At 42.9% G+C, this 72,089-nt stretch overlaps 1 protein-coding gene across 1 annotated transcript; it reads right to left on the bottom strand.

Moving 5' to 3' along the window:
* Window positions 1–28,656: 28,656 nt before the first annotated feature.
* Window positions 28,657–69,356, bottom strand: LOC147905948 (chloroplastic import inner membrane translocase subunit TIM22-2-like). Its single transcript, XM_087382392.1, has 5 exons — window positions 69,078–69,356; window positions 31,096–31,160; window positions 30,891–30,963; window positions 29,580–29,633; window positions 28,657–29,459 (listed from the first exon to the last, which is right to left on the bottom strand). Exons 1-5 carry the CDS (start codon window positions 69,232–69,234, stop codon window positions 29,209–29,211), a joined length of 600 nt encoding a protein of 199 aa, XP_087238518.1. The 5' UTR covers window positions 69,235–69,356; the 3' UTR covers window positions 28,657–29,208.
* Window positions 69,357–72,089: the final 2,733 nt, after the last annotated feature.

Genomic DNA, 72,089 nt, shown 5'->3' with positions numbered 1-72,089 from the left:
CACCTTCTTTCAAAAATGTAACCGTAATAAAATCGGCGGTATACCTTTTACATAGATTATCTTAACTTGTGCACATCGATGCCTAGCACACTGTGCCATGGCCTGGCTTCCAACAATAATAATGAGTGTAGTCTCAGTTCTTACTGAAAAAAATTTCATGTATAATTGATGCCCATGAACCTAGGCCTCGACTTTGGAGTGAACTTGATTGGAACTAGTCCTATCCAACAATGGAGGGGGGCTAATTTTAAGGCACCCAATTATACCATTGGTTTTGACGAGGATATCTGTACATGGAGAGGCGAGCCTCTGTCGGCGATATCAAAATGTTCGGTGAAATCTCAAACATCACTATAGGTCTATTTTAAAAATAGATGCTTGTCACATAGCTGTAATAGACTGGAAGGCATGATTTGCGACAGGGGGCCCACTCGATATCAAGGTAGAGACACAATCTCCATATAGTGATAGGGATGCTATTTTTTTTAAAAATGTGCGTAAGTAAAAATTGGGGTGGGTATGTGAAGGGCAAAGAAGGGAAGGAAGGCTGGGGTGGAATTATGTAATTTGTGAAGCCAATTTTTTCTGTTTGATTTTGTAAAAGGGACCAGGGTTTAGTTGGTGCCACAGAGGCTGGGAAAGGGGATGACGTGGATGGGTGTCCAATCGTACAGTGGCGCCAATAACGGGGGCCGTTAAAAAGAAAGAGACCCGGCAGCAAAGTGCCTGCGGCGCGACGTGACCGGGGACCCGGCGCCCGAGCGGGGCCGTCCAAATTAACGGCAACGGTTAAGCCCTTCACGGCGAGCCCCGCCCCATCAGCCTGGCCCACGCTTGCCCACATTCCAGCATGGCCGCTTCCGATTCGCCACCACAGACAACCCCACGTGGGCAGTTCGCTATTTGACGCATAGCCGACAGAAAAATGCAAGACAGGCAAGGGCCAATGAGTATTCGACACGCGTACTGCCGCCATCCCACGCGCGCTGCGTCCAGGGAGGACTGCCATCCTGTGACCAGGCACCTACTGCAGGCCTAGATCCTAGGTCGTAGAGCCAGAAGGGCCCTACACTCGTGGCTTCTAGCCTGGCGCTGTTTTTTGGTTTTTCCCCTTCATTTTTTTTAGCCCCCCCCTTTTTTTATTTGCTCCCCTTTGGTAACCTTTCACCCTCTCCTTTTTTGTCCCATCATCTCCTACGCATTTCCTTTTTGCTTTAGCTCCTCTCTCTGTCTCTCTCAAACGTTGTAAGGGAATGTATTCAACATAACGCCATCGTATGAGCCATGCTTCAACACTTTAGAAACTCTGAAAAACCAGAAACACAAACAAACAAACAAAGAAGACAAAACTCAGACTCAAGGGTGTTCAAATAATTCTTTCATTGCGTTATGGAAATTGGGTGTGCTTATGCATAACATGACTCTCTCTCTCTCTCTCTCTCTCTCTCTCTCTCTCTCTCTCTTCCCCCTTTATAAGGACAAAAGTTTTGTCTTCTCCCTCTATAAAGCAATGGGGTAATCAATATCCCAATCAATGATACATTCAATAACATTTTGTGTGTGTTTGTCTCAATTGAAGGGGAATAGGATTTTTTTATTTTAAAATTTGCTAATAACCTTGGCATCAAGTATAACCAAAAGAGGGATCCAAAAGTCCATCCATATAGAGTGAAAAATGGAAGAAAGGTTGCTCAGTCTATTCAGTGGGATCAAAAAGTAGCATATCAAGTACGAAATTAGACCCCTAAAACTTTCTTTAGATAATAAAAATAAAAAGGGAAAAGTACCTACATCAAAATGAGAGAATACTCTCTGAAAATATATGCCATTTTCATTCCCAAAAATCCACTTAAGGGGGGGAAGATAAGGTGTCAACAACTAGTAGAAATTGTCTTTTGAAAACCACTATAAATGAATGTGTGTGTGTGCACGCGTGGATGCGCGCACGCCTATGTGTGTGTGTCCTCATCTCATGCTCTCTCATTGGTACCTCTATGGTGTAACATTAAAAGCTCTCTCTCTCTCTCTCTCTCTCTCTCCCTCTCATATGACTTTCCATGGCAAGGCAATTGAGATAGTCAGAACATTCAAATACCTCGAGGAACAGATTCCTTCCAATCACAAATGACTGGAGAGACTTGAAATTGAGCTATTATGCCTTTGAGAATACATGTTTAATAACCAAAACTTTAATGTTGGTATTTGAAGGAAGACCTATTTGATCGACTAGGACTCTAAGCATTGTATATAATGCAAAGGTATGGGGAGGTACTCTCTTGTCTTCCACCAAGAAGGAAGTACAAAAGATGAAACGTTTCGTCACCATCTTCCTTCAAGACAAGAACACCACACCTTATTGTTGCGGGGTCACTACTTGAAAACCCTATACATGACTTGCATTCAAGGGGTAATTATTTAAACCCCTTATATCTAGATTTTAAAAGCCTTTAGAACGATCCATTTCCTATGAATTTTTGCCAGTGCCCTAATTTTAAAACCCTTCTATAAGTATATTTCTATTAAAAAATGCTTTTGCACATTTTTGCTATGTAAAAACCCCTTGTGTTGAACTCGCATGCTATATTTACATATCATGAGTCAGCCCCTCGAGATGCTACTCCATCGACCCATAGTAAATGACTATCTAGGTACCACTGTCTCTGTGCCCGATATCTCAAGTGAGCTTCTACCCATCTCCAATAGTCCTCTCTCTTTATTTCTCCCACAATCTCAAAGCCATTCAACATGCTCAAAACAACATCTCACCCTAGTTATTATGATATACTATTGTGTACTCCCATCATCCCTATTCCACATCTATGGTTATCATCATCATCTCTCTCATGGTATTTGTCATGCAATCTCTCATAAGTAGTCACAAAGCGATTTCTCTCACACAAATAGTCACAAAGCTATCCAACACACTCAAACTTCAAAACTCTCTCTCTCTCTCTCTTTGACACTCAACACACTCATGGAATGAGAATGAGAGGACAATTCCACCACATTATGGCTTGATACCGGTGGATGGTATTTGGGAAAGTTTGTAGGACCAAAGATGAGCCCAAAGTGGCTTTGTACTCTCGATGAGATGGACAATTCTACGCTCACAAAGAAAGGAGGCTCTTGCATGTCACAAAGGAGCTTTTAGCTACCAAACCCAAAAGCCCCTTTTTGGCATACCCTAGTCACCCAAAATTATCTGCAAGACTTAAAAAAGCCCCTACTTTTCTACAATTTCACGCGTGTGCAAAGGCACATGCATGCATGCAAACATGTATGCATAGGCACAGGCACACACACACACATGTGTGCGCAAGTGCATCCATGCACATGCATGCATGGATACTCAAAAAGAAGACATCAAAATATAAAACACCAATGGTAACATTAGTAGTGGCACATCCCATGCCATGCTAGAGTTTGGGGAATACACATCCATGTATGCAGGTATGCATGCATGCACACACATAGCACACGCACATACCCACAGGCATAGGCAGGCACAAATGCACGTATGCATATATGCAAAGGCACACACATGCAATGAGCATGCATGCAAACATGTGTGCACATGCACATACACATGCACACACGCATGTGCGTTTATGCACTGCATGGATAAATATATACGTATCCATGCATACAACATACATAAGTGCACGTGCATGAAAGTGATCAAAAGGTCCACACATGCACACTTGTGTTTTACACATGGGTATTCAAGCACACATAGACACTCATGCAGTAGTGTGTGTGCCAAAAAAATGGGAATAGCAAGATTGGACTAAGGTAGGGCAATAGCGTCATCTTGTAAATTTGGTGAGTTAGATGAGAGCACGTTGGAAAAGTGAATGGTTTACATTTGAATTTCCTTTTTTGAAACCATTTCTCGGTGTTCTCTATTGCAAGTGCAATAGGAATCCTTATTGCAAGTGTATAGGTAGTATCTCAAGTTTAAACAATTAGCGCAAAAGGAATCCTTATAGGAAGTATCTATATGTAGCCTCTCAATTCCAAGCAATTACTACAACTATGATGACAAATCATATATTTAAATTAATGGACACATTTTAAAATCCTTTGATTCCAAAGATGCAATTTTCTCAAGAAAGGGACACTTGCATATTGTTGAACTGCTTTGGCCATGGCCATACCAATTATCCAACCAATATAGTAGCCCCATATGAAATGTAGACTCAAGTAATTTCATTGCTCTTTTTATGTCATAATTAATATGATTGGAAAAGTTTTCATACCTCTCCTGTATTAGTCCAAATTAGATTTTGGTGAAAACATTTTTCCATCCTTTTGTTGTCTTATTTCCTACTTTGCACCTTTACATGCTTTTCTAAACTTCTGCCAATTCTTTTTCTACTAGCATGTGGAACTTGCATTACAAGTTTTAAATTCTTTTCTAATTTAGCTTCGTACGCACCCACTGTTTTTGTTGCTCCTTCCCTCTCTATTTTATTGTTGCTTCATTTTCTTGTTACTTTGAAGGTAAGCATACCCTTCCCTTTCCCTTGTAATCCCTAGCAATTTATCCACATAGCCCTCTCTTACGTGAACCCAATTTAAGCAATAGCTTTGTCTAATCTATTATATCATGTTTTCTAGATTGCATCTAAAATGGTGTAAAGAAACATTAAGCATCATATATGGCCCTTCGCTAAAGTTGTCACAAACATATTGAGTCATTTTCTAGGTTTTTGTGTAATGCTTTAGGTATTAGAGCAATTTTTCTAGAATGATAGTTTAAGACACAGTCAATGTTGACACATTTTATGACTGTCAGCCTTTAACATTTTCAGGTTTGGCATTCTTGCATTGAGAGATGACGACCTAGTTTATAAGCATCCACTTACCACACAATTAGTTGAACAGAATCCTGCTAGATATGCCTTGATCAATTAGGATTGTCTTATCTTTTGCATATCAGATGCACTTGATCTAGTCTATTTGGATAAGCTCGCACAAGCCACGATCATAGGTGGGCTTCTTTGTGGAGTTTGATGATATGTTCAAAGTGAGATAAGGGATCAATACAACAAATTATGTCAACCACATATAATTGAATATGCATGCATATCTTCCATGTACATCCATAGATAATTTAATATGCCTCCATACCTTCCATGTACATCTTTCAAGAAATTTGGATACAACTAGTGGCCATGTTTCCCTCTTATTTGAAGTTCTCATCGTCGTGTGATTTAGCCAATCACTTGTATGGTAACCTTGAATGGCATTGACAAGCTAGGTGGATAGAGTCTTTGTTGAAATGCCTCTAGCCTCTTCCATGTACATCCATAGATAATTTAATATGTCTTTGTACCTACCATGTACATCCTTCAATATACAACTAGTGGTCACGTTTCCCTCTTATTTAAAGTTCTCATCATCATGTGATTTAGCCTTGAATCACTTGTATGGTAACCTTGAATGGCATTAAGAAGCTAGGTGGATAGAGTCTTTGTTGAAATGCCTCTCTAGTACTATGTTTTAGAAATTATTTTCTTCAGTATCCCTATGCTTATCTTAAATAAGATACTATACAACATGACATTGTTCACCTTCTTTCTCAATGTAGTTCCTTACTACCTAATTATCTCCCACCCTTCCTACAACATCTTCATCCTCCTTTGTATTTTAAATTCTAGGTATATTCAATGGATGTTTTCAAGCAGAATAATCAATGAGAATGAAAGGATGAAGGGAAAACTTAAGGAACCCACCAAACTTTCTATATCTTGTTACTATAAGCCCTAAATAAAACTTGATTGGCTAATCTCAAAATGTTTCTCAAACCATAAATATGCTAACCAATTGTCTAGTGTATACGGTTGCATTGCGACAAGGTAACATCATTATATATTTAAGGTTTCAATTTAATAAGATGAAATCATGTACAACGTGATAAAATGTTTTAATATATAGTTCATCACTTTCCTATTTAGTTTTATATGTTATATGGCTCCATTTGGATTTACCCATCGAATTTATGGATGAAAAAGTGTGGAAGTTATGGGAGACACATACCATTCACAACTCCAAAAATATCACCTTTTTTAAATCTTCATTATATGGGTATAGAACATTGGATTACCAACCTTTAAAGGGAACATCTACCACCAAATGACTCAATAAGATTAGCTATATAAAGCCCATAAGAATGGTGGAAACTTGAAAGGCTAATCTTGTCCCTTTGTACGTTGTGATACTTTAAGTCGATCAATTTGGTGCTAAGCCTATGGTAGGAAGATATATAGTCAATTGACCTTGGTTGCCTACAAGATATGTAGTGTATGAATTATTAATTCTTTTAGCATTGAAGTGATTGTTTTGAGACCAACCGATGAAATGAAATGATGTAGACACATTACTGGATAACGTTGTTGTTTAAGGTGGTGCAAACCACTAAGATCTTGATTAGGATTTATTTTAAACTTTAGCTCTCATACATATTAGTTTTAAAAAGCAACAACTTGCATATTTTGAGTAGTTGGCATCAATTAGTACTCTTAATATTTGGGTTTGAGAGAGAGAGAGAGAGAGAGAGAGAGAGAGAGAGAGAGAGAGAGAGAGAGCGCTAGCCACTAGATGACCATTCTAGTTGACTGCACGAGGTACATTTCTTATAATGGATGAGAGGAGGGCCGCTAGGGATTGGAAATTTTGGGCATGAAAATGCTATTCCTATAGCTTTGCTATCATTGCCCTATTGGCATATGCTAGGATACACTAAGGAAAGCTTATCAATATAGCCTATCCACTGGAAAATGGCCCTTCTAGGGGATAGGCGTATTTTGACTGATCCCATGTATGCATTTTGGCAGTTGGTTAGAGGTCACGTGACACTACATATTTGGAAACATACCCCATTTTGGGAGGTTGGTGAGACTGAGGCTATTATAGATGACATAAAAAGAGTTGTACAGTTTTTTGGGAAAAAAGAATAAGAGCTTTAGAGTGCTAGGAAAGATTTGGAACTAAGGGTTCATGCCTCTTGTTCTTGAGGTTGTCTTATCTTCTTGTATATTTTTCCTTTACCTTAATATAATTTTGCTTTTCTACCACAAAAATAAAAAGATTAGTGAGGCTCCACCGAGGCACATTATAACAATAGCCCTTGCTCCTTTCTAGTGGAGCTTGCTCAACTCTCCTAGCAGAACAGAGCATAGCTACCATAGTTTGTAGAGCCATGCCCCTTGTGTGTGTAAGACCTTATCTAGAACCATGCTTGTGATTTGCCTCATCCACAATAGGACCCCCTAGCATGAAAATTTGATTAATTAGTTTGGGGGGAGAGGGGGGGGTAGGAGCGAATCAACCTATGCAAATTAGATCGATCAGTGGCTTCTTCAATAAGCCATCGCCCTGCGCCATCGAGAAGGTTCTACAGCAACTTTAAAAGGAAGAGGGGGGTAGAATGCAGGCAGCGAAGGGGGCTGTCAAATCCTCCCAAACAAGCAGGAACAGGAAGGGAGTGGAGTGGGAGAAGTAAAAGAGGAGGGAGGGAGGGAGAAGGGGGCAAGAGGGGCTGAAGGGCTGAGGGAGGAGGTAGAGAGGGAGAGGAAACCAGAGGAGGCACTAGAGGAGGAAGGAGGAGCGGAGGAGGGAAGGACGTAGAGCAGGAAAGGGAAGCAAGCGGAGTAGGGAAGGGATTTGATTAATACTTTAAGATTATGTTAATTGGCGAATGTGGGGGAAGGGTGATTAATTAATAGGTTTTAGTGGTAGGAGTGACTATATAGTGGCCATGATAATATTAAACTCCCATTCTAGTTTGGGAGTTGGTCTTAGATAGTGCCCATGTTGGGCTCTATAAAGCTCAAGTCTTTACAATGTGATAGGCTATAGGTAGCTACCTATTGGAAACATAGCAAGTGGTGAACTCCGAAAGTGCAACTTGTATAAGTTTGGACTAGAGTCTAGACCTACAAAACGCTCCACCAAGAGTGGTAAGTTGCGAGAAACCTAGAATTCAACACGAGCTTTAGGCAAAAGGTTGAACTCGGTAAGAACCCATGTAATCAGGATTCAAGGACGTTGTGTGGTTGAGGGCAGATTCGAGAGGTGATTGGTGGTTCCATCATCTGGCAGTTCCCTCAACTTTGCTTTTTGGATAAAATGTCGTCAACAGGCAGCGGTTTTTATTGGCTCTGAAGGGCAACCAGTGATACAGAAACAAGTGCTCAAGGCCTCATTTAAGGAGACGCTCTTAAATGGCCGCCATTCAAAGCATCCTTTCTTCTCTTTCTCACGCTGCGCCATTTAAAGGAGAGCTTCATTGAATTTGGTCTCTTTACACAAGTCTGCAGATTATACGAGTCTCAGACGGATGAACTGATCCACAGCGACAGCATCTGGATTCTTGCAATGTGAAATTTGAATGAGATGCATGGATTGTCGTCCTGCTGTTTTCCGTCCACGTGGAGCTCACCAAACTGGCTCATGCACGTGGCAGGATTCTCGTTTCGGCCACACAGAATCGATAGTCTCATTCCGGTACTTGGAAGCTTGGATGGATCCCCACTAGCTCTAGTAACTCTCGAGTTAGCCTATTACTACCCTTGTATTGTTTCCTCAATGTGCCAAACCTCACATCTATTCCTTGGTGAGCAATACACCTTCATGAGAATGAGACAAGATTGGCCAACCAACACTTGACATACCCAATCACATTACATGGAAAGTGGCCCTCTTGGACGCTAAGGGTGGTCTCAATGATAATCAAGTCTCCCCATTTGGTATAGTTAGAGTAACAATAATCTTTTATATTTGGCATATGAGAAACTAAATGGTTTTCCAACACGTAGGTCCCCCCATTTGTAATCTATAGTATTTAGAAAATCAAAAACCCACATACCTTTCTCGAGTGACTTTTGGGAGCATATTAAAGGAGAGATCCTTAGCTCTATTGAATATTTTGCACAAAGATCTGCAGATCTAGCACATCAAGTATGGCTATTGCATTGAGCTGTATCTTTCTTTTAGCTTAAAAATTAATATAGACTTCTTTCCCACAAAAAAAAACATTATCTTGGCAATACTACAAAGTTTTTGACCCTCCTTGTTAGAATTATGGGGAAATTTTTTGTTAAGCCCCACCCAAAGTTTATTTTCCTTTGTATTTCGTCAAGCTCACCTTGTTAAAAGTGGGATTGGTGCTAATTAGGTTCTAATTATTAGTGCTAATTAAGTTGTTAATGGGCCCCAAAGGTTTCCTTTCTTTAGTTTTACCTCAGTACGCATCCTTTCATTAAAGCATGGCCATAGTGATTTTGCCACCTTGTTTCAGTCGATTGGAAAGGGAAATATATAATCCCTGAAGGTATGGTTGTGACTATAAGCAACAAATTGACAGACAAATGGTGGCCAAACTCTTTGTTGTGAATACACAAAAGGAACAAGGGAAAATTTTATTCTATCTTCTCTTTTAAACTGTATAGTTTGCCATTCTTGCTTAGTATGCATCATCTTACAAGGTCAACCAAAGGCATGGCGCTACCTTGTAAGCTCATGAGCTAGTCAGTAACCAAAACATCATTTAGGGGGTACAATGTTTTCTTTATAAATTTAACAAAGAAATATAATTGTCAATTTAGCTAATTACAACACTTGTCAAACCTTGAAAAATAACTAATAGCTCAAACACACTCATAACACAACGTAACTCATGCATGAAGTGCAAATGAAAACTATAAGGCATAGAATGGTAGCATAACTAGTGACTTGATACTAACCCAAGTGGATATAAACTAGGTGCTAGTCCTAGTGGATATGTCGAATGGTAGCATCGCTAGGTGCTAACCCAGTAGATATAAACTAGGTGCATGAATATTAGTGGACATATGCTAGAAACACAAGAGGTTATGCTAGATGCTAGGTGGGAACCCTAGTGGATACAAGCTACAAGCAAAAGAAGCCAAGCTAATTGAAACCTTATGAAGTAACAAGAACATGCAAATGAGGCTTGTAGGAAAAAACTGTCAAGTTTACTTTTTAGTGATCCCTTAAAGACTGCCTAACCCTTAATATATAAGGAGGTTGATATAAGGTCACTCATCCATGAGTTGACTTGATCGCACACCAACTTACAAGAATTTAGGACCTACTATGTGATAGGAAACTTGTTATCCATGCACAATCTACCATATGTCTCTTGAATATCTTCTTAAGTCATGTGCTTTCTTTCATTTGAAGGGATCTAAGTGATCCAATAATTGCATCTATCTACTAGGAAACCTTCTTCTTGAGCAGCTTCTCCAAGGTATGCACTTTATTTCATTTGAATGGATCTAAGCGATCCAATAGTTGGATCTACCTAATAGTTAAGCTCCAATTCTATCACTTGGCTAGAACTCCTAAGTTTTAGATAGCGTTCAAAAGGGGTGTAGGATAGAGGGGCCACCTCTCAAGCTAGCCTCATGGGTTTGCTTTGCATTATTGGATCCGTTTGCCTTCTTATGAGTAGTAATCTCAAGAGAATTTATGAGTTCCTCTTCATCATCATGGTAATCTTAGCTATCCCAAATTATATTGTTTTGCATAGTTCATAAATTGTTCCTCTAATAATTCTAATTGTATCGTGTCTTTAGCTATTCTACATTTGATAGTCTTCTTTTATCAAATTGAAAACAAGAGAATTATAGGCTGTTCCTATAGGCAATGCATCTTTAAGTGTTTAGGTACACTCATTTTTGTTTCTATCCAATTTGTATGGTATATTCTTTTTCCTTTGTGCTTAGCCAAATGTATAGCCCTGATGAACCCACTCAAAAGGCCACGTCAAAAATGATGATTGTGTTTATTTAGTGTGTTTGGCTCTTTGTTGACCTTTAACCACCAACTCTAGTTCATTAGTTTTATGATCAAATGTGATGTCCGATTACACTTGTGGTAGTTATTGTTGCATTACAAATATTTAGACGAGTATGTTGGAAAAAAGCAATACTTGTATGTTTGCAAAGACAAGCCATATATTCTTTTAGGGACCGATAGTAGAATTCTATCCATAGGAAGAGGAATGCACTTTTCCATGGCCATTGTTATAACAAGAATCAAATTACTCTTTTTCAACTTAGATTTTTACCCTTGAGGTTTACATGTGTTGGTTGGGTCACATAGCAAACTATAATACGTTCCAGAGGGATGTAAACAGGGTGATGGAGAGGATACCTTGCACTTTTGTACTCCTTGTTTCCTATCCTCTGATGCTAAATGGGTGTGGAGACATAAAGGATTGTAAAGTGAAGCTCTCCCTTACTCGAGCATTTCACTATATGAAATACCCTATATTTTATTTTAATATTCCATAAAGATTACTTATAGATGGTGGGTTTGTTTTAATGAAATAGAATTAGCACTACGACACTCTCTTTCGGCAAGGCGGAAGCCCATGTATTTATATACTTCTCCATCTGTCCAATGAATTTGGGATTTCCATCGCAGTGGTTGATATGTGAGGCATCCCAAATTTCTTCTCCCAAAATATTGTTGTCATTAGACCCACTTCGTGATGAGGAACTATATTAAACCGAGCTTTTGGTAAATCCTCCAAATCCCTCAGGGATCCTCGTTCTGGAATTACTTGGTTGACTAAGATTCCCAAATCTTGGAGTAGACATCTCAATCATGTTTGTTATGAAAACCTTGGGTAAATGTTCCACTCTAATATTTGCTCGGGGCGTGTCTGTCAGAGTGTACCCCATCTACGAGCTTTATAGTGCTGTTGATAGAGTCAAACCATAAGTTTAAAAACGGTAATACCAAAAAGGATAGATTGTCAATGAGGCATGTATAGAGGATGCATATGTTTGTGACATGCATAACGATCCATTGGCCATGAAACTCATGAGTATCCGAGTAAGTACTAAAAGGTCGAAACAAAAAACGCAGTTTCCAAACGTTTGGAGCGAGGAGGGTAAGGTTAGGTAGTAGCTGGGGCCTTAACCATTGAATAGCCCACTGGAGAGAGGTTCAAATTACGGATTAAGCAAAGGTCACGTGAAGGGTTTGAGGAAGAGTTTGAATGGCGAGTGGTGATTGGTGGGTTTATAGATAAAAGCTCTAATTGGGGGAGAGAACTTAGAGAAGCGTAGTCCCCGTGGCGTATGACAAGCGTTTATGGCCCTCAAAAAGCTGCCAATCACAGCATAGTTTGCCCACACGCCGCCATTTATCGGAACCACGTCCATCTTTGGCTGCCCTCCGCTCCCCCCCCCCCCAAAATTCGCACACAGGCGTCGAGCCAATGGCCGCCGCTGGAGAGCACGAGGGGCACAACACGCAACAGCGGTCCGGCTAAATTTGGTGGCGTGGTCGGATTTATAGTGAGCAGTGCCGCCCTATCAGATTGTATGATATATTTAGCAGGCGCTGCCAAAATAGCACCTCTCGGTTAAGGTGAAGTGGACGGCCATCTTTTTATTTAAAACCCCGCCGGCATTAGGGGCGGCTGAGCTGTCGGCGGGGCTGCCCAATGGGCGGGCCGTTTTAGATCAACAAACCCGGCGGGTCCCACCCGGCGCGTGGGACCCATGCACACAGTACTTAAAACACTTTGGTGGGGCCCAAGAAAATTCGCGGTGGCGAGCGATTGTCGCTTTCGGCCGGGCCCGCCCGTACCTGACGGATTTGTACGTGCCACGGCCTTTTTCCATTTTTCTTTCGGTAGTATTTTGATAGATTATTATTATTATGATTCGGAGCCCTGGCCCGCTGCCCAATGGCCCACGGCCCATCCCTATTTGCACACATCCCTTTGCACCTCCTTGTTGTTGTAGACTGTAGTCTCATTACATTTGCACTTCGTCTTCCAAGATGAGATTCCGAGCCTTTCTTTTTACTTGGATGTGTGACACCTTTACCCCTTGGTCACTTCCCATCTGTCAAGGTCTTCGCTCGGCTACAAAACCGAGATAGCCCTTCGTCTTCATAGCCTCACCTGCGCCTCGACACCCACATCATGCTAAAGAGTTAATGGCCATGGTTGCCTAACGTCCAAGGGAGAATTGCTATGGCTAATCTTAAAATACCTAATCAACAAGTGTAAAGGGCCACATATATGGCTTGGTGCATGATGGTGGCTCATGGTGGTTAATGAAAATATTATTCACATCATATAAGGTAACCAAAGATGGCTAGCAACAATATGATAAACCATTTGCAAGTGAAATGCAAGTGGTTTTTAAAAACTCATCAAAGTATGCTCGGGTCCCATCAACACCCCTACACCTAACCTTGATGTTGTTAAGGGCCTCGACTACTAATTGTTTAGGCCTCCCCCTACATCTTTTGACCATCATCATAGACTTGGAGTATGGTAGCACCTAATATTTTAAACAAATATCAAAGTATCAAAGCAAATACACTACAATGACCGATGAGAAGAAAACTTATGAAATGGGTGTGGTAGTTGCATTGCCCATCAAAGAAAATGTGGATACTTAGTAATGAACTCTCCTAGTTGAGCTCCCATGGCTGCTGCCTGGGTTCCCATCGTGACACTTCCACACCTTGTACATCGCAAACATTATGGCTACATTTGGCCCATTGCAATCAATAATGCCTTGCTTTCCATCAACGTCATCTTTTGCTTCCACATTGCATGTAAGTCCAAACACATCTAGTTGCCAAGGTTGTGTTTTTCTTGTGTGTGTTCTAAATATCACGATGCTTTAAGCCCTCAAGGATGCAAATTTGTTAGAGATCACTGACATTTGCTTGGTCAAATGCCTACCTTCATTTTTCTTGGAAACCCTAAATATATCGTAGTGGACCTATTCTAATCCATACAATTGTAATCTCGTCAAGTTCATTATCTATAGAGTTTATGGCTCCCAACAATAGGGCATCACTTAACATTCCAAGGTACATACTTGGTTGAGAAGATCAACGACCCAATCGATGTGCACATGACAATCATAGATCAATGATGGGTAGAGCCACATGCCATATAGACTTCCAAGATTAAGGCTATATCAACAGGTCCTTACCTTTATCAATCCATAGGTACTTCTCAACCATCAACCCACCAACCTATCAAATGATTTTTGAATAGGTAGATTGAGATCTCAAACCACTGAGGTAGTAATTCTTGAGCACTAATGGGATGAGTGTAGTGAGGTTGATTTGAATCCTCAATAGGATAAACCAAGTACTTGTGGGTCTATAGGTGACTGGACACAATGAACCATCCAACAAGAAGGGGAAGCGATGAAGAACTTTTCATGGTCGGTGAGGACTTAGTTCCTTCACTAAAGTGCCAATTCTCCTGCCCCAATTAAGGAATCAATCCCTCTTCCACCTGTAGTTTAGGAAAAATTCATAGAATATCCTTATGTTAGAATCCCCCCCCCCCTTCTCTCTCTCTCTCTCTCTCTCTCTCATCCGCATCCACAACCACAACCTCATGTAAGAAACCAAAAGTAGTCACATGGAGAAATGACCCCAATCACTAGAAGAGGAGGTATGGTCATCCTCTCGATAGCTAGACTTTTTTCTCTAGTGTGCCTATGAGATAACTAAGAAAGACAAGAAGCAAACCACAATGATTAACAACTTGGAAGCAAGCCACAATGGCTTGGAAGTTGAGTTACTAATTAAGAGTATTTCTTTTCATAGCAAAGTTTAGATGATTCATTCAGTATAGGAGAGATTCATAAATAGTGGGGGGAATCCATAGGGCAAGGAGCATTACTAATACTACAATAGTTAGTGAATATGCCATGAAGAAGATCTGAACCAGTCACAGCATGCCTCTGAATATTGAGAGAAACTCCTAGAGCATGCATGAGTATTAATGGAAACAACTAATGAATATGTCAAGAAGGCCCACGAAGAAGCTTTGAAGCAATTCTTCTTCATATTAAGGGAAGGCTAAGGAAAACAGAGATGTGAAAACTAGAGTGGAAGAAGACGTTTACAACTAAGATGAGTGGCTCAAAGGAGTGATTAGTGAATAGAGGTTAGACAAACGATAGAATGAAAAGCAAAAACATTGCATCCTATGTCGATGGACGTTTAGCCATGCTCACAGTAGACACCTTTAGTCATGATTGTCGGACAGATAGGTTTGATAGGCTTGTCAATCTTTTGGTCCTCTTTAGTAAATCATAGTACCATACTTGTACCTACCGGCCCCTACTTTTATGTAGCCCTTGAAACATTCTATCTACACTGACTATGCATCTTTTATGACCCTGTATCAGCAATAAAGACTACTCTATTGTAGCATACTGTAGGGAGTGATGACAATTATATGGTTTGGTGACACTCTTGTTTGTTACAACCTATTAGAATGCATATCCACACCTACGCTGATCTATAACATGTTCATACTTGACATGTATAGCATGCAATCATACATGTAGTTATTCATGCAATCATGATTGATCATGGTGTTTCATCTAGGTTGGCTTCTTACTTTTTGGAATACTTCCTTCTTCCCTTTTGCCTATTTTCTAGGTTTTGTTTCCAAAGGTCAAGGATCATCATCTACAATTTAACAAGGGGAAATGCATGTCAATGTATAGGAGCTAAGATGTATGCTTTGTATAGACTTCCACTGCATAGTCATTGTGCTCATCCATGCACATATGACTCTGTATTTTTTGTTTTTGTTCCTATCATATGCCTAAAACAAAGTCCAAAAATGATATTGTACATGGACTTTCTACTTATCTATAGCAAAATTTAAGACAAGATGTTAAGGACGATGTAAATTTAAGAGATGTTAAGGATGTTGTAAATTGCACCATAGCTATATTGCATAGGGTCAAACCCTAATTCTAACCCTAACCCTAACCCTAACCCTAACCCTAAGGGTTTTATGCATATATTCATCTTTATGTTCAATATAATTTAGTGCATAGTTATCTATCTTGTGCATTCCACTCTCTCCCTTGATCCTCCAACAATTATGCATAAACCATTTTTTCCTTGCTAAAAAAAGATCCAACATGGTATAAGGTCTTCCATAATTTTCTTTTCAATAAGATGTATGTGAATCATGTTGCATGGGAAAGCTACATGGAAAAGCTATAGCATGGGAAAGCAACATAAGAAACCATTTCCAACATCATGGTCTAAGAGATTAGATGTTCTCCAGATCATTCATTTAGCATATGGGGTTATGCTTCTACACTATCAAGAGGTAGAGCATTATACTTCATTATGTTCACTCATCACTACTCTAAACCAATATACTTCATCACCTTCAATCATTCAATTTGACATATGAGCTTATGCTTCTAATTTGTCAGTAGATAGAGTTGTATACGTCATCATCTTCACTCATGAATAATCCAAAGACAATTCACAAGTAGAATAGAGGAGCAAAAAGGAAAGTTAGAGACAATGCAAAATAAAATGTAGGCTGAATTTCAAGGCCATATACCAGTACTATCTACATGTAATCTCAAAGTTAGTGGTAGTAGGTGACCTTTTGTTGTTGCATGCATAATACAAATGTTATAACTTGATTACTATCATGAGGATGCAACGAATCAATCCATTTGTAAAGTGTAAAGCTATGGTGTGCCATCAATGTTTTAATCAATATAAACCTTGCTCTTGATATATTGGCATTTTTTACAATCACAACTAAACTGAGAGCCTCATTAAATCATAAACATAGTATCTATTTTTCCATTGATACTGTATGGAAATACCAATAGAAATAATGACAATTTGTTTTTTCCCCCCCAAAAATCTGGGGTAGAGTGGGTCTTTTTGAGGCCCACTATAAACATAATATTTATTTAAAAAACAAAGATAGATAAGAAAAAACCCTTTCAAAGGGTATACGTGGCCAAAAACCCCTAGAAAAGGGGATAGTGAAAACCCCAATAATGGGAGAGACATAATGCTAAAGCCATTTAAAGAGGAATAAACAAGTAAAAAGGACCATCAAAGATGAACATTTAACAAAAGCCCCTTTAAAGAGGGAGGCAATGATTGCTTGTAACCATGTTGTGCATCCTCATCATTGTTGTCATTGCTTGACTTGTGAAGTGGAGGGCAAGGCACTTACTACATGGTTGTACATAATGCAAGTAACAAACATTCTTAATGAACTTAATATGTGAACAAAAGGAAGAGTTATCTACACCATTGTTTGTGTTGGTCCCAAATCATGATGATGGTGTAGTTGGTTTGTTAATTTGTCCCATGGTCCTTCATTTGGCTGTGTATGTGGGGCAACTATCTTTTCTAGATGGACAAAAGAGTGTCACCCTCATCAAGCGAAGTGGATATTGTTAAGAGAAAATGCATCGCATGGGGGAGACAAGGAATCAAACAACTCAAAGTGGAATAAATTCCAAATAGAGAGAAGAGGAAACCAAGTGTCTTTCTATTACTTAATCAAAACTGCTCAAATACAAATAGCTCTTGGCTCCACATGAGTTGCCTATGTTACAGGAACAATACTAACTTCTAGGAATCTAAAAGCTTATATACAAGACTCTCTACTGACACTCAAAAATACCTAGTGAATTAATAACAATTCACACCTCCCTTGTAAAAATGTAGGTGCCATTACTACATATTTGTCCTGGATGGCAAACTTCTCTTGGACAAGTCCTTACATTCCCACCCTTTGACGACGACGACATACTTGGTCTCATAGGTTGACTCATTCTCAGGTCCTCTCTTCTTTCCCATTGTTACATATTGGAAATTCTGAAAATGATGTTGATAGGTGGGTTTGAGTTGTTCCCACTTCATGACACCCTTGTTTTCTACAGATTGGAAATTCTGAAAATGATGTTAATAGGTGGCTGCGAGTTGCTCGCACTTTACCAAATCCCTTAATAGGTAGTGCCATTCATTCCTAGTGTGAGAGCTCTGTCTACTCGCTTTTCCCTTTGGCTTGCGAGCTCTCCTTTAACCAAAGTTGAATTCCCAAAACATCAATTCCAAGGTTTAACATTCTACCCACTAGTTGAGCTGCATCCTTATGGCTTTGATTCACTGAGTCTAATTGTGGAAGCATTGTCATATGCCACCTTGCCATGGAAGGATTAGGGGAAGTGGCATTCGTCTCACTGAAAAGGTCATAGATCTCCTACACCTCAGTCATCAATGAGATTTTGTTCATGTGGTACTAGGTGTTGTTGCCCATATTTAGACCTATTATCAAGTCAACGAATCAAGTAGTGACATCCTATGGTTAGTTGCAACCTGTTGGATCTTCTTTGCATGTCAAGCCTTAACTTGATGGCTCATCTCCATGCCTACTCCATGTTAAGTAGGATTGATAATGAGATTAGCGATACAACCACTTGTCGTGCTCTGCCACTTCCTCCTTGCATCTCTCTGTGCAGTGCTTATTACTATCGGGTCCTTAGTGTAGATGCTAGCATCAGGTGATCATTAGCATTTAAGTCATCGACCTTTCCTTTAGATCACACTAGCCCATTATTTTTGTGTAGCTTTGCTATCCTCTTCTATTTTTCCTCACATATTTCTTTGCATTGCTGGAGCCAAGTTGCATATCAGGCCTCTTCCGTAGCAACTGCATGGCTACCCTCTTCTTCGACAGTCTACTCATGTTGACTCCCTTCCTATATTTTCACACTTGGTTGTTTTTTAAAAGGGGTTGTAGGTTTAGATGATCCAGGCATTGTTGAGGTCGATGGATATGTGGCTCCTATTCCACCTTTGTTGTCGCCATCCTTCTTTGCTTTCAAATTCTCAAGGACTTGGGGTCAAGTGAGCAATTGAAAAAGTTCAATCACATGTTGCCTACTAAAGCTTGTCCTATTGCCTTCAGATCCCCTCAAACACCAAAGATCCTTCGTTGGTCAACTATAGGTAGCTTTGCTTTCGAGACCAAGACCTTGTCCTCGACCTTTTTGCATTGGGATTCCAAAATTTTGACGTGGGTTTTGAGCGTGATGTTCTCTTTGTTGACTCAACCATGGTGCATTTGTTCTCTCATGCGGGTCTTGATGTTCTCAAATGTGTGTCTTCAGCTTGATGTTCTCCTTGTTGACTTGATTGTGGTGCATTTGTGTCCTTGCCTAATTCTTTCTCCATTTATTTTTGTGGTTTAATTTATTGATTTCCTTTTGAATCAACACCACTTCTTGTTTTGCAACATCGGCCTCATGAATGATGTTACCCATTGTTCTAAGGCCTTGGTTGTTTCAACTTGCTAGAGCTTCTAGTCCTCCGTCTTAGGGGGGGTCCTCTCTCTTCTAGACATGTTATTGGAGGCCTAAGGCCATTGGTATGCGATCCAAAGAGTGCATGACAATTGCAACTATGGGTCTTGATGCAAAACTACTAGTGACTTTATTGTAAACATTAGTGCAATGGATCACGTAGTGATGGTACAAGTGGTTGTATAGGTGATGGTGCAGGTGCAGGTGCAGGTGCAATGTGGCCACTAGTGTGAGATGCAAGGAGTGAGTGACAATTTCAACTACGAGTACTGATTCATAATGACTACTAGTGACTTCCTCATACAGTGTCGGTGCAATGAATTGCATATCATGGTACAAGTGACAATGGTATTGGTGATGATGCAAGCATGGTGTACAGAGTGGATAGTGGTGCCAATGATGGTGTAAGTGTGGAGAAAACAAAGAGAAGTGCAAGAATCCCCTTGGAGGTTGATGTAAATAAGGGGGATGCAAAAGCAAAACACAATCACAAAGTCGAACCCTCAACATGTAGAAGGCGAAACTAAAGCTACATAACACAAGGTCCCTAGTACCAGGCAAAGGAAGATGAAGGGAGGGAGACACAAAATAAAGAAGTATTGGAGCCATGAATAGAGGTAGAAATGGTACATAAGGGAAAAATGAAAATATGCCAATTAGAATATACACCAAATGGGAGGTACACCAAGCGAACTCGTGACTCCAACCTTTATCTCCAATCACGCTTAATAATCAAATGGCTTTCTCCCTATTCCCCAACTCCTCTTCACCCTCATCTTTATCGACTCCTCCTAGCTGGAAATCCCCTTCCCTCCTTCCTATTGGTTGTCCTCCTATCTATCCTTAGACATTCCAATGCTTCATCTCTTGATGGATTGGGCAACTTCTTAAATTGCCAACCTGTTCCTAGTTGGTGAGTTAATTACTCCATGTGCACCTCTAGATGGACCACGTCAAATGGCATCCTTGACATAACTTCTTCATGTGGACCACCCCTCAAATCCACATGTGATCATTGTAGACATCTAACACCTAGCTATTGACTGCTCTAGTGGACACTAATTGCTTTGGTTGGTGATCAACATGTGATGCTCCGATCACTTTGGTGATAGTCAACATGTTTAGGACTTGACATGTGGCTGCTTAACTACTTGATTGTACACTTGGTCAGTGGTGCCATGTCAATGACTTGACATGTGACTACTTGATTGATCTATATGTACACTTGGTGACTATCGACATGTCTAGGACTTGACATGTGACTACTTGATGTTACAGAGTAGCTTGTTGATTGTCATGGTGATGTTGCATAACCTTCCAGTACTCATACCCTTCCTTTGTTGAAGATCAAGCCCTTGTTCCAGTGCAACTTACTCTTTTTTCCAAATCACTTCATTCTCCTAAACCCATGCCTTCCATTTTTTTTGCTCACCTCGAGAGACCTTCTCCAACTCCAACTTCAAGTGTTTCTTTTGGGGCATCATGTGTTGTGTGTGACCTATGGAGTAGAAGACGATTGTACCTAACTGAGTAAAGGTGTCATCCAGGAGTCTCTATGCGACGTGAAGGGACCGCTTTGCACATGCATACCTATCACTAAAAGTCTTGTGGTTTGCCATATCAATTAATCCGTGATACTTCGCAAATATTTCTCCCATGAGATGATCCCAAAGGCTCCAAAACCTCCATCGGTGCAAGGGTATCCAAGGTGAGGTAACATGTGAGAGGCCTGGTTCTAGTAGAGCTGGCTGTTAAGGCCTCCTACAAAGGGATGGTGAAGATGTGTCCAACTCCTCCTCCACCACACGTACAAAAGTCCTTTTGCTTTTGATGTAAAAAAGGAGTTGCCTACAATCCATATTTTGGACTCATGTTTACCCTATATAAAGGAGGGATTGGTCAGATGATGAAGCTAGATAATTATCCAACATATAATTTTCATGTAGTGGAGAGCACTTAGTTGGTAGGGGCAATGGTCCACCTTCAAATATTATCTTACCATGCCTCATATCCTTGGGGTGAACTACTACCCCTTGTGGACTTGGGAAAGCCCAACCAGCATTGTGTTTACAAGAAGGCACCATTCTGTGGGGAGATGGAAGTGGTCTACCATAGCAAAAATTTTGGGCCATTCTACATGGGAGGACTTCTGAATGCCATGGGTGGCTATGTGACAATACTACATATAGACGCCCCACATAAACTGAGATTCAAGTCAAAGAGAGTAGCACCCACTTGTGAGGGAGGAGAGTGAAGGGCCGATGTAGGGCTAACAACAATCTGCTCTAGAGAAATGGAACCATCGACATCCTAAGACACAACAACACCCTGCTCCTCATGTGCCTAGTCAATTGTGAAAGATATAACTGCACTATTATGGTACATACCAAAGGAGGAACCATAGATATGTCACAGGTGGTCGAGGTAGACCCATCCTAGGGTCTAGGAAATCTTGTAGTGTGTCCCAACCTACCTGTTTGAAGATATAGACCATGATGAAGTAATAGAAGATATGTGATCAATAGAGAAGTGATGATATTTACCTATGAGTGCTACAAAAGAGTAGACATTGACTCCACCTCACTCTACATTGAACACACTGTAGGTGAGGTAACCTGAGAAGAAGATGTCAGAAGAGAAGTGGTCATGATGTCCACTTGTGCTACACCAAAAGTTGATACATGTGTGGGTGAGTTATCTTGAGAAGAGGGGGTTAGGAGAGAAGCAATGAGGATCTCAACATGTACTGCACCAGAAGTAGATACCGGCAAGGTGTGTGTGGTAGGAAGGAAATTATGTGTGGTAGCAGGAAGGCGGAGAAGGCTAGACACAACACGGAGGGGTGGAAGAGGTCAGGGTGGAGGGGAATACAACACCATAAAGGAAGGAGGAGCTACCTTCCATTGATGTAAAAGATGGGTGCGATATGGGCCCATAGGTTCATTTATGGGTTCCTTTCCTTTTGCATACAATGGCACAAAAAGTGCTATGGAAGAGAGAAGCAAAGTCATATGGAGAGGCAGTGAAAAGGCAATTAAGATCAGCTCGAACACCCTTAGTGATAAAGTAGTGACCAAGTGCATAATACAATCATGCAAAAAAGTACCCGACAAGCGCCTTTTCTCTCCTTGTCCCCTTAATAGCCACCTTGCAATCTTCTCCCCTCTTGTTCCCTTTACAACGTGCAAGAAAGGAAGTGAGCATCGTGGATTCACTATATATTTTTTAAATAGGTAGTGTAGGAAGACACAAATACTCCAATCACAAAAGGAAGTGAGCATACCAGATCCACCATATGTTTTTTAAATAGGTAGTGTAGGAAGACACAAATACATGGATACAAGAGTGGGCGTAAGAATGTGTGGAGAGCCCAAGAAATCAAAAGGTCCACTAACCATGTCATAAGATTGAATAAATGCTATGCAAAGGGAATCATCCACTAGTGAAAAAATGATTTTATCAAATTCACTCAATGATAACGCCTAAATTTCCACAGATGAAAGGACTAAACTCAGAGAGAGATTGGGATTTAGAAAAGACTAAAAGGCCACCTTGAGTTTGGAAGAGGTGGGAGGGTGACCAGACTGACTATCGCCTCGACTCGGTCCACTGGACCCCTCCTGAGATGTGGTCAGATGGGATGCAAAAGGTGCATAACCGAGCCATCGTGATCCGAATATGATGGCAAGGAAGGACTACGATGGAAAGTATGAGACACTTCCACTTGTGGTAGGTCCTCATCTGAGCTGATCATGATAGTAGGGTTGGATCTAGGACCTTGCACTCTTTTTGCCTCTTACGTGCTCCCACTAGTGTAGAGGCTTGTGAACTTGCAGTAGCATGCGTTGGATGAGATGAAGATAGTGAGGTACTCTGGGAGGATATGGCACCATGGAAGTTAGCAAAAGTCTATTTTTTGGCAGGTAAGGTTTACACTTATGCTTTCATTATGGCATGGAACGAGTGCAGTTAGGGTTGCAAGCCCAGCTACAAAGAAAGCACAAGGGAAGTTGAGGCAAGGCCTAAGATGCACAAGCAAGGGAAGGGAGACTTATGGTATGCAAGGGAGGAGATGCACTACAGATACGATGCACAAGGGGAGGGAGGTAGAGATGCACAAGGGATAGGAGGTGCACTAGAAGGGAGGGAGGCGAGAGGGGGTGCGTCTGAGAGAGAAGATGCACCAGAGGAGGTGCATCAAAAGGGAGGGTAAGGAGATGCACCAGAGGGGAGGAAGGTAGGGGACCAAAATTACAGTTGACAATCTCGATAAAGACAAAGTGCCCTTGGTGGTTGAGCCTCCCCACAATAATTCCTTGCTCCTCTTGTTGACCTTGCCTAAGAATCCTTGAACAAATCCCCATGCAGAGTGCATATGAGGGAGCAAATCAAGTTCCTACATGTGATGATAGGCGGGGGTTGAGGCAGCAAAACCCCATTTTCACTTAAAAGCAAGGCTTGGAGCAAATAGGAGCATGATTTGAAATTTTAGCACTCAAGTAGGTCTAGTAGGTGCTCCAAGATCAGCTGCTATAGTTATTACTGAAGGCAACCTTTAAACTTGATCATGGCCCAGATGTACCTCCGGCCCAAAGTAGCCCCTCCATCCCCGCCCATACCCAACACTCATGGGTGAAAGACAAACATTGAGTGGAGAAAATCCTTTATCTCACCATGAGATCAACGAGGATGTGATTGACTTATGCATAGGCAACTAGGCACAAACCATGAGCAACAAAACTTGCAAACTAAACTGGCCTCTGCCCAATAGTGTCTCATCTTTCAGAGCTAGGTGGTCTAGGAGGCATGCCTTGGCATCCAAAGCCTTGCATAATTGATCGCGTGGGCCAACATCCAACAACCTTCATGGCATCTAGCCCTGTCCCAGCTCATCCAAGCCCATGCCTAGAATCAAGTTGTGCTTTCCTCAGCTCCACCTCTACCACCACCACCATTGATTATTTGGAAATATTAAATGTGTGGAGCAAAATATAATAACTATTTGTAATCTTTCAATTCCAAGTATCGATTCACTCGGGCCGCAGCGCATCTATAGTTGCCATTGTGGAATTTCTCATCCATCCTTTGGGTATGCCAAAGTGTTAGCAGTCCGACCATAGAAATTGCATCTATCATGCCTTTTAGGCTAGGCGGCAGTTGCAGGTCCCTTATGGCCATGCGTCATAATTAATTCTAATTGCCACTATAGGGCATTCTCCCGTCAGTAGTTCAAAACGTCTCTTAGTTCGAACACTGAGCATCATCACAAATTATGCATCCCATTGTCACAAAGTAGGATTTATAGAATGCATTGACCCTTGTAAAGGTGTTATTGAATCCTAGATTGCTCTGTAATATAATTATTTTGAGCTCCATGGCTTCCACCATTGAGTGGTCAGAATCCATGGTAGCATAGTAGTCATATTCCTCAAACAAGCATTTGGCTTTTCCTTCTAGTTGTCTCTATGTTCCTTTTGTTCTTCCTGTTCTACATCCGACGTCATGCATTCGACTCGTATGTGTTGAGTTTCACCTTGACTCAATTGCTTCGTTTTTTACTCACACTGTTGTTTGTTCACCAAGCATTCTATCAATCACTCATTTAAATGAAATAGAAATAAAGATCCATTAACAACATGTGTAAAAATGGTCATGATGATTTGAAGAGGCCCTCTTTTAGTAAGGTGCACATACCCACCACAAAGTTTCATATGGCTCCGACATAGTTTGTGTGGTATGCATCCACATTTAGTCATTTTCGACCATGCATGGTGTATAAGTGCCAAAAGCTTATGCATTGGTATGCTTAAAACCATAGCTGTATGTGTTTGATGGTCCCCAAAAGTTTCAAGGAACCTTGCTTGGGTAAGTTTTATGTCCTCACAAACTTTCATATGGGTCTGATGTAGGTTTTATGACAGGACATGCATATTTAGTCATTTTTTACCATGCATAGTGCATGTCTCAAATTTGTGCATATGTATGATTATACCATAGGTGTGTATGCCTAAAGGTCACAAAAATTTTCAAAGACATTTGAATGAGTAAGTCCTACATTACTTGTGAATTTTAATATGGTCCAAAAATTATTTGTATTGTGGGACATGCACATTTTCTCGTTTTTGACCATGCATGGTGCACATGTCAAGGAATTGTGCATCGATGTGCTTATACCATATTATATGTGTTTGATGGTCATAAAAATTTGTAATTTCCTCATTTTCTACCATGCATAGCACATGAGTGTTTAAAATGCACATCCGTACCCTTACACCATACAAGTATGTGTAGATGGTCATGCAATTTTGTAAGGAACCTATTTTAGGTAAGCCACTAATTATCGTATGGGTTTGACATAGTTTGTGTGGCAGGGGGCATGCACATTTTCTGATTTTCGACATACTTTGTGAGGCAGGGCATACTCAATTATCATATGGGTTCAACATAGTTTGTGTGGCAGGGCATGCATGTTTTCTCATTTTCGACCCTACATGTATAAGTGCCAAAAATTTGTACAACCATACATTGACACAATAGGTGTATGTATCCAATGGTCTTGAAAATTTGCATACGCCTTTGATTGAGTAAAGTCCATAAATTCACAAATTTGCAAAGTGAGTGAACATCACAGGACATGCACATTTTTCCAAATTCAACCGTGGACAAGTCCAAAAAAGGTTTTCCTTTGTATGCTTATAGCATACGTCTATGTGTCCAATGGTCATGAAGCTTTGATTAAGCTCCTTATACTTGCAAAGTTTCATAAGGATCAAACATACATGTATGTATAAGATGGTCATGAAAATTTGTAGGCTTCCCCTCTCTTAGTTAAGGCACTATAAACAAAATAATTATGTGGGTTCAACACACTTTGTGTGGGTGGGCATGCACTTTTTTTTTAATTTTTGACCATGCATGGTGCACAAATGCCAAAATGTTGTGCATCAATATGTAGGGAGGTTTGTGCTATATAGTCATAAAATTCTGCAAGGACCTTAGATTGAGTAATATCTATATGCTCAAATTTTTTTTAATAAGTTTGACAGTTTGTGTGGGTGGGCATGCCATTTTTCAAGTATGGCCTATCTTTTCCCAGATTTTGATAAAGACCAAAAATATTTTAAAAATCTCATCATTGTCTACCATGCATATTACATGAGTGATTATAAATGCACACCAGCATCTTTATTCCATACATGTATGCGTCAAGTGGCCATCAAATTTGTAGAGGTGCTCTTTTAGGTAACACTCATATTCCTAAAAATTTCAACTAAAAATACAAGTTTAAAAATGCACATCTATATATGTATGTGCCAAGTAGTCATGTGCATCAATTTGATTATAGCATACTTATATGTATCCAATGGCCATGAAACTTTTCAAATACCTCTAATGATAAGCTACTTATATTGAATCAAACATCATTTGTATGGTGGGACATGCACGCTTTCTCATTTTCAAGATAGGCTTAAGGATTGGACTCTCCATTCTTCCTCTTCTTAAGCCCGTTCTTTGAAGCTGTCACATATCACAATTCCTTCTCTGTATAAAGTGTTGTTACCTTCATCTTGGGTTTCTAACAAAGCCAATCCTGTTTGGCATATGGATCGCCTATCAAAGTGATGGAGAAAGCGACTCCGTCTCCTTTGGCATTATAAAGTCCCTCTTCGACAATAGGTTTTAATGGCGAGTCCTACTTGGCATTTTTTCATCTAGACACTTACTCGTGCATAGACATATTGCCTTGGCTGTTTGTCACCGATGTCTACATTCTGCTAAATCTGGGCCTCACATTTTCTGACATTGTCCACATACTTGTGATTTCTTCACTCTCATTTGTCAAGGGCTTCGAGCTAGATTTCCTACTGTTACTTTTGGTAAATTCTTCTGGTTATTTGGTTTTCATCCAGCTAGATAGGGTTTTGATTTATTTTTTGTTTGGGTGCACTACTGGGCACTTTGGACTCTATGGATGGACAGAAATCATGTCATCTTTAGTATCCTATTGACTTGTACTGAGATTTTCAATTGAGTAGTAGTTACTCCGCTTTTGGAGTACCTATGAATGTAATTATTTCACAACAATAAAATATTCTTCTCACTAAAAAAAGTGTGTGTGAGAGAGAGAGAGAGAGAGCATATAATATTTCCATGACTTTGTAACCAATCTACACCCTAGTAGAGTATAAACAAGACAACTTTTTATTTAGGTAATTATCTTCACACCAAAAGCCAAACCAAGAGCTTATACAAGTATACCTTCCTTGGCTAGCATTCACCTATCTCTACTACTCACCCAAGGTGTTGGGGCTTGCATTGCTATTAGTTGTTTGACTTAATTGAACTTTCTTGAGAGCTACTTGGAACTATCCAAATAGCTTTTGTGGTGCTAGCTAGTGGTGAATGCAACTTCACCATGAGGCAAAATCTTCAATAAATAACAATGACAATTGTAAAGATTTCCAAGAAACTATAAAGCATGTGATCACCATCAAAAGGTTTGCTACAAATATGACACTAAGAGCACAAACCTTGGAGCCAAGACAAAAAGATAAGTTATAGTTAGAGATTTTCTCTAGTACCAATAGGTCTGATACAAAATCTAGGATTTGGATAAGGCCAAGTGGCTTCATTTGAGGGCAAGGATTCCCAGGTTCGTTTAGGCTCAGCACATTATAAAGTAATCAAGTATTGGAACTTACATGTGTTGTAGTTACCTCTTTATTTGAGCCTCAATCTAAGATAAATGTTTTCAAGGTTACTAGGATCATTGCTTGGCCCTGATCATAAGGCCATGAGACATAATCAATCTCTATATTTCCTTGCCATCGCTGAAACAACTTTTCCTTTCAACAGTACATCTTGCAAGCCTAGCCTCATTTCTCAATAGAAACCTACATAAAAAGATTACCCTCACCTAGAACTTTATTTCCACGAGGTACCATGAAAGGTAGTAGCTCAATCTATAGTCATAAGCAAGATTCCACTATTGCAATGTTGAGACTAGAAATTATGTAACATTTTCTTACTCATCTCTCCCTCTCTCCAAGCTCTACATCAATAAGTCAGCTTGTGTCAAATACACTTGTCCCATCCTGCTCCATGCCAACAATGTGATCTCAAACACAACAAGATTACAGCCCTCTCTCCAAGCTCTACATCAATAAGTCAGCTTGTGTCAAATACACTTGTCCCCTCCTACTCCATGCCAACAATGTGATCTCAAACACAACAAGATTACAGAGCCACCTGGCAACTCTACACGCTTTACGTGACAATCAAGACATGGTCAATCTTGGGAAGACCAAGGTTATAATCTTCAACATTAGTGATACCCAACTCAGCACGAGTCATACAAGCACACGTCAGCATTGTCACATCTTACGTTTACGTAAGATGCATTCTAAATAATTGGAATGTGTGGTAGACACACTGCTTTAACCTATACATATTGAGAAGCTTTCACTAGCACACTTTCAAACTACCCTTTTTCACCATAATAGCATCATTATCTGAATAAATTCTAAGAATCTCCTTTTTCATTGTCAAAGGCAGATTTCTACTTATAAACAGAACTCAGCCCTGTTTATAACGTCCAAACACGAAGCCATTTGTGTCATCACAGCTGTAGCCACACCTTTCCAATAGGTGATTGCTGTCCTCCAAATTAGCCACGCGAGTGGCTTGTCTAGGTTAGGTAAATTCTGTCACCTTACTACGCATGAATCTTGTCACCCCAATCCGAGAGATTCCAAAGCAAGAGGACAGAGCAAAGAAGGCATTCAATTTTCCATGCTTATGACAAGTGAGTGTAGCTATTGGAAAACCCTTCTTCACTAACAATACAGTACTTGCTAATCAATTTCACAAGGGACCACATCAAAGAACAGAATTGAACTCACGTTGAGGCAATCCACATTTGATCTCCAATACGTGGGCCAAATTACAGGCATCCTTGACCAAGCTCAGTAGCTGGCAGAATGCTTGTTATGTAGACTTAGATTTCCTCATAGGAATGATGGGAAATTTTCTAGCGCTTGATATTTATATAAAGGCCAGCTTTTTCTCGCCCAGAAAACTCGAGACTCTCTAGAAAAATGGGCGGCAAAACAAAGGGAGGAAGTACATGAAACGAGAGCTTCTGTGCCATTTTCTTTTGCTCTTTACAAGCTGGATAGAAATCAAGAGAAGCTGCCATAGCAGGCTGTTTGCTATACCTTTCCATAATATAAGAAAAGGCAGCAAAGGTTAAACAGCTGCGGAGGAGGACATCTGGAGACCCTGCAAATTCCAAAGGAAATCAATCAAAGCACAATAGGAAAACTGAAAACAAGATCCCCCTTTGAAGGAACACATGGAGAAAGTATAATAATTATGAAGCCTGCTTCCAATGGACCTTACCTGGTGTACTGAGGGCAAGACCAGTTGCACAGCCAGCAATACCTGCATTTATCGCTGGAAGCAGCATACCTTGACTCAGAAAACTTGCTGACTTCATAGAAAATCTTTGGTAACATAATATAGTAGCAACCAAAAAGGCATCATCCTTAATATGAACTCTGAAAAATAAGCAATCTTCTCTCAACCACAATTTCCAGCAACACAAAGAAGCACAAACAGGCTTGCCAAGCATACACTTGCACGAGTATGTGCACTAAACACAGGGATGAAATTGGCAAACAGCCAGTACCGTCTTAAAGAGACCAAAATTAAACCATTAGGCAACCAGTGGTAAAAAAAACACCAAAATAGCCGCCAAATTCTTAGCAATGACGAGGTAATTAGTAACCTCCCACATTGTCATCATACATCAGTACCACGTAAAATCCTCACTACCAATTGGTAGCTATGTAATATCAACAAAAGTTCTGAAAAGGAAGGATACTTTGATTTACGTACAGCCAAACTTGGCAAGATGCTTAGCATGTTACCACAGACCAGAACCTCTACTCAACCACCTTTCCAAACCACACAACTGCCTCCAAACAGAAAAAGTTTCATGTTCGCCAACAGCTATCATTCGCATTAATCCTTGCAACTCCAATCAGAAGGTTGTTTTAACACGAGCATTTAAAAAAAAAAAAACTCAAAAGGGTCATCACCATTCTCACCTCAGTAGCTAGCTAGTTATGCTATGGCCATGCACATAGTGTGTGTGGAGGATACTGATTGTGTTCTTCCAAGATATGCTCAATGCAGCATCGCAAGACATAATGGGCTTCAACACTAGACAGCTACACAGCTGGACACTTCCACTTTATGATATAAGTCCCAATGAACCAGGAACATGCAGAAGCTCATCATGCAAAGGCAAATTGAGGTGCAGTTTTGTCACCCACAAGATGGAAAATATGAGCTCCATGACAAGGGACTAGCTACTATGTCATCCCTACAGGCTTCACGGGTGTCCATTTGCATGGGTACAGATCATTCTAAAAATATATGCTCTCCATATACTCACTTATCTACATACACACATGGATATATTTGTAAAATCCTCCTGCTGCTAATATTGCTGCAGCCCGAAACACGCTTTATCATCATTTCTATATCAACCCTAGTTTATAGTTAAAACAGCTGATATATAAAAGCCCAATACACACGCTTATTTAATTTGAGTGTTTTGACAGCCAAAACATATAGCGTTGGAATGCATACATTATTTCTGTGTGTAAAGCTCTGAGCTGATAAAGAGAATTGGAATGTTCTTACCATCTTGCTTCCCTCTAATTTTCCTCAAGCCACATGTAACCAGTGTGTGTACACCAGAAAGGAGAGCAAACATCTGAGAAAAGCAAGCTCCTCGTCAGAAAAAGCAGAAAATGTGGCAACTGTCAGAAACAAAAAGTACTGTCTCCCTTTACATGATCTCTAAAACTCCTTAGCATCAAATGACAGCTCGCATCAAACTTTTAACCTTTGCAGAGGAACCAGCCTCCTTCAAACATCCTTTAAAACCTTGCCTCTTCCATAATCCTTGGCCTACATCAGAACAATGAAAGTTTTAAGAACTTAATATTACTTGCTTTTTAGATTAAACTTACAGTTGAAATGGTGAAAAAGCCAAGCCCAGGATCATGACCAATTGCTCAAAAACACGATGTCCAAAATGTGGCAAGGAAATGCTTGCAAAAGCATCCTAAGCCAAAAAACAAATATATGACAAACTCTATGAAAACAAAAAATAAATTTCCACTCCAAAATCAGATAACATTTAATAGCAGATGTTCTTCTTTAGGAAAGTAAAAGAATTAAGTCATCCCACAAAAGACCTGTGTTGGAATGGTCACCTCCCCATCTGTGAGCCCCAAATGAGGAGAGCAAGGGGGAGGTGGAGCAGAATGCGTTGGTTGGCATGTGAGCATTGTTGGAGCATGCCACATTGGCTGGACTGACAGGGAATACAAGGCTGGCACATGGGAGGCACATGGGCTGCCATGTGGGCAGCAAGCAATCAAAGAAAAGGTAGAAAACAGAGGGCAGCAAATGGGCTGCCATGAGGGAAGCAAAATCAGAAGATCACATGGCAGATTGAAGGCTCCCCTGAAGGACATAACTTGTATGGAACAGCCATGTGGCACACAGAAGCATCACGGGGCAGCACTGCTCAGTCTGCATGGACTGTCTGGAGCAGACGGAGCATGAAATGTCAGCACGTGCGACTGTACAGGTGACTGGGACAGAGCCTTAGCAGGTAGAGAGAGGCTGGAACAGGTCCAGGAAGATGGCGAGGCATCAGGAGCAGCATGGTGACTGATCTACCTGGAGTTTGGGCCAGCAACAGGGCTGGAAAAGAGCCTGGAACCGGCCTGGTTAAAGGTGCCTGGAGCAGACTGTCAGACAGGCCCAAGGTTGGCTGGTTGGTGAGCCAACCAGGTTGGCTGGTTGGTCCAGACCAGTCGGCTATATTTGGGGGCCATTGTGGTTTATAAATAAGAGCCATTCTGGGCTCATTACCTATCCATTGTTTGAGCAGTTTGGAGCAGCAGGCAGCCTGCCTCAAGGACCTATCCAGGCATCTGGTGCAGCAAGGAAGGTGGTTGGCTGCAGGAGACAAAGGGCTCACTGTTGGGTACAGGGAGCAATGGAGTGGAAATGGAATGCAAGAGCAAACAAGAAGCTGAAGGAACCGAAGAGTACTTGCAAATGATAATGAAGAAAGTACAAGAGTGGCTATGGCCCCAATGTCAAATGGTTGACTTGGGCTAGGATGGGCTGGATCTCTATCATGCATGCTCTAGTCATCCTCTGTGGCGCACGCTCCACTGCTTTACATCGTCTATTTCCACAGAGCCATGCTGTCCTCATGTTGGCGATCTCCAATAATTCCCCATGAAGGAAAGCGGTCTTAATGTCCAACTCATGTACCTCGCAATGCATGTGGGATGTGAAGGGAGAAGGTGAGTGGGAGAAGAACAAGAGGGAGAGAGTGAGACTCAAAACATGCGGGTGTGAAGTGATGAGCCACACCACAAACTCTTAAGTTTTATCAGGATTAGGTTTTCCCCCTATGACTGTCTTAAGACAGTCATAGGTGTCATATCTTTAATAAAGGGGTGGCAATGTGTCTTTACCCCAACAACCTCCCACCTAAAGGCCAATATGCCTAAAGGGGAGAAAAGAATAAAAATTACAGCAATATACAGTTACTGTATACAAGACCATAAAATAAGAGTGGTCTCATCCTAATCCCATGATGTGGCAGCAATGTGCAAACCGCTCTGTAGGCAAGCTCTTAGTGAGCAAATCTGCAGGATTATCATCAGTATGCACCTTCACAAGCTCAAGTCGCTTGTCTTCCTGATGAAATGATATTTCACATCTATGTGCTTGGTCTTCTGATGAAAGACCGGATTCTTTGCCAACATGATAGCACTCTGACTATCACAATGCAAAACTGGCATATCTCCTGTAATGCCCAAGTCTCCCGCCAGCCGAGTAAGCCATATTGCTTCCTTGCAAGCCTCAGTGGCTGCAACATATTCAGCTTCAGTAGTTGACAGTGCAACACATTTCTGCAACCGAGACACCCATGATATAGCACCTCCTGCAAATGTGAAAATATAACCAGTAGTAGACTTCCGGTTATCTGCATTCCCTGCATAGTCTGAATCTGTAAAACCATGCACCAATGCATCCTGCCTACCATAGCATATGCACAAGTCTTTGGTACCCTTGAGATACCTCAAGACACCTTTCACTGCTTCCCAGTGCCGCTTGCCTGGATTTGCCATATACCTGCTGATGACTCCCACCGCAAAAGCAATATCCGGACGAGTGGCAACCATGGCATACATCAAAGAACCAACTGCAGATGCATACGGAACCTTGGCCATTTCAGCCTTATCATCATCTGATCTGGGGCTGTCCTTACTGCTGAGTTTTAAATGTGGAGGCAACGGGGTACTAATAGACTTCCCCCCCTCCATTTTAAACCTCTGCAGTACTTTGTCAATGTACTGCTTCTGTGACAGAAACAAAAGTCCCTTGGACCTGTCACGAGTAATCCGCATGCAAAGAATATGGTTGGCATCACCCAAGTCTTTCATGTCAAAAGACTTATGCAGTTGTTTCTTTAAAGCACTAATCTCATGCTGAGATTTACTGGCAATCAGCATGTCATCCACATATAGAATGAGTAGCATCAAACTGCCATCCTTTGCCCGTTTGGTGTACAAGCAATGATCGGTTTCACACCTATCATACCCTTGGGACTGCATGAAGGCATCAAACTTCTTGTACCATTCCCTTGGTGCCTTTCCCTTTAACAGCATATTCCTCTGGCTGACTCATATAGATCTCATCATGGAGATCTCCGTGAAGAAAAGCAGTCTTCACATCCCTTTAACAGCATATTCCTCTGGCTGACTCATATAGATCTCATCATGGAGATCTCCGTGAAGAAAAGCAGTCTTCACATCCATCTGACATAAATCCATGTCCTCATGAGCAACAAGAGCTAACACTGCTCTCAAAGTAGTCATCTTGACTACAGGGGAAAAGATCTCATCAAAGTTAATACCTTTCTCCTGCTTAAATCCCTTGGCAACCAATCTGGCTTTATACCTCGGTAAAGCATTTGAATCCACTTTGACTTTGTAAACCCACTTACATGGCAAAACCTTTCTGCCTGCAGGTAGCTGCACCAAGTCCCATGTATCATTTTGAAGTAGAGAGTCCATTTCAGACTGCATGGCTTTCTCCCACTTCCTTTTCTCTGTTCTTCCCATAGCTTCCTTGAAGCTGGAAGGCTCACCACAATCTGTCAGCATGATAAAATCAGCCACATTTTTGGCTCCTGGAACAAACCTGTCAGGAGGCCGTTGTACACGGGTGCTCCTCCTAACAAAATGTTCCGGATTAGGCTGCTGTCCAGCCTGTTCGTCATGCATGACGGGTGGCTGTACCACCATATCTGGCTGTTCTACAGCCCCATCTGCTGGCATATCCAGTGGTGCATCATTGGCAAAATTATCTGGCTGATTTCCAGCCTGTATACCCTCTTGAACAGGGTTATCTGCAGCAGCCTGCTGCTGCATATAAAAGGGCATTCTTTGCTGTCCAACATCATCATAAATAACCCTCTTGTATTCCACAGGTTGCACGGGTTCCTTGTGTACACTATCCTCTTTAAAGATGACATCATTGCTGCGTATAATCTTCCGTTTAACGGGATCCCATAACCTGTACCCCATTTCACCTTCGTCACCATAACCCATAAACCCCCATTATCGGATCTGAGGCATTTCAGCCTGCGACCTGTCCGATTCTCAACCTGAGCGACAAACTTCTTGAAAGCAGCTAAGGCATCGCTTTTATGCTTCAAGAAATAGACCCACACTCTGCGTGTGGCATCATCAATAAAAGTAATGAAATACTTTGCACCCCCTAGTGATAACTGTGGCATCTCACACAAATCAGTGTGCACTAGATCAAGCGGTGCTCTATTCTGGGGAGTTCTCCTCTTATGAGGAGTCACAGAATGCTTGCCAAACATGCAATGATCACAAGTAGGCAAATCTGAAAAAGAAAGAGACGGCAGATAACCCAAACGTGACAGTTCTTGCATTCCTTTAACAGACATGTGTCCCAACCGGCTATGCCACAATGAAACCTTTGGCAGCTCGGTTATGGCAACAACATGATTACCTACACTGGAAACATAAAGAGGGTACAAGGTATCACTCTTAAAACCCTCAGCCACTACAACCTGGCCATCAGTAATCACCCATTTGGAATCCCCAAATGTGGTGTGGTAACCACTGTCATCCAATAAGCCAGTGCTAATAAGATTTTTCTTGATTTGCGGCACATGGCGAACACCATCAAGCATAAAAGTACGTCCATCAAGGAACACTATCTGTATACTGCCAATCCCTGCAATCTGACATGCATAGTTGTTCCCAAGGTGAACAACTCCATAAGTACCTGTGTAGGAAGTAAACCACTCCCTATGAGGAGTATCATGAAAAGAAGCACCTGAATCCAAGAGCCAGGTGTGCATGTCATGGCCATCAATAACCAAGGTATGTGCAATTACAGCAGAAGAACATAATACCTCATGTCTGTCACTGTCACTGTCCTCTGCTGCAACATTCGCTGCATCCAAGTCATCTACCTTGGCCTTGCCTTTGCCTTTACTTCCACTGCCTGCATCCTTTACTTCAGCCTTCTTGGCTTTCTGATCCCGTATAAACTTGAAGCACTTAGACTTCACATGTCCCTTCTTGCCACAATAAAAGCATTCAATGTCCTTTTTACCACGGGACTGACTTCGGGATTTGGACTTACTAGCAGATCTCCCCTTCTGCTGAGTCCTGCTTCTTTCCTGTACCTGCAAAGCATTTGAAGACTTGCTGCCCGCATTATTTTTCCTGCTCATCTCCTCCATGAGGAGAGAGCTCTCTACATCAGCATATATAAGAGTGACATTCGAATTAGACAAGGTGGTCTTGAAAGTGTCCCAACTCTCAGGAAGGGTACACAACAAGAAAGTAGCCTTGAACTCCTCATCCAGGTTCAACCCCTGTGCAATCAGCTGTGTAAAGATGGCATTGAACTCACTCAAGTGTGAGGTCATAGCTGTACCTTCCTTCATGCGAAGATCAACCAGCTTCTTCAACCAATACACCTTACTGGCTGAACTCTTTTGGGCATACAACTCTGCTAGCCTCTGCCATACACCATAAGAGGTCTTTTCAGCCTGAACATTGTACACAAGAGAATCACTGAGAGTAAGCATGATAGCAGCCCTCGCGGACAGATCTAGCTCCTCCCATTCATCATCTGACATCCCAGATGGCTTGACACCCTTCACCCTTATGGGCTTAGAAATCTTCTTAAGCAGAATTACATTCAAACACTGTTCTGCCCATAATGCATAATTGTGTGCCCCTTCCAACTTCTTTATGTTCAGAATTGATGATTCACTTCCCCCTGATGCCATATCAGATAAGGAAAGTACCTGACTCCCTGTAAGTCAAGAAAGACTGAATAAAATTCTGATTTCTCAGAAAAAACCTGCTCTATCAAGAGCCAGGAGCACTCACAATAGTGCTGTTTTTTTTTACTGTCAGAAAATCTGCAGCACAACAGAAAATTTCTCTCCAGTTACTGTACCTTCTGACACACTGTACCGTGCTCAAATAGGCATAAAAACAGTAATTTCAGAATACTGCAGCTGCTCCACAAGTGCTTTAACAGTGCATCATCAGCTGACAAGGCACAAAACACTGCTGTCCTGATCACTTCTCCCACCTCAGATGAGATATTGCACTGATTTAATATGCATAAACCACTTAGCATACACTGTTTTGTTCACCAAAAAAAAAGAGCTCCAGACACTTCAGCCTGTCACAAAACCTGCAACAAAAAATGGGATAAATCCCAAGCAATTACCCTTCTGCCAAGGGAATAAAATGCATCCGAAGATCTCTGACAGTAACCCAAGTGCTCTCAAGCAAAATCTGGGCAAAAGCCCCTTGACCTGACACTTGTACCAAGTGAAAACAACCTCAACAATGAGGGATAAGGCATACAATGTGCAAATCTCTCTGACAAAATCAACTAACAGTGTAATGCAAATACTGCCATGTGTAGAAATGACATACACAGATCCCAACGTACAAACACTCAATGAGGAACCTTTTGAGCATTGTCAACGATGGACAGTTAGGGACCGAGTAAACTCGATGCGCCCTGGCCAAGCGTGGCTCAACTGAGGTTCTCTGAGTGTTGCACAAGAAATGTGACCTGCAAGAAAATGTCACCTCCACACTACGGAAATCGAGACAAATGTGTGCACTCTAACACCACACTACCTCAAGGCATACAAAGCTGCCGGGCAAAAGCCCTATGATCTGCTCACCCGTAAACTGAGATTCAAACCCAATAAAGGCATATATCCTCTGTCAGATGCATAAATCCCGATATCTGTGCACAAGTTCTCCACGCAGAAGGGAGATAACTGAGAAAGTACTTGCTGTACTTCATGCAATGCAATGCACCTCGGGTAAAAAACCAAATCTCCTCGCTGGACCTGCTGTACTTTTGAAGAAAATCGAGATTTTCTTCTTCTTCCTCCTCGAATGCCACCTAGGCCTGCGTGCCTAGATGCCTGACGCTGCTCCCTTAAAAAAAGAACGCCTCCCTGTCGCAGTTTCCAAGGAAACAGTACGGCGTCGTCCGTACTGTACGGACGCCTGTACGGCTACCGTACGGCGGTACGGACGGCCGTACGTCTGTACAGTAGCTGTATAGTGCGCAAAATGTTGCGCACACGCAGCTAGCAGCAGCTAGCTGCTGCAACGAAGGCCGGCTGCCCCGCGCTGCCTGCGGGTGCGCCGCCTCGTTACCCACACTGCTTGCGCAGTGCACCTGCGTGTTGCCACTGTCCCGCGCCGCCTTACTCTGCTCGCAGACCAGCTGCTCACCCGCGTGGGCAGTACGGTGCGCTGCCCTTGCTGTCCCGCTGGCCCTTGCTGCGCTGCCTGCCCTTGCAGAGGCTAGGTAGAGGTCGAGGGGGTGGGTAGGCTAGGGTAGGGAGTGGAGAGGGAGAATAGGCTCTGATACCAGTTGAAGGGAGAAGGTGAGTGGGAGAAGAACAAGAGGGAGAGAGTGAGACTCAAAACATGCGGGTGTGAAGTGATGAGCCACACCACAAACTCTTAAGTTTTATTAGGATTAGGTTTTCCCCCTATGACTGTCTTAAGACAGTCATAGGTGCCATATCTTTAATAAAGGGGTGGCAATGTGCCTTTACCCCAACAGGATGCAAGAACAATGACACACCACATGGTAGTAATGCATGAAGTGGGATCAAATGTCTCCTCAAAGTCAATGCCATGTTGATGGGCATAGCCTTTGCAACAAGGCGCGCTTTGTCACGGTCAACACTGCCATCAGCCTTCTGCTTCAATTCGTAGACCCACTTAGTGTGTATAGCATGCTTGCCTGTTGGCAAGTCACACGACTACCATGTACAATAGAATCAAGTTCAGCTCTAATGGCATCCTTCCATTCTCTGTTATCCTCATGACACAGAGGTTCCTCATTACAGGCAGTAGCAATCAAAGCAACATGAAGCAAATTGCCATGCATTTATTTTTGTGCACCTTTGCGCGAGTAGCCAAGGACTCAGTTTGCTTGTTGTCCCATAGAGTATCCAAACCTTGAAACTCTTTTCTATTGTCTAATGAGAGCCTGCTCCTCATCAACTACATGATCAATGCATAATAATCAAGTCACTGCAAATTAGACTGAACATTGGCAATGGGGGGAGGCTGTGAACTGCTAGAAGCATTTGGAGTCGTACCTTGCAAAGAGGCATCGGAATCTGTGTAACTAAAAGAAGGGCAGTATGAAAGTATATCAGGGGCTTCTACTGACGGCTGTTTTTTACAATCCGTCCAAAATAAAGCTGCATTCTCAGCAAAAACCACGTCTTTACTAACAATGATCTTGCTTGTGCTGGGCAAACAACTTGCATCCTTTTCTCTATGAGCTGTAGCCAATGAAAATGCTTTAATGGCCTTATCATCCAGCTTACGCCTCAGTTGAGAGGGTACATGTGCATATGCAAGAGATCCAAACACTAGCATGTGAGAAATTACAGGCGGCCCGTCCATGCTTCATAAGGGATCCTGGTCTTCAATGCTTGAGTGGGTGCTTGATTGAGCACACAATTGGCACGCATAACGGCATCCAACCAGAATTTATTCAACAAAGACTTCCCCTTACGCATGCACCTGCCCATTTTCATGGATTTTCTATTTTTTAACTCTGCAAGTTCATTTTGTTGCGGAGTGTATGTGTATGGCAGCTCTAGTCCAAGCCCTCGCCGGTTTATGGAGTTTTAGCATGGTGAGCTGGAGGCCTGGGGGTCGAAGGCAAGTCCCGCATGCTTGGGTCCATCAGGTTCCTGGGATCTTCTCCGCTCTCTTAGTTTCCATAAAGTATGGAGGGTCCACACTTGAGGTGGTGCCGAATAAACAAGGCGGGGGGAAAGAGTTCTCCATAAAATGTTTGGCGGGTTAAGTGCCTCACACAGCAAAGCCGGCTCTCAAAACAAAACAAAATGTATGGCACTGTGCACTGATGTATGATACCCAGACCGCTACTCATGGGATAAATATTCAACCCCCCTCTCAATCAAGAGTTTTTCCCACTCTCATTCTCTACTAAGGCAAGAAAATGCTTGAAGCAAGAGAAGACATCCGAATTGGATTTCATGGAATAAATCCACGTAAACCTTGGTGAAGTCATCCACAAAAGTAATAAAGTATTAAGTACTCCCAAGTGATGCTGTCCACATCCGCCTGCATACATCACTTTGTACTAGGTGCAACTTCTTGGATGCACCATGCCATGAGTGAGTATTGGAAATCACAGCTTCAGCAATGGCATTAGCTTCTATATGGTTTAGCAACATCTTTTTTCAAATATATCATGGAGAGATACAAGCCACTATCAAGTGTCCCAATGAGTACATTACAGTTATCGTGCCAGTTATCATACATGGCACAACGATGACCGTCAACAAGAACTCTTAAGCCATGTGTGGAGATGTGACACGACCCCAGCACTCCTGAAACCCCTGATCTGCAAGCAAACACAAGAACACACAAAACGTGAGAAAACTGAGCAGGCTGCTCACCACCCAACCATAACATCTACGGGATGCGATCCTGAATCAAGAGATGTCCCCTCCGAGCCACGAGCTGAGCTATTGGCACGAACTCCCAACCGGATCCTAACTAGCCTGGTGTCCCATACCACCAGGTGGCGCTGTGAAGCCTGGGATCTACTGCTGGGCCTTGGGCTATGCTATGATGCACGAGCGTGTCCGTGACTCAATCCAGGATCAGACCTAGCACCTGGGAATGAGACTTGCTCCCATCGGCTCTCTAAGAACTGAACCTCTGGGCCCCTTATATAGACTTGGGCCCCAAGCGCCAAAAATAACGAAGACCCTTGCTACTCAACTTGAGAATCAAGCCTACCTAGGTCTAAGCCTTCCCAGGCTACCGAAGCTAGTCTTGTGTACCCAGTATATGCACATGACATACTACCCCTCTAAGAAATCACTCCTGAGTTCGCTAAAAAACCGGGGAATGTCCTCAGGAGATTCTGTAATGTCTCCCATGTTGATTCCTCATCAACACGATCCTTCCACTTGATCTTGTATTCTGTGATAGTTCTATTACGAATTTGTCTTTCACGAAATTCAAGAATACTCGCAGGTTCATGTGGAATAAAAGTCAAATCTGTATTTCTTGAGGAGAAACAAGTTCATCATCCGCACCCAGTAACTCTTTCAGTCTACTGACATGAAATACGGGATGTACTTTAACATCAGGAGGCAATTCTAGTTTATATGCAACTGCTCCAATTCTTTTAATAACTTTGAACGGACCACAGTATTTGGGAGATAGCTTCGGAACCAAACCAGTACTTAGGCTCTTGGATTCCTTGGGAATATGCAAATATACCATCGTTCCTTCAGTGAACTCTCTAGGTGAACGATGTCTATTAGCATAAAATCTGTCCCGATCTTGGGCACTTCTAATAGACTCCTTGGCAAACTGTAACATTTCTTGCATGTCTTGCAAGAATGTCGTTGTAGCATCATTTTGGATTCCCTTTAACCCAACCATAACTGGTGACTTAGGTTGAAACCCGTACATAAGCATAAAAGGACTGTAACCAATACTTGAATGCTTTGCTTATAAGCAAATTCTATCATAGGTAGATAATCTTCCCATGAATACTGTCTCTTAGAAACATATGCCCGAAGCATATCTTCAACCAATTGGTTGACCTTCTCTATACTGCCATCAGATTGTGCGTGATCTGAGGAACTCATACTTGGAGTAGTTTCCAACTTCTCAAAAACCAGTGTCCAAAAGTTACTTGTAAACTTTGAGTCCTTGTCGCTGACTATGTCAGACGGCAAACCATACAGCTTAAACAAGTGGTCCACAACTCGTGAGCCAATTGAACAGCTGAGATGGTTATTCTCGTAGGTAAGAATCTAGCCATTTTTGTCAGACGGTCCACTATGACCCAAATGGAGTCATGATCCTTGCGCGTTCTAGGCAAACCCGTAATAAAATCCATGGAAATACTTTACTTGGGATTTGCAATGGCTGTAACAAACCCGCGCTTCTAAGGCGTTCTGCCTTAGTAACCTGACAAACCCAGCAACTTACCACAGAGTTTTCAATAAATACACGCATCTTAGGCCAATAAAAGATATGCTTCACAAGAGACAGAGTCTGATGTATACCTGAATATCTAGCACTAGGAGCATCATGACACTCCTAGAGAATCTTGAATCGAAGATCCGAAACATCTAGCACACATATCTTTCCATTCTGGAACAGCAAGCCATTCCTAATCATCCCTGACCTCCTGCCGCCTGTACCGTAGGTGGCACAATCCCCGAGTCCTGGTCAACCATGGAGCTCCCATCCACGACTTTCTGCCAATAAGAATTGAAATGACTATCAGTTGCGCAAAGCCCTCTCAAGGATTGAAATAGGTCTGAGGATATTTTTGTAAATGACATAGCATTTACAAACTTGACTCGGCCACCATACTATTCAACAAACCCTTTCGATAACGAATTTCAAAATCAAAAGCTTACATTAACTCTGCCTATCTAGCCTTTCATCCCCTTAATTCAGACCCGTCCACGTACTTGATTGACTGGTGATCGGTCAATACAAGAAACTTTGAACCATACAAATAGTGTCTCCAAACCTTCAGAGCATACACAACCGCATAGAGTTCTTTTTCTAGTGTGGGCCAACGATATTGGTTGTCGTCTAGCTTCTTACTCTTAAAAGCTACAGGTCTGCCCTCTTGGAATAAAGCTGCCCCAATCGCAAAATCACTTGCATCGGCCTCTAAAACATAAGGCCGGGTAGGATCGGGTAATGTAAGAACAGGTGCTTCCTTGATAGTTAACTTCAAGGTTTCAAAAGCCTTGTGCAATGCATCATTCCAAGAGATTGGCTAGTTAGACCTGCGTCCACGACCTTTCAATATGTTGGTTAGGGGTGCTGTGATGTGTGAATAATCACGCACAGACTTCCGTAGAAAAACTGTGAATCCTAGGAAAGAATCAAGTTGTTTCACAGTCTAAGGGATAGGCCATTCTAAAACCTTCTAGATACGATCCAGATCAATGCTAATACCTTGAGAAGAAATCTTGTGTCCTAAGTAAATGATCTCCTTCATAAAGAAGTCACATTTACTCATCTTGGCATAGAGCTTATGCTTTCTTAGAATAACTAAGACAATCCGAAGGTGTCCAATGTGATCCTCTAGCGTTCGGCTATATACCAAGATGTCATCTAAGAACACGACAACGAATTTGCCCAGAAAATCATGAAACAAATCGTTTATCATTTGTTGGAAGGTGGCAGGAGCATTGGTCAAACCAAAAGGTAATATGAGAAACTCGTAGTGGCCATACCTAGTTCGGAATGTGGTTCTATCTATGTGTCTAGCATAGATACTAATTTGGTGATAACCCGTACGCAAATCAATCTTAGTGAAATACTTCGCTCTGGCCAAACGGTCTATCAAATCATCGGAACGAGAAAGAGGGTATCGATTCTTAATTGTCACTTTATTCAATCGTTTATAATCTATACACATTCTCCACGAATTATCTTTCTTCTTTCTTAAGAGCACAGGTGCGCCCCAAGGTAATTTACTTGGGCGAATATAAGCCCATATTCAGATAATCTTGTAGCTATGAAGCTAACTCATCCTCCTCAAGCTGGCTCATCCTATAAGGTGGAACACTAATAGGTTGAGTCCTAGGTACTAAATCTATGCGATGGACTACTGCCCGTTCTGGAGGTAAACCTTCCGACTGTAGAGCAGGGAATACATCCATGAAATCATCCAACAACATTCTCAATTCACGGTGTTCAAACACACTTAAATCATTTTTGTTATTAACAGATACAACAAATGAAGAAAGCGGAATCAAAACACACTGATACACATCATAATGAGAAGTGTTTATAATATTCCGAAGCTACATTGCAAATACAATAGGTCCCTGAGAAGAGGGAATATTATCACACTGAATACAAAATTGGATGTCCTTATCCAAAAAAGAAAGGGTATGCTCTTTCCATCCAATCCAAATATCGTGGGTTTTAAACCATTCAATTCCGATTAACAAGTCCACATGTTTCAAGTACATGACATAGCACGTAAGAGCAGTTGTGTAGCCTTGAATCCGCATAGAAAGTACTTCAATCTTGCAATTCCAAAATTGCTTCCAAACTGGAAGCTGCACCTCGTAGGTGTGATCGCTAGGTATCGTGGACAACCCCATCTTCTACACAAGTTTGTAATTAACAAAGTTGGTCAAAAAGAATGTGAACTCTTTGGTCCCTAACTTCTCCATAAACTCGGAAAAGATCATGGGAACCAAATAACGAATTATTAAAAGTGCAATTACAAGAAGGTGAGCAGGTAATGACATTTACAGAAATACCTATCATCGAAACTTGATTAGCTCCCTTAGCTTTGGTACCTAGATCCGCATGGAGCTTCGGTCCCGACGCTTGCATTTGATTCTTGCGCTTAGGACAATCATTCCTAGTGTGGCCCTGCTGCTTGCATATGAAGCAACGTCCTTTCTTTAACTTCAATGTATGAAGGAAACAGGCACGACCATTCTTCACTGGAGTCAAATGTTTCTTGGAGGCTTTGTCTATAGACTTTGACTCCCCGGTACCAGTAGTAGACTGGAAGAACTTCCTCTTGTTCTTCCCACCCGTGTCGGCAACTGTGGTTCCCTTTGTGCTGGCCATGGTATCATCATAGATGCGCACGTAATTCATGGCCTCTTGCAAAGTGGTGCACTTATTGTTCTTGATCTATAACTTCTACGAGTCAGGCAAACCATCCACAAAGAAACCTAACAAGGTCACTGGATCCATCTTTATAGCTCTGGTCTACAAATCCCGAAACCTTTAAAGATAAACCTCCAAAGTCAGATTCAGCTTGGACATATCGACGGCTTTGAGCTTGCCTAATATATCATAATCTTCCTGCTTCTTCAGAAACTCTTTCCTGAAGACCCCTTCGAATTCTATCCATGTTGTAGGCTTGGGTCAGAGTTCCTTCCACCACAATAAAGCCTTTTCTGACATAAACCCTGCTGCAAGCTGTATTTTCTTGTCATCTGGAAAAGGGTGAAATTGGTAGTATACTTGCCACTTGTGCAACCAAGTGTTAGCAACCTCCTTGGTATGAGACTTATGATCTTCAAGAAAAGGATCTGGAGGGATGTTCAGACCTAACATTGAAGCCATGGCATCCACATGCGTGAGTGCCTAAACAGTGCTAGTCAAAAGTGTGAGTATAGTCTGAATCCCTTGGAGTTGCTGTATCAACTCAGTTTGATTCGTGTTAACCTGCTCAAACTTTTCATCAAGAGCAGTGGTGAATTCATTGAAGGCTATCTTCGTAATCAAATCATCGTAGAGCCCCTTGTCATCCTCCGCATGGTAGTTCATATCCTCGTCTCCCATCGCAAGCTCGAGGTCTACAAAATCAGCCATGACTGAAATCTGATCTGAAAAGAAGATAGGCGAGAGAAGGGAAGCAAGCAGGTGGCCTTGGAGCTAGGAGGTAGAAACGAAGTGAAAGCTGGCCAGGAAGGAGGCAATGGAAGAAGGGAAAGCTGGTCGATGGAGAAGGTAAGCTGGCTGAGCTGAGCTGACGAGTCAGCTCGAATTCTTGAACCTGGGATTCCGCTCCTGGCTGTCCGTACAAAGTGCTGCAGCAGGCCGTATAGGTGTTCTAGCTCCCGAGCGTAAAGGTGTAAAGGGGCTGGAAGTATGCGCAATCTAAAGGCTAGGAGAGAAGGCAAACTGGCCGAATTAATAAGGGGAGAGCAGGTTTTCAGTAAAGCCCTGCTTTTCCAAAAGCTCACCCTCCAAAAACAGAGGGATAGTGCTTTTTAAGCCTCCAGGCCCCCCCCCGAAAAGCAATTGGCCTGGATTGCTGCCTAGCCCTATCCTGTTGCGCACCTTCCTGCGCTCCCCTTCTACCTGCCATCACAACCCTTGAGCAGCCAGCCGATGCGCAGGATCTCCTTTGGTTCGCCCCAGCCCTACGCTGTCTCCTGACTCCCTTCTGACGCCTCTACCCGGACTTGACTACCTCCTCCTAACTACACCTCTCCCTCTCTCTCAGCCCGTCACATCTTGCAATGAAATCACCCTTCACTTTCTCTCTCCTTCCTTCTATCCCAATCTAATACCACTTCCCTTAACCGATGAACCAGCAGACACTTGCAAGGCATGAACACGAATTTCGAAATTAGGGCCATACTTGGAGAAAAAATCGTCCAAAATTCTCGCAACAGAAGTTCCTACCTTAGGAGTGTAGAATCCCGTAGGATAGAATAGATGCATCTTGCAAGAGGTGTGAGAGCACAATGAAAGAAAGATGATAGTTCTCTATTATGATTGTGAGAGAGAAGACTCTCTCTTATAGAAAGGGGGAGAAGGTAATACCTTTCCTACATAAGTGGCAATCAGCCCCTACATCAGTGGGAATCAATCCCTACATCAGTGGGATTGCCTTTGTCTTATATCATCACTTAGGTCACACACTAGACACATCATAGCACTTGATGTGCCTTTACAACACACACAAACACACATGTGACTAGATGCACACATGCACCATAGAGCAAGCCCTTGATCATACTTACCCCAACAAACCCCCCCTCAAGAGGTTGCCTCTTGCAGTGTCAAGGATACATCTAGTCTCATAGTTTCTCAAGCCATCTCATGGTGGTCAAGGATTAATCTATGGCTACATCATATGGTGACCAGAGGTGATTTACATAACATATTCTTTTTGGAGTTCTACTCCAGGCAGAGAACCTCAAAATTTGACCAAGTGATGATAAACAAAAAAGACAAGGTGCCTAAAAAGCATAGTCTTCATTTTCTTCATTTGATGATGGAGTTCTTCCTTCAGGCATAATTGCTTTGTTGTTGAAGTAGTCCTTCTTGTCTTTAGCTTTTTCTTTTGTAGACTTCTTTCCATTCACAACATTCCATATCTTCTTTTTCATAAGCATAAATTTGGCTTTTGTTTGCCAAGTATGGAAACTAGTTCCATCCAACTTCTCAAAAAAGGTCTTCGCTTCCATGGCAAGGTCTTACCCGAGGACAGTGTCTAGTGCCTTACAAGTGAAAATATGAGCAATAAAAAATAATCCTTCAAAGTACAAGCATTTAGTTTAGCAAAGACTTGTAACCAAATTCCATACTACAAATCAATGATGCTTTCACTTGCATGCTTCATAGAGGTGGCTAAATGAAAGTATTCCAAGCAAATCCACGTGTAGCAACTTAAAGCAAAGCTGTAGCCATAGTTGTACTGAAGCTATTCAACACTTTAAAACATCAGAAATGCTAAAGTAGCATCTAATGTAGCATCAAACTCACAACCTTGTCAAAACTGTCCAAAACAAAGACCAGAACTTGGAGGGTGCAATTCTCACAGCTCATAGCTCTATTCAAGGGGATTTTTATGCAGGAAGAAAGGCCTTATACCAGAGAAGAGCTACCAGCAAGGAGGGGCGCAATGTTGCGCCAGGTCACCATAGCCAGGCTTGAGAAGATAGACTGGTTTTTCGTCGTTTTCTCCTCCATCTCTTGTCCAAATGAGCTCAGATTTCAGCAGTGTCGTCTAGCACGAGCTCAGAGGAATTTGCAGATAGGTAAGTACAAAGGCGGCATTGCGCGAAATTTCGTCAGAGAGTGTGAGTGTTGGCATTGCGTGTATAGTCGAAATTTCTCTGATTGCTTGCAGCTGGAAGTTTGCCCATACGTGAGGAGTTTGCAGCTCAAAGGGTTTGGGCAATGGTCGTTTGTAGGCAGAGAACAGAGCTCTCAAAGATTTGGGAAAGAAGAAGGAAAATGGAGAAGATGAGAAACTAGTAGTTTATGCTAGAGATAGGATCTAATGCTAGGCTAGGCTAGATCTAGAACCTAAAGCTCTCTTACCATTTGTAGAATCCCGTAGGATAGAATAGATGCATCTTGCAAGAGGTGTGAGAGCACAATGACAGAAAGATGATAGTTCTCTATTATGATTGTGAGAGAGAGGACTCTCTCTTATAGAAAGGGGGAGAAGGTAATACCTTCCCTACATAAGTGGCAATCAGCCCCTACATCAGTGGGAATCAATCCCTACATCAGTGTGATTGCCTTTGTCTTACATCATCACTTAGGTCAGACACTAGACACATCATAGCACTTGATGTGCCTTTACAACACACACAAACACACATGTGACTCCCCTAGATGCACACATGCACCATAGAGCAAGCCCTTGATCATACTTACCCCAACAAGGAGTTGGCTCTGATACCAATTGACACGACCCCAACACTCCTGAAACCTCTGATCTACAAGCAAACACAAGAACACACCAAATGTGAGGAAACTGAGCAGGCTGCTCATGACCCAACCATCACATCTACGGGATGCGATCCCGAATTAGGAGATGTCCCCTCCGAGCCACGAGCTGAGCTATTTGCATGAACTCCCAACCAGATCCTAACCAGCCTGGTGTCTCATACCACCAGGTGGTGTTGTGAAGCCTAGGATCTGCTGCTGGGCTTTGGGCTACGCTATGATGCACGCGCGCATCCGCAACTCAATCCAGGATCAGACCTAGCACTTGGGAATGAGACTTACTCCCACCAGCTCTCTGAGAGCTGAACCTCTGGGCCCCTTATATAGACTCCGGCCCCAAGCGCCGAAAATAGCGAAGACCTCTAACTGGTTCGTACCCTTGCCACTCAACCCGAAAATTAAGCTTGCCTAGCTCTAAGCCTCCCCAGGCTACCGGAGCTAGTCTTGTGTACCCAGTACACCTCAGATACCCATCCGTGCACATGACAAGATGGCTAAAATAGAAAGCAGATTCTCTTGATACCTGGAACATATAAAACTTCCACAAGTGTCATTGTATCACCTGACACTATGTGACTTGGATCTCTTTCATGGGATAAGCTGCATTGTTGCAGAAGTGACAATGCCCCCGTGTGGAGCATCACTCAAGGACTGAAATATAGATTTGCATGAGGCAATGTGCTTAGAAGCACTGTTGTCGAAATACCAAGCTGACGTAGAATCAGATATCGACAAAGCTGAAGCATGCATCGTTGGATTGTAGTGGCAGGTCACAACAAATGCAAACTCATCCTGAGCCAAGTTTGTTGCCTCATGAGAGTGATCATAGGCAGCAGGAGCATTTGTAACTGCAAGACCTTGCTGCTGGCTTTTCTTTTCCGAAGCAATGCGCTTCCAACAAGATGTCATGACCAGGCTTCATAAAATAATTACAGCGCTTTTTCTTCTTCCCACCAACAAGAGAAGAAGATGATGAGGTGCTAGATGAAGGTTTGGGCTTGCTGTAATTTTCCCCCCCTTTGCATTTGCCCCTGTGATCGGTGGCAAAGGCCTGATCTACATGAGTAAAAGCAGTCCCGTTTGACGACTCTGCTCCACTTGTAGGATTATGGAAACAGCTGATCGCAATTATAGTTGGCCACTAGCCTCAGGGACGTAGCAAATCCTTGGTATGACTCACGGAGCCCATCAAGTATTGTTGGACACTACCTCTAAATCTCGAACAATCTCATCAACATTGATAAGCTGCTCTCTAAAATCCCTGACCTCAGTGATATTTTGAATTTGATAGAGACTGACCAAAGTGTCCCATGCAGTCTCGGTTTGTCTTGCAAGACTAAATGCGAGGTATAACAACCCTCTTGCTATTCATAGCAATCACTGCATGGGCCTGTGCATCTCTCTTGTCCCAACGTATCTGTTCGAGTGTGTGGCAGGCCCTACGGCAGCAATGATCAATGAACTAAACGTGGTAATGCTAGGAAAGCTGCCAAATGCCTTTTTCCACTGCAAAATTGCAGCCCAATGCCAAAACCCCCAATTTGTACAGCGAAATAAGCCAAACTGAGGGCAATTTCCAAATTTGTCTGTAAAATTGTAATCTAGACTGCAATATCTGTCAAAGCCCCAAATTTGTCTGTAAACAGCATGTAAAAGTGCAGTAAAGACAAACTGTACAACTGAACAGCAGACGAGTATGGATGACATGTTTGGCAGTGCAAAGTATACAAACGGCGAATCTATAGGGAGGTACGTCGCTTGCATTTGAGCTAACGGCAAATAACTGGATGGATGTATGATGCTTCGCTTGCAATGACTGACAGCTATCCGTAAGTCCATACGTATGTATGATGAGTCACCACAGGCTATACTGTTGTAACTGTTGTGCAGTGTAGGGACGCGTCACCACATGCTACACGGATGAACGACGGATGAGGCTGGGCTGTCGTACGGGGATTGTTCTCCGTAGATGACAAGCACATGATGTACATACGGTGATGCTGTACGGATGAGAGATTGAAGCTGGACGATGGCATTGTGGGCAGAGCTTGAAGCTACTTGCTGGAGCAGTAGGTGAGGCATGCACTTCCAAATTTAGACTGAAGGAAGCGAGTGCAATGCACGTGCCAGAATCAGATAACTTGAGTGAACCTATCAAAAGGTAAAAGCGTAGGTTTATGTATCCCAAAAAAGATCTTCTTTGGAAGTATATGTGTGTACTAATTTCTCTTAGAAAAACAGTCATTTTAATGTCTTTATACAAGATCTCAAAAAAACATAACATGTTAAAGGAAATATATCATAATACTACAATAAATTGAGTATTGCATCAACTAACATCCTTCCAGTTAATCCATCAACAAAAAATTGATTCTTATGTTGTACTCAATTATAAAAGTTCTTCTTATGAATAGGCAATTTGTCATAAGACTTATACACTCCCTATTCATTGTATGTAGATTTCATCTCGAAGGATGTCACTATTATAGATAATCATGGGATAATCCTATCAATACCATACGTCTATATCAGTATCTACATAGGTGGAATCAAGAAAATTAATTTTCTTTCCATCCATAAAATAGACTTTAGCTTATCTTTGTGGTTTGCATAGGGACACTCACAAGTCTCAAATGGCACATCTCGATAGAAATTCTAACACTTGTCCTCCAAAGAAATGTCTAGTCTTTTAAAAGTATTCTCACATCATAGAATAAAGTAACTCACATAACTTGATAAAGATTAATGTCCAAGGATAATTTTCAACCATAAACATGAATGGAATTCATCATCTCTATTAATAGCCCTACAGTCGTATTCGGTCAACATCCGATTGGGTAGCTATACCACAAGTTTTTGTTAAGATAAGAAATTCAATTCTATTCGTAAGGTATATAAGTTTAAATTTGGCTAGATCTTTATGCCTTAGATTCTAGCATAACTCTTTAGAAAAAAGCATTTCTAAGAATCTGTAAGGCTCTTTTTTGGACCTTACCAAAAGTTCATTTCAAGGATAAGGCTCTTTTTTGGACCTTACCAAAAGTTCATTTCAAGGCTCTAGCGATAAGAATTGTCTTCATTATGTGTGGGCCATCACCCTTCAATTCCCATACTTATATTCAGATTCTATTGGCAATGGTGTCGTGCATTTCTAGTGCATGAATTTACATTAGCGTATTCCTAAAAACTATATCCTTCCCATATCCCTTGACCTTTGCCGCCCTCTCTCCCTCCCCTGCTGCCCCTTGCTCCCACCTACCTCCCCGCTTCCCACTCTCCTTTCTGCCCCCCGACAGCCCCTCCTCGCCTCGCCTATCCCCTCTTCTCCCTGCCGCTCTCTCTCTGCACCGCCACCTCGCCTCCGACTGTCCCCCCTGCTCCCCTGACCTTCTATCTGCCCCCTGCTTCAGCTCACAACCCCCCTTGCCTCACATTCTACCTCTCGACCCCTTCCTAGCCACCCCCGCCTGCTAACACTCACTCCAACTCACCCCTCAGTCCTCTCCGGCTGCTAACTCTCTCCCTCCCCTCTCCAATCTGCCCCCCCGACTGCTAACAGCCCCTCACCTATCTGCCCTCTTACTGCTAACAGCCCTTTCCCCTCACCTCTCAGCCCCCCGTCTTCCTATCTCCCCTCTAAGCCCTGCCCTATCGACCTCCACCTTCTCTTTCTATCCTCCCTCAGTGTAACGTATAGGGACTTGCTGTGCGGAAGCATAGTGAAAGGATGAATTCAAATAGAGAACTCAAGCATGATAACACCAGAGATCTTCCTGACTACTGTACACTGCTTTATTTATGATGTATAAATGCTGGCAAAAATGCCCTAACTACTGTCTGTACATGAGTGCCAATAGGCATACAAAACTGAGCTGGAAATTCCCCTATCTGAGGCGGAAACTGCAACTTGGGAGAACGAGCTATGCTGCTGAAACGGGACTGGAAACACCCGCTGCTGTCCAGGCAGTGCCCTTGCTGTGTGGATCATCTGCCCTGGTTGCAGGGTATATGGAGCTGATCATGGCAGGCTGAAGGGGCTGGATCTGTGTGCCTGGAAGCTGGGACTGCAGGTGACAAAAGCCCACACTATATGGAAAAGATCCCCTTACATAGGGCTGGAAAAAAGCCAATCTGGCAGGCACTTTGATGGAACTGTTTGGCCGGCCATTTCGACCCGACTTAGTCAAAGCCTTTAGGCCGAGCATGGGTGACCCAGCTGGCTTGCAAACAGGCTGCTTGGATAGCCCCAAATGGCGTGCACTTTGGCTTTGGCACCCATGCTGGCCTTTACTCCTTGCTGAGAACTGATGACTGTGCAGCCAGGTGTCACTGCCAACTATGCCTTGCACTGGTGCACGCGACACTCCCCTTTGCTGAGCTTCTTGTTAGGTCGATACCTTGCAACCCTTTGCCTAAGCAACCCGAACTGCTACGCCGTGGCTTGTGACCTTGGAGGCTAGGAATGGACCCATGTAGCTCGTGCCTGGCTTGTTTTTGGACTACGGCTCAGAATGGGGTACGGCATACGACAAAATATCATACTTGGGAAATAATGCTGCACTCAATGGCAAGTTTAGTGTGTCACAATGCACCCTAGTGCAAGGGCGCATGTGAGATCCCCCCCTTAAATACTAGATGGCGGTAGACACTGAATCCACCAAGCTAAGGTGATCATGATGACCACTAACTGCAGCTCGACATGGGCTGTCCTCCCATATGGACACAATACAACAGAGGGCCAAAGTCCCACCAAACCGTGGTCCTTTGTCCTCACCAAAAGATGCTGTCCTACTACCTCTGAGACACGCCTAGATCCCTGAGTCTGCGTGCTCACTGATGAGCATATGTAGACCTTAGACTCCGTGTCAGATCTCTCCACCTTCCTGCTTCAGTGTACAGCCTAGGTGGGCAGCTTCCGGTGAGCTATGTTTGCAGCTCCTCAGCCTTCGTTGTCCTCCTGGAGTGAGCCCAAAGGGTGCTGAACTGCTGTTCCAAAGTGCTCCTCCGATGGCTGCTCCAGAGATGTGATATGAGGCCCGAAGGGGGCCCTTTTATAGGGGCAGATGCCCCCACAAAACCCACCAACCAGCACCCTGCTGGCCGACTTTTTTGCCCCCCAAAAAACCAACTGAGGGCTACATTCAGGCCCTTTTGCAGGTCCATGTAGCTAACCTGCTTGGCCGACTCGTACCCTGCCTTCCCACTGACCTGTGGGGCTATAAAACTGGGCCTTTGATGTAGGCCATCCTTTGCTGGTTCTAGTGATGCCCTATAGGCCATGTTATGTGCCTTGTAGGCATAAGTGTAGGCACTTATTGTGTTAGTGCCTTCTATGCCACATAGGACACATAGTCCTATGTGACACCTAGGACACTTAGTCCTAGGCCTAGATACAAGTACTTTGTACTTGTGTTTAGTAACGTTATCCATCTATCTAAGTTTGTGTGACTATCATCTTCGACTCGTCCTATACTGCATACACTCTCTCTCTCTCTCTCTCTCTCAATCGTACCTTCAGTGGTATCAGAGTGCTCCTGGATCTGTTCTCCTGCCTCCGGATCTGCATCACACACAGATTCCAAGAAGTTGCGCTCCATCCGTACGATTGTACGGACTTGCGTACAGATTCCTGCAGTACCCGTCGCACCTGCTCCGTCGTACCTACGCGCTGTACCTGCACGCTGCATCGCTGTACTGCATTCCTGCTTCGCCGTACCTTCCGTACGTATTCCGTATTCTGCGTCATCACGTACCTTCAGTGGTAGTTCGCCGTACGCCGTACCTGCAGTGCGCCATCGTACCTTCAGTGGTATCACGCATTAAGTACTTTGTTGTACTTTGCCGTACTACCTTCCGTACCTGTATTTAATACTCCTGCTGTACGGAATCAGCATCTACAGTGACAGCCGTACGCTCTTCTCCGTACAGGTGTACTAGCACCGTATCTATTTTGTACAGGTTCATCTGCTCCGTACGATCATCTGCTCCGTACGTACACCTGCAGATCAACCGTCGTACAACTTGTACCTGCATTTCGTACACGTACTTTCAGAACAGCTGACCGTACAGCTTGTACCTGCCCCGAGTGCTTTGTACAATTTCGAAGTGCGAATTTATCTACAGGGCTTTTGCAAGACATTGCAAGATTTGGGGCTTTCACACATTTGCCCTCTTTTTGGCCTATTTGCCCTAAATAAATTTGGGGCTTTTGCCAAATTTGCTGTTTTTGCATTAGATTGCAGTACATTAAATCAGATTGCAGGACATTCAGTTACATTTGCAGGACATTGAGTCAGATTTGCAGGACATTGAGTCAGATTTGCATACATTGGGTCACATTTGCGAAATTTCAGCAAGATTTGGGGCTTTTCTGAATTTGCCCTCTTTTTGGCTTATTTGCCCTCAATAAATTTGGGGCTTTTGCCAAATTTGCTGTTTTTGCAGTGAACATTGCCTGTCACAATCACATTTGGGTCAGATCTACATTTGCCCTTTGATTTGGGTCAGAAATTTGCAGATATTTGCTGTCATTTTTGGACCGCCAGCTTATTGCAGTGATAGCCTTGAGGCTTTTTGGTTTTCAGGTCTTTTACAAGTTATCACAGTTGCTATGGCTGGGAACAATCAAGATTTATTTGGAGTTCTTCGTGAAGATGATAAGTTGGATGGCACCAACTATCCGATGTGGCTTATCTCATGAAACATATTCTTGTTGCAAAGCATTTGTGGAATATTGTTTCTGGGGCTGATCTGAGGCCAGCCAATCCTTCAGTGGTTGTTTCTACTGCTGCACCTTCTGCAGGTGGTACTACTTCTGATGCCTTTTCCTCTAGCACTTCTGCTGTTGCTCTTCCAACTCAAGAACAGTCTAGATGGGATGCAAGAGATGCAAATGCACATTCATGCATTGCTTTATCATGCAAGAGAATCATTATTCCACACATCCGTTCTTGCAGGACAGCAAAGGATGCTTGGGATAAATTGGCTTCTCTATATCAGATTCGCAATGAAGCTCGTGTTGCATATTTGAGAAGGCAATTACAGGAAGTGAATATGAATGAAGGTGAGTCAATGGATGCATATTTGACAAAGGTCAAGGACCTCATGGAACAGCTTGCCAACATTGATGAAGTGGTGCCAAATTCACAGCTTGTCAGTACTAAATTGAATGGACTACCAGATACATATCAAGGGTTTGCTACAACCCTTCGATTAGTGGCCATGGGTAATCCAGACCACTATTCTTTTGATCAGCTTGTTACTTTGCTTTTGCAGGAAGAGCAAAGTAGAGCTAACAGACAAGCAATTATTCCTGATCATGCATTTGCTTCACAGCAAACAGGAAGAGGCAAGGCTCCCAAGCCTATGGGCAAGCCAAAATCTGCACACAGCAGCTGCAATTCCTCTACGCATAGCAGCTGCAATTCCTCTCATGCATCTAAAAATACAGCAGATAAGGGAAAGAAGAAAAGATGCAATTATTGTCGCAAGCCTGGACATGACATTTCAGAATGCAAGAAGCGCATTGCTTCGGAGAAAAAGAAAGCAGGATTGACAGCTAATGCCTCACATGCCATTGAATCCCATGAGCCTGCAGATGCTTCACATGCACATGCTCTTCAGGATGATTGGGCATGGGCTGTCCATTGCTCATTTGATCCCTCCAAAGCTGATGCACTTTTTACTTCTAATGATGCTCAGTCCTGGTACTTTGATAGTGGTGCTTCCAAGCATGTCACATCTTGCAGACAGTTGTTTCATTCTTTAGCTGATGCACCTCGAGGGGGGACTGTTACATGTGCCAATAATGCTTCATATGCTGTAAAAGGAGTTGGAGATGTGCAGCTCACATCCATTTCCAGTCATCCTGTCACTCTGACAAATGTTCTTTTTGTGCCTGGAATTGAAGTCAACTTGATTTCAATTTCAGCAATTGCTACTTCAGGTTTCAGAGTAATTTTTTATGGCTACAGATGCCTAGTATATGATCTTCGTGATGACAATGCCATAGTTCTCACTGGCACCTTGCGAAAAGGGCTTTATCACCTTGATCATCATGCAGCTGCACTTTACACCGAAGCATTGGCTATTTCAGATTCACAGCTTGCTGAAACTCATCTGTCGCATGAGAGAATGGGCCATCTAAATTATAGAGCTCTTGCAAAGCTGCATTCACACCAGATGGCTAATGATGTACCTCAGACTCACACAGTTTCTAAACATGTGTGTGAGGGTTGTCTTTTGGGTAAGATGCATCGATTTCCTTTTCAAAAGAATTGTCCAAAACTCTCACAAAGGAAATTGCAGCTAGTACACAGTGATGTCTGTGGCCCAATGAGGACAAATGCCATTGGAGGATACAAGTATTTCATGACTCTCATTGATGATTTCACAAGGTATTGCTGGATATATCCTTTAAAGGCCAAATCTGAAGTTTTCTTATGCTTTCAGAGATGGCTGAACATGGTTGAGAATGAATCAGGCTGCAAGCTTGTCACCCTCAACACAGATAGGGGGGGTGAGTATATGTCAAAGGAGTTTGATGCATTTCTTTCTTCACGGGGCATTATTCACTCATGCACTACTCCTTACACTCCTCAGCAGAATCCTGTTTCTGAAAGGAAAAACAGGTCCACAATGGAGATGGCCAGATGCATGCTCAAGGCCAAGTCTTTGCCCAATAAATTTTGGCTTGATGCAGTAATGTGTGCCAACTATGTGCTGAATAGATCACCTACGCGGGCATTACAGACTATGACACCTTATGAAGCATGGAAAGGCAGGAAGCCTTCACTTTCACACATGAAAGTTTTTGGGTCTCTTGCGTATGTTCATGTACCATCTCAGCTTAGACATAAGCTTGATGACAAGGCAATCAAATGCATATTCATTGGTTACAGCCAGGAGAGCAGAGGGTATTGGTTATATCAACCAAATACTGGGAAGATTATTGTCAGTAGAGATGTGATCTTTGCTGAACATTCAGCTTCTCCTCTTGTGGACTGCAAAGCAAAGCCAGATATTGACATGTTTGATGCCTTTGAATCTTGGTTACCTCTACCATCATCAGAAGAAGATTTTGAGCAGCAACATGCGCCTCCTGTAGGCCCTCCACAAAGCAATAATCAGCCTCAACCTCATGCTGATTTGCAGGCTTCTCTTCCGGCACCAAATGATCCCATTACTCATGATGCAGTCCTTGAAGAAAGAGCTGTTAATAGACAGCAAAGGCAAGTTCCCAGATGGCTTCTTGATACATTGAGGGACAGCAAACAAGATCAGCCTTTTGCTGCCCGGACAAGATCAGGGAATAGACAGCATGGTCACTTTCTTGAGTTTGCACTCCTTGCTACAGCTTGCAATGAAGAGCCTTTGTGCCATAAAGATGCTTTTGACAGCAAAGAGTGGATGGATGCAATGAAAGCTGAGTTACAATCTATTGCCAAAAATGACACTTGGGAATTAGTAGATCTTCCACCTGGCAAGCATGCCATTGGAACGCGTTGGGTCTACAAATTAAAAAGAAAATCTGATGGCAGCATAGATCGATACAAAGCCCGTCTTGTTGCAAAAGGGTATGCCCAACAACAAGGCATTGACTTTGAGGAGACATTTGCTCCCACATCCAGGATTACTACCATTCAATGTGTCATTGCCATTGCAGCCCATCATCATTGGCAAGTGCACCAACTTGACATCAAGACTGCCTTTCTTCATGGGGATCTGCAGGAAGAAGTCTATGTCACTCAACCTCCTGGTTTTGAGGTTGTTAATTCTGAAAATAAGGTATGCCGGCTTAGAAAAGCCCTTTATGGTTTGAAGCAGGCACCCAGGGCATGGTATGCCAAAATTCATGCACACTTACTATCCCTTAGTTTTCAGAATAGTCCCACAGAACCCACTCTTTATTTCCGTGGGAGTGGATCTGATTTTTTAGTGCTGATTTTATATGTGGATGATATGCTTATCACGGGCCCCGATACTCAGCAAATTGCAGCTTTCAAAGCTGATTTGCAGCAGATTTTTGACATGTCAGACATGGGACGGCTCCATTATTATTTGGGCATTCAGTTTGCTCATGTTGAGGGGGGTATCATGATGTCTCAGTCCAAGTATATTGGACAGCTCCTTGATCGTTTTCAGTTTGAGGATTGCAAGCCAATCTCTACTCCAGTGGACCCTGGCTTCAAATTCTCAGCTCATGATGGGAGCCCACCATGTGATATCACTCTTTATCAGCAGGCTGTTGGATGCCTTATTTATTTATGTCACACCAGACCTGACTTGCAGTATGCAGTATCTCAGCTCAGCAGATTCATGCACATGCCCAGTTCACAGCATTGGCAGGCAGTGAAAAGAGTCTTCAGATATCTCAGAGGCACTCAGGATTTAGCCCTCTTCTATGGTGATCAGGGTTCACTTACCATGCATGCTTACACGGATAGTGACTGGGCAGGATGTTCCGACACCAGAGTGTCACATACTGGCAATTGTTTTTTGCTTGGCAATTCATGTATTTCTTGGCTCAGCAAGAAGCAACCGACAGTTGCCACGTCTAGTTGTGAGGCTGAGTACAGGGCAGCCTTCACCGCTACAGTAGATTGTGTTTGGCTTTGACAGTTACTTACATATCTTGGTATTTGCCAGACATCCTCCACTATTGTCTACACTGACAGCCAGAGTGCTTTGGCCATTGCGCGTAACCCAGTGTTTCATGCGCGTACCAAGCATATTGAAGTTCACTATCATTATGTTCGGGAGCGGTTGTCAGCAGGCGACATAGAGTTGTCCTATCTTCCCACAGAGGACAACATCGCAGATATGTTTACAAAGGCACTTCCTCGTCCCAAGTTCGAAGTCTTCCGACAGGCTTTACACTTGGTTCCCTTTGTTACATGATCTGACATTCCTTGTACATTCATAGGTGGCTATATCCTTTTGGATGAACATGTGCCACCATGACCAGAAACTACCAGGTATTCTGAGACGTTTCCAGAATACTTCAGCCCATCCCATGGAGGGGGGTTTGTAGGCCATCCTTTGCTGGTTCTAGTGATGCCCTATAGGCCATGGTATGTGCCTTGTAGGCATAAGTGTAGACACTTATTGTGTTAGTGCCTTCTATGCCACATAGGACACATAGTCCTATGTGACACCTAGGACACTTAGTCCTAGGCCTAGATACAAGTACTTTATACTTGTGTTTAGTAACGTTATCCATCTATCTAAGTTTGTGTGACTATCATCTTCGACTCGTCCTGTACTGCATACACTCTCTCTCTCAATCGTACCTTCATTTGACCCTTCACTCCATGCGGGGGCCCAGTCCCTTTGTCCGCTCCATCACGGGCCTGGTTGGCTGGCTCCAACCAGCCCAACCAGCACTCATTTTGGCTGACCCTGCTGCTGTTCTCCCTGCGTTGGTCCTGGGCCTGTTGCAGGCCATAAGCCTGCCCACAATCCATGCCACAAGTGTGCCTTTGCCTTACAATCCCGCCTTTGTTTGCTGTGAAGTGCTGCCCATGTGGCGGCCCCCTCTCCCTCTTTTCTCTGGGCAGATCTTGCCCTAGGTCTCCCTCCCCCATGCTCTCCTCATTTGCTGGCTTACAGATGGGGAGGTGACCTTTCCAACACCCCCTCTCACCGACATATCTCGGCCCAACAGCCCAACAGCTCCCAAGATCAGACCCTTTGGGACAATCCGGTGTCAATTCTGATTCCTGGCTTTTCAACCAATGGCTCCTGCTCCCCCACGTCTGGTCTTGCACAAACAAACCATCCTAGTACACATGTCCATCCAAGGTAGTACCAAATGGCACCACCGTCGGACTCCTTGTTCTTTTGATCCACCTTCTTCTTTCTACAATCCTTCGCAAAATGCCTTGGCTCATCACAATAGAAGCATTTCTTCTTCTGCTTCCTCTTCTTACTAGAAGTGTCCTCTTCATCTCCAGAGTCATCCTTCTTGGACTTGCCTTCGCTAGGCTTGCCTTATCCTTTGCCAATAACGCCTTGTTGTCGTTGTCTTTGTTATAGAGCTTCTCCCGAGCTTCTTCCTATAGCAATAAAGGACCCAATTCCTCAAAGGTCAGAGGTTTGGTCATCTGTCCTACTGTCACAGTCGTAACGAAGCTCTTGAAACCGCGTGGTAGCATCCCAAGTACCATCAAGGCCAACTGGCTTGATTCCACCTTCCCAACCGATGCTAGTTGATCTCTCACCACCTTGACTTTAGTCAAGTGGTCATGAACCGAATCTCCCTCATCCATATCCAAGTCGTAGAGTTGACGCTGAAGAGTCAAGATGCAAGATGTATTATCTGTCTCATACAAATCCTTCAGAATGGCCCACCCCTCTACTGATGTGTCTGTCATCTTACATGAGAAATTACTGAGCCGCCGTTGTCCCAACAATCAAGGCCAGGGGTTGGGCATCTCTATCCTCCCACCCTTCAAGTTCATCTCCATCTATGGGTACAAGTATCGTCCCCTCTTTGTCCAACACTTCGGCATCGCCTTTGTTGCCATTGTCAGCTTCCACAATTTTCGAGCCACTAAATGACTCCGGATCTTCACCTTCTAGATAGGATAATTGGTCCCATCCAATTTCCCGAACCCTCCAAAGTTAGGGATAGTGAAAGAAGGAACTGCAAGGGGGTCCAATAGGACATGCTCCCCCTACCCGAGGAGCTCCATTTGCTCCTGTGGGAGAGCTGGTCGAAAAGGTTATGAGCATTCAGACAGTACATTACTCTAGGACATCGTCAATGATGAGCTCTCGTACGAAGTGGTAATGGACGTCGATGTGCTTCGTCCATGCATGGAACAATGGGTCCTTCACGATGGCTATGCAACTTTGCTTGTCGCACATGATCACCATCGCCGCCTCCTAAAACACGTCCATATACCTAGATGAATCCAGGAACATTCCCAAACTCATCCTCTAAAAACACAACATAGTGCAGTTTCAATCTCATGATAGTCACTCACAAGGTTGAAAACCATGAACTCCATCATGCATAGCAGGGACTAGCTACTATGACATCCCCACTGACGTCATCAGCGCCCAATAGTGGGTGTAGACCATAGTATAAAAATATGCTCTCACACATACAAATCCACACACCCACACATACTTAAGCATCCATTTATACAAAGTCTTCGTACTGAGTTTCTGTCGGCACTCCGGAGGTGAAGGGCAGACTCAGCCATGATGAAGGCTAGCACTAAAGGAGAAGGCTAATCAAAAGGTATCCATATCTTCAAGTATCCACCTAAGCCACAATGTTTGGCATGTTGTAGTGCACACAACTCGGTACTCCGTCTCTGTAGAAGAAAGGACAACTTAGGATTGGTTCTTGCTCAGCTAGGAAATGGCCCTTGAAGTCGAACGCCTGGTGTCGTTGTCACTTGCTCAATCTGAGTCACAGCCTATCTCAATCCCAGTAGTGTATGCCATCTTGTATGTGCAAGTACCCTTCAGATACCTCAGCACTCGTAGACCTGTCTTCCAGTGATAGAAGTTTTCCTGATTTGGCACAATCTCTGGTATCCAATTTGTGCTCCTAAACAAAAAGAATATCAATGGGGCCCCTAGTAACACCTAGATGGGGCTGAATATGAATCAGCTGCCTACGATAGTGATGTGGCACACCACCCACGTCCTGTATGTTCCAACTAACAATCATCATCCATGCAAGGAAGTCAGATGAAACATCTTACCTGACCTGGTAGCTGAAACAAACCTACCCTAGGTAGACTCTTACTCGCCAAGGGGAGGAAAATCCATGGGAGAAAGAACCCCTACACCTGTAGAGGGGGGTGCCCTGTCGATAGGGATTCCCAAAATAGCATTCCCAAAAGTGAAGGGTACAAACTCCTCCTCCCCAATATCCACCAAATCTACAAGTATGGAGAAGGAGTTCCTATGAATCAAGCCTGGCAAAGGAATACGAAGAATCCCCGCACTTGAAGAAGGTGAAGGAGAGGCAACTCTGTTGCCTCTATCAATAGAGGTAGACCGAAGAGCAAAAGAGGCAAGGGCTGCACCAAAGAAGGGCCAGGAGACTGAGTTAGAAACATGGTGGAGAGAGAGAGAGAGAGAGAGAGAGAGAACGTTAGGGTGTGAGGGAATGATGCACAAATGAAGACATAATGAAAAGGTTCTCATTCATTCATCAAGTATGACAAGACAAGTGAAGTACAAGCCTTATATAGGCTACTCACTCACACACTAGCACCTAGTGCATATGGGATAAGTCCCATGATGACACGTGGCACTCACACATGACTCACACACATAGACTAGTAGTAGATCACCTAGTACTTCACACTAACACATCACATCACCACACTCTTTGGCTATGATATTGCCAACACCCCCATTCATAGCAAAGAGGTGTGAGATGCAACACGCAAGAGTAGACCAATCCTTCCTCCACCGCAATACTACAAAGAGCAAGTCCAACTATCCAACACCTCCCGTCTCATAGTGACTTCTCAGTCAGCTTGCGACCGGCAAGGGCAAACCATCACTCGTCATCCCCCCTTACTTTGAACTGGGTGGTCAATACCATCGACCAAAGTTAAACACAATACAATCATTTTTGGGGGATAACCCAGGACAGAGGACCTCTTATTGACTCTTCAAACATTCATTTTAGAGGGACTACTCAAGGCCGAGAACCTTTAACTCAAACATAGAAATATTTTCATTCATTTTATGCATAGCAAGGGCTGAGAACCCATGATCCCGAAGTAGCTACCGCACAAGAGTGTGCACATCCTGATGCGAAGAGGTATGTCGGTGAAGAACCAGGCAAGGATTCCCGCAAATGATGTGTCGATGAAGGCCATAGGAGCAGCTACCGAGGGACAGCATGTCATGACTCTCAATGTGCCAATCGGAGAGTCACCGAATGAGAAGAAGAGCCTCGGAGGCTCCAAAATGTAAACCCTGATCAAAACACAGCAAGAGGGTGTCCGGAAAGGCAAACCCTAATGAAAAAGCAGCAAGATTACACCTCGAGATGACGCAGGACAGCTCCAAAGTGAAAAGCGGCTCCCTGGAACAGCTTCGAATGCTTCAGAGCTCTTGTAGATGTTCGCAGCAGATAGGCGGTGGCTGTAAATGCTCTAAAATACACACAGCAGCGCCCAAAGTCCAAAGGCGGTTGCTGTAGGTGCTCCAAAAGCGCAACAGCAGTTCTCTGAAGTGATTGGCGGCTCCCTAGAACAACTCTGAATGTTGTAGTAGGCCACCACAATGAAAACCGACTGTTGTAGATGAGCTGGAAGCCAGGAACAGCTCCAAAAATGCTGCTGTAGTAGGCGGTCCTGCAGCAACACTCTCAAACCAGCTCGAAAATGCAACAGTAGCCTCAAAACAAGTCAAAAAAACCTTCAAAAACCTCGAATTACTGGAAAGAATGCTGCCAGGTGGCCGACTTCACAGCAGCAGCAATAAAAGACAGTTTTGGCGTCGAAAACCTTCACACCTTGCAGGTACCTCCAAGAAAACGCAGGGAGACTCCCGGGCCGGTCAGGAGAAGCGGAGACGCTTCCTCCGGGCTTGGGACACACAGGGCCTCTTCTTCGCGCAGACTACGCAGGGCCTTCGGTGGCATTACTCACCACCCCGATGGCTGTTCATTCATACTCGTCTTATCCCTCCGTGAGAGGATGGTTTATTTTGCTACCTTTTAGGGCTGCGTCCGATTTGTGAACGCAGCCGTCAGCTATAAGCTGACCTCTTGTATCTTGTTCTCGAAGTAATATAATTAGCACTGTTTTTTCGGCAAAAAAAAAAAAACCTCCAAGAAAACGCACAGGCCAGTAGGGAATAGGTCGCCTAGTGCTCCACAAGAGCTTGAATAGAGGCGGCTGGCTGTAAGGTCAGAAACAAATGCAAAATGGATGCAAGGAGGGGCAGATAGAGGCGGAATTGAGGCAGCAATCTATGGAGAAGGAGGCTGAAGCAGAATTAGGGTTAGGGCAAGAGTGACAAATTAGGGTTAGGGCAAGGGTGACGTGGAAGCTATAAAAGGTGGCTCTGATACCATGTTAGAAACATGGTGGAGAGAGAGAGAGAGAGAGAGAGAGAGAGAGAGAGAGAGGGTTAGGGTGTGAGGAAATGATGCACAAATGAAGACATAATGAAAAGGCTCTCATTCATTCATCAAGTATGACAAGACAAGTGAAGTACAAGCCTTATATAGGCTACTCACTCACACACTAGCACCTAGTGCATATGGGATAAGTCCCATGATGACACGTGGCACTCACACATGACTCACACACATAGACTAGTACTAGGTGATCTAGTACTTCACACTAACACATCACATCACCACACTCTTTGGCTATGATATCGCCAACACAACTAAAGCATGTAATTGGTATAAGCCGTCGTCCTCGACACCTTGGGCCACCATCTGACCGTCTTCCTTGGAAGTGCGGTACTTCCCCATTCTCGAAGAGTACTAACATCTTATGCTTATCCATCTAACTCACAAAGAGCAAATTCTTGCACTGGTCTGGAATAAACAGCACACTGAATCTAACCTTCTCTTCTCGTGCTGTAGTGATGAAAGGAATGCTGTCAACCCCCCTTCATAGGGCATGTCGAGCTATCCCCTACGGTCACCTTCGAGTCGAGATGGATTCCCTCCATGGTCTTGAACCACTACTTGTTGGACATGTGTTTTGAGGCACCACTGTCCACATACCAAGCCTCCTTGTGGTCACTCGCTATATGAGCAAAGCAGTGCTCTATGCACAAGAAAAGCTCTCCAATAGTGACGTTGATGCGTCTGTCTTAGGCTACTCCTTGCTATGAGACTTCTCCTTTTTCTTTTGATCCACCTTCTTCTTCCGGCAGTCTTTCGCATAATGACAAAGCTTTTCACAGTAGAACCATTTTATCTTCTTTTTCTGCTCCAAGTTGTTGGCCTTGCGTCGTTTGGAGTCCTTGGACTTGCCCTTACCGAGCTTGTCCTTCGCCAAAAGTGCTTTATCATTGTCCTTGTTGTACAACTTCTCCTGGGCTTCCTCCTGTAGTAGCAAGGGCCCAAGCTCTTCGAATTCAAAGGCTTGGTCCTTTGTTCTACTCTCACAGTGGTGACGAATCCCTTGAAGCTGTGTGGTAAACTCCCGAGTGTCAAGAGTGCCAACTGACAGGTGTCCACCTTCTGACCAACCAATGCCAGTTGATCTCTTACCACTTCACCTTTCGTCAAGTGGTCAAGTATTGACTCTCCCTCATTCATGTGCATATTGACAAGCTCATGCTGGAGTCAAGATACGAGAAGTGTGATCTGTCTCATACAAGTATTTAAAGTGGCCCACGCCTCCACTGACGAGTCAACCATCTTGATATGAGGAATCATAGAGTCCGTCGTCGTCCCTATGATTAAAGCCAAGGCATGGGAATCTCTATCCTCCCATGCTTCGAGTTCATCTTTGTCCACCGGCATCAAGATTTAGAATCCTGCCCTTGTGATCTACAACATCCTCTGGCTTTGCGTCCACTCCCATCGTGAGCTTCCAAAGCTTCCGGGCCACAAGGTGACTCCATAACTTTACCTTCCAGATGGGGTAATTTGTGCCCATCTAGCTTACCAGACTCTTTGAAGTTAGGGCCCCTAGGCAGCCTATATAAAGGACTGCCAGGGGGTCCAGTAGGACTTCTTCCAGCCTCCAATGCTGCTGGTATGCAGCCCAAAACTGTCCCCTCCCCCTCACAATCTATTGCCCCTTTGTCCCCACTAATCAGGGGCTCACAGATGGGTGCATTGATCTCTGACAGGTGGTTCTTCCGAAGTAGGAAGGGTGTATGCCAGCAGTCGGTAGCCAGTATCATACCATTAGCCTTCCAGAGTTCAGTGACCCGCATCAACAGCCTAATCAGCCCTCAGCATTTCACAAGGGCAGCTTCCATTCATATTTCCAAGCACCTATTAGAGTGCCATACCACCCAGTGATCATAAGTTCGCAGAAGTAGCGTGGTGGGGATGATTGGGCACAGCAATTCAGCTTTCAGTCTTCGCAGCAATACAGGTTCTCAAGAGTCTACATTGAGCCACATTTTTACCACCACAAGGCATTATCTACAGCAGTTACGCAGTACATTCACAGTTCCAATGCGAGTACATTTCTTTGGGAGGACAGTCAAGTTCCGAGCCACAGTTAGTGTTCATCACAATCACTTTTGCTTGGCAGGTTCATTCAGTCCCTCAGCATCTACCACCATCTAGAACATAAGCAGGAGGGAATGTCAAATGCACTACTAACACACTGGCTGGCCAAGCTTAGACCACCAAAAAGCACAAAACAAAAGCCAAACAAGGGCAAAAACAGGCGGCCAACCTCCATCCAGAGGAGGGCAGTACAGCAGCATTCGAAGGCCATCCGGAGGCTATTCAATCCGCCCAGACCAGGGCAGCCAACTGACCACCCAGGTCAGTCTAACCTGGTCGATGAACTGGTTGACACAGCAAATCCACAAATCCAGCCGCGCATTTCGCACTCATTTTGCAGCAGCATAATACTCTGAGGGGTATACATTTTGTACGCCATTCTGGCAATAATGTACAGACAGTAGTTAGGTCATTTATGCCAGCATCATAAATAAAGCAATGTGCAATAGTTAGGAAGATCTCTTGTGTCTCTCATGCTTGAGTTCTCTGTTTGCATTCATCTATTTCTGCACAGCAAGTCCCCGCATTTTACAGTCCACCTACTTGGTGAAGGGAATGCATCACTTGCTTGCTGAATGTTATAAAATGGAGTTCCATTACAACAGAATTGACCTTTCCATTGAGAACAAAGCAGGGGGACAAGGATAACACCACCAACTTATCTAGAGGCAGAGAGAGAGAGAGAGAGAGAGAGAGAGAGAGAGAGAGAGAGAGAGAGAGAGAGAGAGCATCCAACATAAGCATCCTTTGATACCAATAGCTTGCATGAGAACCTGGCTGCCTCCAACACATGCCCTGTAGAAAATTATGCAAGAGAAGCTGAGAGAGAGAGAGAGAGAGAGAGAGAGAGAGAGAGGGAGAGAGAGCATCCACAACTTGTTCTAACGGGTATGTTCTATCACAAATGCACCTGCAATGATCTCAGAATTTCTCGAATTAAACAATGGACAAAAGTAGTCTCATGTTTTAGGTTTTATGATTGTGGCAACTTTAGATTTATATGTAGACTCACCATCTGCTATATACAAGTTGGTTAGTAGTTCACATACTCCAATCGGTACACGAATCATGTGATTGGTGACAAGTCAATATGATACAGTTGTGTAGAAAGATTAATCTTAAGACTTTGACGCATGGCAGCAAAAGTATCATATCACACATGCCAGGTGCTGCATGCTCCACACCACTGTAGACTGTTTATATTTCACTGCAAAACAGCATAAGACAGCTTGTGAATGCTGAAATCTGTTGCAAATTGGCACATAACCCTGGATACTAGGGCTGAAAGCTTCACATTCTAAACCTTGGGTCACTTGTCTGAGCACCTTCATGACCTCTAGGTCCACTACTACTAGGTGAAGGAATGCATTACTTGCTTGCTGAATGGTTTTTGGGAGCTTTTAGATGCGCGCGCGCGCACACACACACACACAGAGCATCCACAACTTGTTCCAACGAGTACGTTCTATTACACATGCTAAAATGAACCTGCGATGATCTCCAAATTTCTCGAATTAAACCATGGACAAAAGTAGTCTCGTGTTTTATTTAGGTTTTATGATTGTAGCAACTTTAATTTACAGTCTCACCATTCTGCTGTATACAAGTTGGTTAGCAGTTCACGTACTCCAAATCGGTACATGAATCATGTGATTGGTGACAAGTCAATGATGAACTAATCCTAGTTGTGTAGAAAGATTGATCATAAGACTTTGACGCATAACAGCAAAAGTATCCTATCACACATGCCAAGTGGCAGCCAGTAACTGACAACAAAAAATGGATAGAGGGTCTACAGGTGGTATGGCAGATTGCCATATTCCACTAAGTTATTATAACGCATTTCACAATGAACAAGAGCTGCAAGCAACCTCACAGGTCAAATCTGATCCATCCTATGATGCCAAACAGCTTCATAGACTGTAAAGAGAGTGCACGCTGCCATTCCCCACTGACCAGTCCATTAAACTAAACAAACCACGCAGATTTAATTTCTGAAAAAAGGTATCTTGACCCAATGACAACAACCAAGCTCCAGAGAATCACAAAAACCTATCAATTATAATTGGAATTCCTGACGGCAGTGTTTGGAGACAACTTGGAATTACTAGAAATGCACTTAAAATCCCATGTTAATCAAAAGGAGTCAGAAGAGTGCAAAAATCAGAATTTGTTGAGAAAGATAAAGATCTGATAATGGCTCAACCAACAACTGAATTTAGGAGTAATTGCTTCTAGACCGCTCAGTCTTGATCGTTAGGAGTAATTGCCAACAACTGAATTTAGTTTCTATACGGGTCAAGGCCTGCATGTTCCATGGTGAACATAGGTCACGATTGGCAATTACTCCTAACAATCAAGACTGAGCGGTCTAGAATGCTCTGCATATTCGCTGTGAAAAGGATTTACTGTGGACTTAAGAAGCATTCGTTTTGAAACAATTTGACATCCTCAAGCCCACAGAGCAGACACGTCGTTTCTACATTGAAAGTAGTGAGCATCTTCGATTCATTGTTTGCAAAACCTGTGAAGCGAGTGTTCTACTACTAAGTTACCAAAAGTGGACACGTACAATTATTGACAAGATCATTGCATCAATTTTCTCTATGTATGTTACACCTCAATGACAACTTAGAGCGAAAATCAGATGTTATACTTCTGCAGGGAGGACCTGCAAGCGACAGGGATTTTAAAAGATGTAAATGATTGGGGAGACGCAATGAGGCGTACCGAAGCCGAAAACGGAACCCATGACACCGCCAGCAAAACCGTCACGAAGGCCACTGAAGAGGCAGACGACAGGGCCATCGCCAGGAGCAGCAGGGCCGTCTCCATGCTGAGGAGGAAGGTCCCCATCATCAGAACCAGGAGAAGGATAAGCTTCCATAGCCCACGTGTTCAAGGTGACCTCGAATGTCACAATTACAAGCTCTTCTCGACACAATACTTATGTAGCTATAACAATAGACAATAAGACTCCAACATTAAGACTCCCTCCTGTTAAAAGTGTTTGACTTTCCTCTTAACCTAGCCCTATCTCTAAGGATGAGGGGGGGCCCTTTGGAATGAAATTGTTACACGTGAAGGGAAAACTTTGTCTTTACATACCACGAGTAGCATGACCCGTCTACGACCCGTCTCTGGTGGGTCCCAAGGTGGGATGTATAGAATGCCAATTTTCAATTTTAGGTAGATGGGCTTTCCAACTTTGTATGCCCTTTGTGTTTCATTTAATGCACATTTTTAATATATGGCTTTTTTATTGACAACCCAAGCCAAGAGAAGGCGAAAACCCACTAAGAGAGAGAGGGGGGGAGGGGGGTCTAGGGTTTAGAGAGAGAGAGAGAGAGAGATTATATATATACATATGTGTGTGTACGTACGTCTATATGCATGTAACAAAGACATTTAATTGAAAGCAACATACTTTATCAAAAAATCCACTCTACAAATGCGTGTACTTCAAAATGTTGTATCGGACAATAGTCATATATGCCAAGATACAATATCTAAATGATCCCCCTGATGAACTGGCTACATAAACCTTCCTAATCAAAAAGTCTACACCTATGTACTATCCTATGCATGCGTCAGTGATAGGTGTATCCCACACTACCAATAATCAGATTTGTATCTGCGCAAGAATTATAATTATTGAACCAAAAGACTTATATAATTATATGTTAACAATATCTGACTCATTAGTTAGAATACTTACTATCAACAAGCACAGATTTGTGGAAAAGGTGCAAAACGCTAAATGTATAATCCTCATTTTCCCCTCGAAAAAAAACCTCCCAGTCCACATGCTTTCGTTTTCTAAGGACATAGAGATGCTATGTGGTCTAGTGATCCCAGCAACTCACTAAGGAACCACACCATAAATCCTATGTATATCTATCCCCCAAAAGTAGCTTTCGGGTTCCTCATTGTAGACATGGAGATTTACTATAAGTGATAAATGTTGGCATCGAAAATCCAACACTTGCCAGCCGCTGCCATCGATAGGAAGCTTCGACACTAAACCACCTAAGTCTCTCTCTCTCTCTCTCTCTCTCTCTCTCTCTCTCTTTCCCCCCCACAGCAAATCCATTCGTGGTATATTCAGTCCCTCCTTAGAGAAGATAATGTAAATGAAAAAATAAGAGAGTCTTTCACAGGATATCCTATGCCTGCTTTGCTTTGGCAAGAAGGCGTGGGAGGCAGGCAAGACCTAAGAAGCTAAAGAGTTTTAGAGAGCTATGTCTCTAGAGGAGATTTCTAGCACAGTGTCTATCATGGATGGGGGTTTAAGCATGGTTGGGGGGCAAGGTGGGCGGAATGTCATACTTTTTGTAAAATACCAATGCAAATGCTCCGTTCAAAGTAAGCTTGCAATTGGACTCTAGCTGCCATGGATAGGTTCTCCCCTTCTGTGCTTAAGACCATATACCCACTTAACATAGTCAAACTCTATATATTGTATGATATATAATATATAAATATAATAGTTTATAGTATATTATATATTTTATATTATAATATCATATATTATACATGTTGCATTTGTATTTAATTAATTATTTATATTTATATAGCTATATATTGATATACATACATATTCTCTCTCTCTCTCTCTCTCTCTCTCTCTCTCTCTCTCCTTTCTCTTTGTTCTCTCTTTATATTATATATATATTGGTTATATGTATGTATATATATAATATTATAATACATTATATATATATATATATATATATATATATATATATAGCTCTCCCTGACTCTCTCTTCCCTCCCCCTCTCTCACTCTTTCTCTCTCCTCTCTCCCTCTCTCTCTCTCTCTCTACTCTCTTTGTTCTCTCTTTATATTATATATATATATATATATATATATATGTATTACTTATTCGTATGGATATATATAATATTACAATATATATTAGATATTATACATAATATTATATATTTAAATATAATATATAGATCATATAATATTATAATAGAAAAAATATATATATATACATATATATACCTCTCTGAGCTCTCTATATCTCTCTCCCCTCTCCCTCTCTGAGTCTCTCTCTCGTCTCCTCTCTCTCCTCCCTCTTCTCTCTCTTCTCTCTACCAACGGCACCACATTTACTCTCTCTTCGCATATCAGTAGGGTCTGTGAGTCCGTTTCACCGCCACATCACCTGGAGTGGTTCGCCATGCAACATCATTGATGTCTACAGTGCCACTGAGGTCTGTGGTCTGTCTCTGGTGAGCCATGTTGGCAGGCGTCATCTATGCCACATCATCCATTTTCGAGACCCATCGACACGTCGGCCATGTCGTCTGTTGTCTGTTGCGCCACATAATAGGTCTCTGAGACTCACATTATCAACAGCACTATCAATCGTTTCTACCATGTCACCATGGACGGGTGCCATGTCATCGTCCTGTAGCCCACGCGTCGCCCCCTGAAATCCCCGCACTGCCACTTATAGCCCACGCAGCCATCTGCTCTGCCTAGGCAGGGGCCATGTCATCGCACTACCTCTACAATAATCCTTGTTTGAGAGTGGGCTTTTGTCATTGGCTTGGTTTCATGATGATGAGCAAAAATAGGAAGGAGAATGCCATGCTCAATAGCCTACAATAGGCATCTTGCAACAGTAAAAATGGTTGGAATTTGAGCATTGAGCGAGAGTCGTTGAGCATAAATGTGGCCACGCTTGAGAGGTTTTCTCCGCCATTAGCAATTGCTGGGATAGATCATGC

This window comes from Dipteris shenzhenensis, chromosome 1 (assembly GCF_047967505.1).
Source record: "Dipteris shenzhenensis isolate YYH24624 ecotype China chromosome 1, Dip_SZ_1.0, whole genome shotgun sequence".
NCBI lineage: Eukaryota > Viridiplantae > Streptophyta > Polypodiopsida > Gleicheniales > Dipteridaceae > Dipteris > Dipteris shenzhenensis.
This window is presented reverse-complemented; position numbering and strand designations above follow the sequence as displayed.

What these genes read in the sequence shown, in the direction of transcription:
- LOC147905948 (XM_087382392.1), bottom strand. Translation starts at nt 69,234, where the DNA reads ATGGAAGCTTATCCTTCTCCTGGTTCTGATGATGGGGACCTTCCTCCT. An exon ending in GGGTTCCGTTTTCGGCTTCG is followed by an intron (nt 31,161 to 69,077) that starts GTACGCCTCATT and finishes GTTCTGATGTAG; the next exon opens with GCCAAGGATTATGGAAGAGG. An exon ending in AATTAGAGGGAAGCAAGATG is followed by an intron (nt 29,634 to 30,890) that starts GTAAGAACATTC and finishes TGCTGCTTCCAG; the next exon opens with CGATAAATGCAGGTATTGCT.